Source organism: Sciurus carolinensis, chromosome 1 (assembly GCF_902686445.1).
Source record: "Sciurus carolinensis chromosome 1, mSciCar1.2, whole genome shotgun sequence".
Lineage (NCBI taxonomy): Eukaryota > Metazoa > Chordata > Mammalia > Rodentia > Sciuridae > Sciurus > Sciurus carolinensis.
Window position 1 is genome coordinate 87,470,754 of NC_062213.1, and position 60,948 is coordinate 87,531,701.

The 60,948-nt window shown below is 35.8% G+C and overlaps 1 protein-coding gene across 3 annotated transcripts; it reads right to left on the reverse strand.

The window, feature by feature from the left end:
* Window positions 1–17,064: 17,064 nt before the first annotated feature.
* Uap1 (UDP-N-acetylglucosamine pyrophosphorylase 1) lies at window positions 17,065–52,063 on the reverse strand. 3 transcript variants are annotated; one of them, XM_047556786.1, is made up of 11 exons: window positions 51,868–52,063; window positions 46,237–46,573; window positions 37,557–37,761; window positions 35,208–35,383; window positions 33,530–33,702; window positions 27,404–27,597; window positions 24,196–24,336; window positions 23,203–23,391; window positions 22,092–22,139; window positions 18,369–18,435; window positions 17,065–17,318 (listed from the first exon to the last, which is right to left on the reverse strand). In XM_047556786.1, the coding sequence occupies exons 2-11, from the start codon at window positions 46,514–46,516 to the stop codon at window positions 17,226–17,228; spliced, it is 1,566 nt and encodes a 521-aa protein (XP_047412742.1). In that variant the 5' UTR covers window positions 46,517–46,573; window positions 51,868–52,063; the 3' UTR covers window positions 17,065–17,225. The 3 variants fall into 3 exon arrangements, with proteins under 3 accessions (XP_047412742.1, XP_047412734.1, XP_047412750.1); XM_047556778.1 differs by having other exon boundaries at window positions 22,092–22,142; XM_047556794.1 differs by lacking the exon at window positions 22,092–22,139.
* Window positions 52,064–60,948: the final 8,885 nt, after the last annotated feature.

Here is a 60,948-nt window from a genome sequence, read left to right on the forward strand (position 1 = left end):
TGAAAAGTAGGAGCCATATGCAAGGACCAGAGAGAGGTCCTGGAGTTAAGGTGTCCCCAAGGAACCGTCAGCAAGGGAACAGGGACCTCAGTCATACCACCCTATAGAACTCAACTCTGCTATCTGAATGACCAATAAAGTGGCTTCTGTGCATTACAGAAAAGAACCAGTACTGCCAACAACTTGATTTTAGCCCAGTGAGACCTGAACTAAACTTATGACCTACAGAAATGTAAGATTTTAATTTGTGTAATTTAAACCATTAAGTTTGTGGTCATTTGTTACTTCAGTAATCAAAAATTAATACTGGTAAAAATATAAATTAGTAAAAATCCTCTAGGAAAACAATATAAAATACAAAATCAGAACTTAAAGAAAATTTATATCTTTAATCAAATAATTCTCCTTCTGGGAACCCACACTCAGAAAATAATCATAAATATGGAAAACCTCTTATTAAAAATATTTACCACAGAATTATTCATAGCAGCAAAACTGGAAGAAAAAAAATTAGTGTCCAACACTAAGTGAAAGATTAACAAATCCACCTGAAGAAATATTATCAGCCGATAAAAATTAGGTTTATGAATATTAAATAACACTGTTGAGAAAAGTTTATGCTATAGTGCTATTTAAAGATTTTTAATGTAGGGGATGGGTTTGTGGCTCAGTGGTAGAGTGCTTGTTTAGCATGTGAGGCACTGGGTTTGGTTCTTGGCACCACATAAAAATAAAATAAAATAAAGATATTGTGTCTATTTACAACTAGAAATATTTTTTAAAAAAGATTTTTAATGTAGAAAAAAGCACTTAAGAGGAAAATACACAAACACCATAAGAGCAGCTGCATTCAAGAACAGATAACTTCAAATATACTTTCTTATTTCTTTGCATTTCTGAGTTTCTCTTAATAAGCTTGTGATTTTCATCTATTGGGCTGAGGCAAAAGAGGACAGTTATAGATGACATTTAGTATCTCTCAAGTGGCTACATTGGTGGGCTTTCACTCAACCTTATGTAACTTGGACCTGACTTTGTAGAGATGGTTTAGGCAGTATAAACTGACAAAAACTTTAGGTATTTCATAAAACAGAGATAGACAGGAAATGGTTAGCTTGCTAAATCCTAAGAAAATGTATTAATTTCTTTGGTGCAAAATTAAAGGTTATTGAAGATAAAGACCAAGTTTATTTTCTTTTCCATTTTATGGTCATCAACTAGCACATAACCTGGCCCAGGTGCTCCATAAGCATTAGTGGAAGCATGACTATGATACCGCCGTTTACTGGTGATGAGTTCTGCTTCCTCAGGTGCTGAAGTAAAACATCAGAGAAGCACTCCAAGGCAAGCATATTAGGCAGATTTTATTTAAAAGTAGTAATAATATAGACTTCTCCCAGGAGGGAGAAGGGGGCCATGACTGATGTTCTAGAATCCCAAGAAGTGAGCGCACCCTACATCTTTTATAGGTTAAGGTCTCTTTTGTTCTCCAGTTCTCTCCCACTTATCTCTCCTTCCTGCCTATGTGACTAGGCCTGGTTTTGCAGGTGAGATGCATAAAGTGAGAAGCGAATGGGCAGGGGGAGAGCCAAAGTGAGTCAGCCAGGCAACCCCCCCCCCACATTAATTAGCAGTTTCTTGCCTGTAGTCCTTGACAAGCACAGGTAAATTTGGTAATCAATGGGCTCTACAGATCCTTGACATTCCATTCTCCCAGGGGCAGTCTCCAACTTCCAGAGGCAGATGGCTTTCATGGCCTCCATTTCCTCGATTTGACCCAATCCCCTATTTCTACACTAACTGCCTGTCCCCAATTCTGGCTTCAACTATACATCTTGCAGATTCACTTGTTGGTCCAAACATACTGACCCAAATTAACTTGGTCATTAATACCTAAGGGACATGGAAAGATCAACATATGCTCTTATGTACATTTCAAACTAATAGAAAAATTATTTGCTTTTTATATTATGTATTTGCTTTATGCATTCAAAAGCAGCAGAGCCAGGGACCATGGCCCTCCTCTGTAATCCCAGCAACTCAGGAGGCTGAGAATTGCAAATTCATTGCCAGACTCAGCAACTTAGTGAGGCCCTAACCAACTTAGCAAGACCCTGCCCTAAAATTTAAAATTAAAATTAAAAAGGGGGGGCTGGGGAGATAGCTCAGTTGGTAGAGTGCTTGCCTTGTAAGCACAAGGCCCTAGGTTCAATCCCCAGCACCCAAAAAAAAAAAAAAAAAAAAAAAAAAAATTAAAAAGGGCTGGGTATGTAGCTCAGTGGTAAAGCATCATAGGCTAATTCCCTAGTACCGCCCCCCAAAATAAATCAGTGGAGAGAACAAGGCACAAAAGATATATAAACTGCCTTCATATAAATTACAGAAGTAACTTTCTTTCTACTTGAAAGGAGCAGAGTTGGATGTCTGACGAATAAATGGCAAGCCCCTATGGACGGCAAGCCAAAAAGACATAAGTGTCATGAGAGCGTTGCACCAGGGAGATAAGACACCATCTGGACCAGAATTGGGAACAAGCCAAGAAGAAGGGTATATAAACTCACCCCTCAGACAGCTCCTCAGCTCAGCCCAGATCTCCTGACGAATCCACGTCAGCCAGGTTCGCGAGCCCCACCGATCATCGGTGGAGACTGCTGAGACTCCGCTGCTCTGACGGCTTCACGACCAGCGGAGCCTGCCTGTCTTCGATCCTCAGACCATCCGCCAGAGAAAAGTTCCGAGACCAGCCGTTGTCTTCTGTTTCCATGACCAGCCATCGTTTTCTCTTCGACTAAGATACATCGCATTCGGGGTCGTCGGAACCGACAAGACAGAGAGGACTTTGGACTATTTGATTGAGGTGTGTTTATTTGCCATACGATTTGATTGATGTGTGATATTAGGAATATTAAAGTTTGTGTTATCCCGAGTGTATCAAATAAAGCCAACTTGTTTAGAACCAAATTCTAGTCACTCGCCTCTCTGCCGCTCGCGACACTACTATATTTTAAAACATTTTTATTTTGATAAACTTGTTTGGGAATAATTTTTGGTTTATAATAGTTGCAAAGAGCTGAGCACTGTGGCTCACGCCTGTAATTCCAGGCTTGAGAGACTGAGGCAGGAGGATCACGAGTGCAAAGCCGGCCTCAGCAAAAAGTGAGGCACTAAGCAACTCGGTGAGATGCTATCTCTAAATAAAATACAAAATAGGGCGGAGGATGTGGCTTAGTGGTCAAATGTCCCTGAGTTCAATTCCCAGTACCAGAAAGAAAGTGTGGCAAAGATAGTGCAGTGTCTTCCCGAATAAGGGCATCCCTTATTTCGTTTCCCTCATCAAAAACATGACACTAGGGCATTGTTATTAACTAATTTCCAGACTTATTTGGACTTCAGTTTTTCCATTAATGTCCTCTTTCTATTGCAGCATCTAATTTAGGGTACCACTTTACATTTAGTTGTCACCAACTCCAGTCTCCTCTAGTATATGATAATTTCTTAGTATTCCTTGTTTTTTATGACTTTTGACAGTCTTCAGGAGTTTTGCCAACTATCCTGTAGAATTTCCCAGTTTGTCTGATGTTTCCTCATGATTACACTGAAGTTACATGTTTTTTTAAAGAAAGCCACAGAAATGAATTTGCTCTTTTGTTGCAAATCAGATAACAGATGATATCCACATGACATCACTGGTGATGTTAAATGGCATTACTTGGTTAAGGTAGTGTTTGCGAGTTTTCTCTATGGTAAAGTATCTAGTTTCCCCTTCTTTAATCTTTGGAAGTGAATCACTAAATCCAGCTCACCCTCAATGGTAACTAAATCCACCTTCCAGAAAAGAATATCTACATATTGTACTTGGAAATCTTCTCTAAGACAGATTTTTCTATTTATGTCAATACAAATTCATGTACACTCATTTCAGACTTTAGGTTATAATCCAATGCTATATTATTTGTTTTGCTACTCAAATTATTCCAAATAATGAGCACTTTCAAGTTGACTCTGTGTCCTGTTGACATGGCTTATCTTTTTGTTTCGGTTTTTATTTGTGTATTGTTAGGGTTTAGAAATGAGGTGTAGCCAAAAGCTCTTGTTAATTAACTTGATTGTGATGAACATTTCACAAAGTATATTTATATCCAAACATTGTTTTATACCATATGTATATATATGTTATATCATGTATCACTAATATCTCAATAAGGTTATATGTTTTAAAAACGTAAGAGCCTACACAGGACCTCATTGAGGTGAAGTGGAAAATTGTATACTTATACCCAATTGTATAAGTGGAAAATTGTAACAATTAAGACTGAGAAGCTCCATCCATCTTAGAAGGCAGGGATGAGGCACAGGGTTGAAAAGGGAGAACGGTTGAAAATCTTTTGGGGACACACAGGAAACTTAAATTCTCCTCCATAATCCAAGGGCTCCAAATTCTTCCTGCTCTGCCATGGGAGAAACAAGGTTTATTCTCAGGGAAATTTAAACAGACAGACTGAATTCAGGAGCATCTGGCAGAAAACAGAGAAGGCACAGATTTGAAAACAGTGTTTTGATTTGCATTTCTCTAATTGCTAGAGATGTTGAACATTTTTTCATATATTTTTTGATCAATTGTATATCTTCTGTGAAGTATCTTTTCAGTTCCTTAGCCCATTTATTGATTAGGTTATTTGTGGTTTCAGTGGTAAGTTTTTTGAGCTCTTTACATATCCTAGAGATTAATGCTTTATCTGAGGTGCATGTGGTAAAGATTTTCTCCCCATCTGTAGGTTCTCTCTTCACATTTTATTGATTGTTTCTTTTGCTGAGAAGAAGCTTTTTAGTTTGAGTCCATCCATTTATTGATTCTTGATTTAACTTCTTGCACTTTAGGGGTCTTGTTAAGGAAGTCAGATCGTAAGCCAGCATGGTGAAGTTTTGGGCCTACTTTTTCTTCTAGTAGTTGCAGGTTCTCTATTCTAGTACCCCAGTCTTTGATGCACTTTGAGTTGAGTTTTGTGCAGGGTGAGAGATAAAGGTTTAATTTCATTTTGTTACATGTGGCTTTCCTTTTTTCCCAGCACCATTTGTTGAATAGGCTATCTTTTCTCCAGTGAATGTTTTTGGCATCTTTGTCTAGTATGAGATAACTGTATTTATGTGGGTTTGTCTCTGTGTCTTCAATTCTGTACCATTGGTCTACATGTCTGTTTTGATGCCAACACCATGCTGTTTTTATTATGCTAGCTCTGTAGTAGACTCACTCCAATCAGCAATTATCAAGAATACAAGCAACAATAAATGTTGGTGAGGATGTAGGGGAAAAGGTACACTCGTACATTGCTGATGGGAATGCAAAATTGTGCAACCACTCTGGAAAGCAGTATGGAGATTCCTCAGGATACTTGGAATGGCACACCATTTGACCCAGTTATCCCATTCTTCTGTTTATACCCAAAGGGCTTAAAATCACCATACTACAGTGATGCAGTCACATCAATGTTTATCGCAGCTCAACTCACAATAGCTAAGCTAGGTGCCCTTCAGCTGATGAATGGATAAATAAAATGTGGTATATATACGATGGAATACTACTCAGCTTTAAAGAAGAAAAAAATTATGGCATTTACTGGTACATGGATGGAATTGGAGAATATCATGTTAAGTGAAATAAGCCAAACCCAAAAAACCAAAGGCCAAATGTTTTCTCTGATATGCGGATGCTAATTCACCATAAGGGGGGTGGTCTAGGGAAGAATAGAGTTACTTTATATTAGGTAGAGGGGAGTGAAGGGAGGGGAAGTTTTGTGGGGAAAGGAATGATAGTAGAGTAAAACAGACATTATTATCTCATGTACATATATGACTGCATGACCCATGTGATTCTACAATATATACAGTCAGAAAAATGAGAAATTATACTCCATTTATATATGATCTTTCAAAATGTATAAAGGCATTCTACTGTTATGTGCAACTAATTAGAACAAATAAAAAATATTAATAAAATAAAAAAGAGTGACTCTAATAAAGTTTTATCTTTGCAAAAAAAAACAACCAAAAAAAAAAAAAAAACAAACAAACAAACAAACAAAATAGTGTTTGGTGGGACTGTACATCCCAACCCAAGTGAATTGCCAGCTATAATTTTTCAAGACTTTACAGTTAAGCTCACAAAGACATAGCCTCACTATGAACATATTTCCCACTTCTCTTTAGAGAAGTATAAGTAAATCAATATGTTTTTAAAATAAGTTTATTATTATATATAAATAAATATCAGAGGAAAACTTCTAACATGAAATAGACTAACAAAGAAATGAAAAAAACTTAGAGAAAACAAATAATGCATAAAACAGGCAAAACCTGTAAGATAAAGTTTGTTAGAAAGCTGAGGGATGACACTGTGTGCATAACACAAAAAGAGGGTGGTATAAAACAAGAGCCATAAATGATTAAGGATACCTACTAGAAATTAAATTAATATTATAAATAAGATAAAAAGAGCTAGGGGGAAAAAGGGGTGTTTGAGAATAAATAAAAGGAAATTCCTCAACACACAGAAGAAAAAGAAAAGAAAAGCAGATTGGAAAATGTGGGAAATTGGATGGTTAATTCTGTAGGTTTAACATCTCATAGGAATTCAAGAAAAGGGTGAGCAAGGAAAATAAACAGAAAATTTTCAAAGAAATAGTACATAAGATTTCCCAAAAGTGAAAGACATGAATCTCACCTTTGAAAGCATTCTCAAGAACCCAGTAAAATTAGTGAAAATGGCTCACATCAATTAATTTTATCATGAAATTAGGAACAATACAGATAAGATCTTCAAAGCTTAAGGAAAAACAACGCATAGGGAGATCCATGCTGAGAATTGGTATATATCAAATTTCTCAAAAGTAATCTTGAAGCTAAAAGGTAATAAATCAGTGCCTTCAAACCAAGAAGGAAAATATTTTTGAATCTGAACTTATGCACACCCAAAACTACCAAGTTTGACAGTAAATAAAAAGTTTTAAGTATAAAAGAATTCAAATAATTTATCTGTCAAGCATCCTTTCTTAGAAGTTACTGCAGTATGTTCTTCATCATTGCAAGAAGTTAGCCAATGAAGAAGACAATGGAATCAAGAAACCCCACAGAGATAAGGAGCAAAAGGAAGGATGTAGATAAACACCAATGTAGCAGGCTTAGAAAACATCCATTCAAGTGGGAGGATAAGGAAAAATGGAAGGGAGGTGTTATGATTTAGATAGGAGATCCCGCCTCCCCACAAATCTCCTACATTAATGCAGGAACCTTTGGAGGTAAAATGATTGTATTGTGACGGTTGCAACCTAATCAGTCTATCCTTGTTTGAATGGACTGACTGGGTGGGCAGGTGTGTGTGGCTGGAGAAGGGAATGCCCTGAAAGGGTATATTTTCCCTGTGGTCCTTGCCTCTTCTCTGCTTCCCTAACTACAATGAAGTAAGCAACTTTCCTTCTCTTTGGCCAGATGTGCTGCCTCATATTGGGCTCAGAGCAATGGAGTCAGCTGCCTATGGTTTGAGACCTCTAAAACAATGAGCCCCAAACAAACTTTTCTCCTTCTAAGTTGTTCCAGTCAGGTATTTTGGTCACAGCAACAAAATGTTGACTAAAATGAGGTGTCTGATATCTTCAAACATTTTGAAAATGTCATTGTTTCTCATTTGAGATCTCTTGAAGCATTTGAATAAAATAGCAATAGTTAAATAGAAAGATAAGTAACTAGGAAAAATGAGGGTATAATTACTTCTAGGTTAAACAAAAAATTAAATGTATACTTCCTGGATTGATTGTGGGACATATCTATTATAATTATGATATTATAAATGCTAAGATTGATACAATCAAATAGTATGCTACATCCATTTTGGGAAGAAAGAAGGAAGATGAAAGATAAGAGAAGATATAAGAAAACTAAACCCTCCACCTACCTTAACACCTGAGGCAAACAACTTAGGAGGAATGATTTATTTTGGCTCAGTTTCAGAGGTTTCAATCCATGGTCTCTGGGCCCCATCACTTTGGGCCTGTAGTGGGGCAGAACATTAATCGCAGGGAGCATACTATATAGAGCAAAGCTGCTTGCCTCATTGGAGCTGATAAGCAGAGAGAAAAAGAAACTGGTCAGGGTTCCAAAATCCTGCTCAAGTCACAACCCAGTGACACAACTTCCTTCTGCTAGGCCCCATAGCCTAAAGTTTTGCCCATCTCTTAGTAGAACTGTTACGTAGTAGCTAGCGATGAGCAGTGAAATGCATGGCAAGGTCACAAATGTTCTTTAAATTAATTCAGATTCTTTTTTTAAACTACTTTCAAAGTGCATGAGAAAGTAAAGAGTGGTAGTTAATTTGTAGAAAATAAACAGAAGCAAAGATAATGGGAAAGTAGGTCAAAAGAAAAGAATTAAGGGGATTATCTCTTGACAGGGTCGTTGAGGTTGGTGTGAAGCTAGGTTACAGGTGTCTCCATTTGTTTGGGAAGGAAGATTCCTTTAGTAGCACAGGGGCACTAAGATAACTTCTGACTGGCTACTAACCCCAAAGCGCACATTAACATAGGATTGACTTGCAGATGAAGCCCCCCTAAATATGATGGCTACCGAGACAGTTCTGGAAAGAGTATTTAAGGTCAAAAACGTCACTGCCCCATGTGAAAGAGGAGTTGAACAGCTGGTGGTGAACATTGCTGAAGGTGGATCTCAGTTCTCCAGGTAAACATCGAACAGTACTAAATTCAGAGATAGCCTGTCTCCTTTGTCATTATCTGCTTGTAGATGGCCCATTCTCTCTCTTTTGAGAGTGCTCTCTACTTCAGCCTTACTTTGCTTTTACTTTAATTTTGCCTCATTTTCACTTTACTTTCACCTGTAATAAAGTTTTATTGCATAGCTTTTGGTGTCTGACTAAATTTTCTTTCATGGGAACACAAGAAGAGGTTTGGAATTTCAGGTCCCTGCTTTCTTGTGACAGAACCACAAGCTGGTGGTCAGTCCTTCAACACACAGTCTTTGGGGGACATTTAAGATCCAAACCTTAACAACACCAGAGGAAAAGTGGTTACTTCTGGGGAAGAGGACTTGAGGAAGTTTGAGCTAGGGTGAGACAGAAGATTAGTATTTTTTTAATATAAGCCTTTTTGTCATTTAAGTTTTGAAACAAGAGAGGTAACATGTTAAAGTAAATGTTGAGTAGCATGTTAGTATTAATGAATTACCACATCCTTTCTTTTTGTGATGCCAGGGATCAAATACAGGGTCTGTGCATTTGTTAGACAAATGCTCTACTATTGAGTTACACTCCCTGCCCATAACCTTATTAGAAAAGGTTTTGTTGTTGTTGTTGTTGTTGTTTTGTGGTGCTTGTTTTGTTTTTAAGTCAAATTTTGAAAGGATATATTACAAAATTAATTTACCCAATTTCCATAATTCATGCTGTTGGTACTATTTCCCAGTCCTTGGCTGTACCCATTCTCATCCTCCTCCATAGTCTCTACCATTTTATCCACATCTAGAGTTTTAATTACTTCCAGTGAACTAATGACTTTAAAATTATAACTCCAGTTCGGGCCTAGAACCTAGTCTGAACTTTGTCATTAACTAGAGTATAACCTTGAGGGAATCACCACATTTTGGCCTACAGTTGTAAAACAAAGTCCTCAGGCACTTTGTTTGACTAGGCACTCAGATCTCCAGCATAGGGGAGCACTAACAACAGAGACACATTTGTGTGGGTTAAGCTGTGGTAGCACCCCCACCCTGAAATGTTGATTAGAGGTGGGCAGTGGGCTTCTAAAACATTTATGCTGACATTTACATCTACACATTCTAGAGCCTCTGGTTCCCAAGTTCTCCTAAGACTGAGAAGTAATTCCTGAGCATTTGAATATGTTGCCCTCTACTGTTCAGAAATAACCCTACTGGAACTCCGGTAACCATGGCCAGCCAGGACAAAGTCCCAGGGTGGGAGTCAACTGACTCACAGGAAATAGTGAAAAGCAAGTCATATAACACTCAGAAAATAAGTGAAAAGCCAAGCCATAAAAGCATGCTGAACCAAATACATTTTGCTCCATCACTTAAAGATATTACTAACATCAAGTGTTACTTACATTAGTCCCCATAACAGTATGGCAGATTAGGCTAGGTAGGACAAGCAACAGAGCCAAGAGGTGCTGCTACATTCTAGAGGATTCCAGACAGTTACAGAAAAATGTCCCTTGAAATGTCATCGTTGGAAGGCCAAAAGAATTTGGATTAGAAGGATGAAGCAAGAATGACTAATAACTAATAAATGTTAATCAAAAGAAGTACTGTGAGCATTTAATTTTTTCCATTTGAACATTCTTGTCTCTGATTGAGAATAGGTCAGTAAGCAAAGGAGATAGTCTTTAAAGTTTTTTCTCTGCAGGGTTAGTTCTCAACTTCTACCTGCAACCCAAGACAAACTGTAGGTTGCAATTGTTTTCGTCTCACCAAAGAAAGTTATCAAGATTTGTATTCCATTTCCCAACAACTCAATAAATGAGATTGAATAGAATAGCATTTTCAGGTCTTTTCTATACTGTGACTGTCTGACTGATGCTGAATTCATTCCACAAATATGCACTGCCTTTCAGTATGTCTTCTATGAGCATAGATGGACATGTGCTGAGAACATAATAAAAGGAAGGGAAAGAGTATGAGAAAATTTTTTCCACTGAAACAATTAAACTTGCCTAAATATAGCACAATTCTACTCTCAAATGTTGACTAGTTATTCCCAGAACTGCTTTTTGCTGTTCCCCGCAAACATACACACACACACCCACACACACAAACTTTCCTATAAATAATGAGGAAATGTAGCCTAGGATCCAGTGTGAAAAAGTCCAGTGGTTCATTTTCAGAATACAATATTTAGCCTTAAATGTAAAATTACTGGGGTTATAAGATAAATAGTGAGAGGGGAAGTAGAGCAGAGTAGTTACCAGCAGTTAACTCACACATAGCACAACAGCCTACAGAAGTGACAGACTCAAAGTCCATGAACCTGAATAGCCCCTTGACAAATAGGAGGTGGGGAAAGGGATTGCTTTGACCAAGAGAGATAGTACCCCATTTGTGTACAATGAATCAAAATGCAGTCTGTAAAAATAAAAACGATTTTAATAAAAAAAAAGAAATAATAACTAGATAAAGAATAACTCTACACATAACAAAATGCACTCCCCCAGGAAGACTTTCCCCCTACAAGAGAACAAAAGAAGGTAGAAACAACTAAAGATGCATTTCTTTAAACAACCTAACCGAAGACAGTAAAACCTAGATGACATCCAGGAAGACTGTGCACCCCATAGTACTCAGCCAATGAGAAACCAGAGGGAAGATCTTGTACACTAAGGGATAAAATACTTATTGCCACTGCTCTGGGTGCGCCTGAGCACCAGACACTAGATCTTGCAAGACCATCATTAAAGTCTCACTTCCACAGCACTTAGTGTCTTCCCAGGCTATTTTTGGAGTTTGGACAGGTGAGAGTATTTCTCACACTCAGGAAAACTGAAATTGACTTTGGGTGGGTATGTTTCTCACACCCAGGACAACTGAAATCAGGTTTGGCTGGCATAGCATAACCTTGTCATGTGATTCCCCTTATTTCACATTAACTTGAGTATGGCCTTGTCTACAGCTATCTGACCCTGACCATCATCTCTGTTCCTGGGCCTTTCCTCCATAGAGACTGCAGGCTGAACCTCTTTTACCAACTTGCATTTCCCTGGAACTGCTGATTATGAAGTTCACCTAAAACAATTGCTCTCTCTTCCTTATTAATGTTTTACCATTCCTTCTCAACTCTGAAATAGACTGAATTTGCCTCCCCCTCCTATCTGAAATTGAGTATGGCTTCCTTCTGCTGAGAAATGAAGCTGAAGGACTGCATCTCCCTACCCTGACAGGCATCAAAGGAGCCAGAAAGCAGAGAATGGAGATGGGAGATCAACCCACAGCCCTAGTCCTATTTAATAAAGGCTAACTAAATCTACATATATATATCATCTGGCTTCTGTTTCTATAAATTGTAACTGCTTCTGTGGGGCTGGTGAGAAGAAGCAATCTAGCTGCTTTTCCCCAGTTTAATCAAACTGCTTGAAATCCCCCCCCCTTTTTTTGGCTATATTTTATGTAGGCAGGCAGTTGAATCCAGCCAACTGGGATTCAGGCGAGATTAACAACTCTAATTGCTTTAAATTTGTAAAGCAAAACTATTTCATGCCTTTACTTTTCCAAAAGCTCTAGTTGGTATACACGGCATTTCCAGAATGCTGTTGGCATTAGACAAAGGTGTAGCAGGAAGTAGGGATTTCAGAACCAAACAGACTTGGATTTTAATTCCCAATCTACCATTTACTAGTTATGGAATCTCAGATCAGTTATTTAAATTCCCTCATGTCCAATGAATTATTTTATAATATATTTTAAAATTTCAAAATGCATGGGGAGTTAAGATTTTTTTTCCCTTCTTCATTGAGGTATAACTTCAAATTTGTTCCCAAAACGAACAAATCCTAAGTATTCAGTTTGATGAGTTTTTGCAAATATCTCTAACCACCGTTGTTCAAAAATTGGAATATTTATGGTACTCAAGAGGCTCCTCTATGTTCCTCAATCAAATGCTGTTTCTTTCATAAGACTTTACTGTTTTGACCTTCTCCACCATGGATTCATTTTGCCAGTTCTTGATCATTATATATTTGGAATAATATAATGTGTAATCTTTGGGGTCTGGCTTCTTCCACCCAATATTACTGCTAGGTGAAATATTTATGTTTAACTTTTTAAGAAATTGCCAAACTGCCTTCCAAAGTGGCTGTATTGTTTTTGTATTGGCAACAGCAAATTTTGAGAGTGTCATATCCTTGCCAATTTTCAGTACGGTCAATCTTTTAAATTCTACACATTCTAATAGATGTGTCATGTTATCTCAACATCATGGTTTTAATTTGTTTCCCTAAAGATGTTCAGTGTCTCTGCATGTGCTCATTTGCTATCAGTTTATGTTCTTCATTGAAGTCCCTATTTAAATCATTTGTCTGTGTTTAAAGTTAACTTTTTCTTATTATTGGGTTTCAAGGGTTCTTTATGTATTCTAGATGCAAGTCCTTTATCAGATGTGATTAGTAAATAATTTCTAACAATCTATGACTTGTTTTCCATTAAGTGTCTGGCAAGCAACACAGTCTAAGTTTTGATAAAGTTCTATATGTCTTTTTTTTTTCTTTTTTGAACAGTGCTTTTGGTGGTATAGCTAAAAATGCTTAGTCTTACCACAAGTCACTGAGACTTTCTCTTTCTTCTAGAAGTTTTATAGTTTTTTTTAATGACAATTATCAAAACTTTCACACAATCACAATACTCAAAAGCTGACATTAGAAATAAACATATTCTGAACATAATTATTCCCTCCCTTTTACATTTAGGCCTATGATCCAATTCAAGTTAATTTTTATATACGGTGCAAGGTATATAAAAAAAAGTTTGCTTTTTTTGCTCATAATGAATATCTAATTGTTGCACCATCATTTGTTGAAAAGACAGCTTTCTTCCACTGAAATGCCTCCATACCTTTTCTGACAATCGATTGATAATGTAGGTGTGGGTCTGTTTCTAGACTCTGACCTGTTTATATATCTGGCTACCTTTCATCATTATCACATTGTCTTAATCACCACAGTTTTAAAAGTCTCAAAGTCAGATATTATAAATCCCTCAACTTTGGTGTTTTTTTCAAATTTACATTTCTATATGCAATTTAGAATCTTCTTGTTAATGTCTGTGATAAAGTCTTCTGGGATATTGATTGAAATTAAGTAGAATATATAAAGCAATTTGGGGAGAACTGACATCTTAACAACATTGAATATTCCCATTTGTAATTTCACTCCACAATGTTTTGTAGTTTTCAGGAAATAGGTTTATCACATATTGGTCAGATTTATCTATAAGAACTTCATGTTTTAACATTATAAAAATTCCAATGCCTTGATCTTTGTTGACAGGATACAGAAATAATTATTTTGTTATTTTGATCTCATATCCCACAACCTTCCTAAAAGTATTAGTTCTAATAACTTTTATGTAGATACTATATTAGACAGGTTTAACTTCCTTTCCAGTATGGATACCTTTTATATATTTTTCTTGCCTTACTGCACTGGGTAGAACTTCTATGCAGCACTGAATAGGAGTGACAAATGAAAATACTGCCTGCCCTGTCCCTGATTTGAGGGGCAAAACAGTCTTTCATCACAAAGTGTGAGATTAACTGTAGATTTTGTGCCAGGTGCAATGATGTGTGCCTGTAATCTCAGCAACTGGGAAGCTGAGGCAGGAGGATCACAAGTTCAAGATCAGCCTGGAAAACTTAGTAAGATCCTGTCTTAAAATAAAAAGGGCTGGTAATATAGCTCTGCCAAAGAAAAGAAAGTATGTTTTGAATACATGACCTTTGTTTATCACATTTATCCCTTCTATCCCTAGTGAGGATTTTTCCCAGCAAGGGATGTTGATTTTGTAAAGTGTATTTTTTTTGCATCTATAATTTATCTTTTTGTAGTTTGTCAATATGCTGAATTGTTTTAAAATGGAAAAAACACAATGTTTCTCCTTTCAAGAAAAGTCAACTTATCCTGCCCTGGAACACTGATATTCCTGGTTCAGACTCAGAATGGGACTTAATACCACTGTCTCCCCTAGCTCTCCTGGCTTTGGCTTTGGACTAGAACTACAACACTGACTCCTGGGTCTTCAACTTGCAGACAGAAAATCAAGGAACTTAGTCTCCATAACCACATGAACCAATTCCTCATAATAAATCTTTCTATCTCAAATCTATCTATCTATTATCTATCATTCATCTAATGAATCTATTTCCTATTGGTTGTTTCTCTGGAGAGCCGCAATACAATGGAGTTTGCTGCTGCTGTTGTTGTTGTTGTTGTTTTTTTCAGTACTGAGGATTAAACCCAAGGGTGCTCTACCACGAGCTATATCCCCAGCACTTTTACATCACTTTTAACTTTTTGAGAAAGGGTTGAATTTGCAGTCCTTCCGCCTCAGTTCAAGTCACTGACATTACAGGCATGCATAATTGCCTGTCTCTACAGTGGAATTCTTAAGGGAGTTCTGCTACCAAACTCCAGTTTGAAAAAAGCACCTTTTACAAGGTGCTTAACTCTTATTGATTTTAACTCCTTACATCTTTGTACTAAATTTTCTTTCCATAACTTCCCATTGTGTTAATTTTCTCTTTAGCTAGAATGCAAACTTAGTAAGGAGTTGACTATGTATTATACTTTTTATCCTCTGAAGGTGCTGGACATAGGGGAGGTACTCAGATCATATTGGTTGCATCCATTTATTCATCACTTTCCATTATGTTCTTTCTAAATTGGGGCAAAATAGGGGAACAGATTGAAAACATCACTCTCAACAGTAGAAAAACAGATTTCGAAGCCAACAGAATGGTCTATATTTTAGATACTTAGATTATGCATGATTTTTCCTTGCCTCTTTTTTCCTGGATGACTAAAATCCAACTGTACAATGATACATTCTCAAGAGCAAATGTTAGAATAGTACAGTAGAGCCAGACATCAAATCACATTTCACTAAACCCCTCCAAAACTTCTGGAACAGGAGTAGGAATTTTTTAAAATACGATATTTTGTTCATCTTCCAGTAGATGTCACTGAACACACCATTGGCTTAGATGTTCATTTGTAGTATCAGTAAAATTAACACATAGCAGGTGTGATCTGACCAGCCTCAAAATGACTATTACTTCTCACACAATGCAGGCCTTAGTATAAGAACAATAAAAAAAAGATTTAAATACTATGGGGGTTTTTTGTTTGTTTGTTTTGTTTTGTTTTTTGGCAGTACTGGGGTGCTTTACCACTGAGCAACATCACCAGTCCCCCACCATTTTAAATGTTATTTGGGGACAGGATCTGGTTTAAGTTGCCCAGGCTGGCCTTGAACTTCTAATCCTTCCACCTCAGCCTCTGAAGTTGCTAGGTTTTCAGTCATGTATCTAGATGTTAATTTTTATGCTTTTGGTCAATTCACAAATGTTACATAAAATACACATATAAACTTCAATAGTTTTACGCAAACTGCATTTTAGACACATAAAACCTTCACTAATGACCAGTGATCTTTGGTCTATAGTTAAAAAAATCACCTTTGTTTATTATTATTTTTTTTTTCCAAATTCTCTAGCTGGAGAAAAACAGAAACAGTAGTGATTAATTTGCCTAAGGAAATCCAGAAACTATCTTTTGAATTTCATAAGTGCTGCAAAATATTTTGGCAAAATAAGAGTAAACAAATTATTTAGAACAAGGTCTCTCAACCTTGACACTTGACATTGGCCCAGATAACTTTTATTGTTGAAGGCTATCCTGTCCCTTTTGTGATGTTCAGCAACATCCCTGGTCTCTACTCATTAGATGCCAGTAGTATCATCCCATCCTCCCAGCTAAGTGCCCCCTTGGAATAGAAGGAATTATCTCTGGTTGAGAGCTATTATAAAGTGATAGAGACAAAGTCCAAAGTTAGATGTTCACTGGAAAAAGTTCTATGATCCCACAATGTCAGAGAAGCAATTTGCTTTAATACATTATCTCAAAGTTTCTCCCAAGTTTCATGTTTTCCTGAAAAAATAATTTCCTCAGGGTACAAATAACACTTCAGAAACGAGAAGATAAGTTTATTTTACTGTCCAATTATTTTCTTAAAAAAGTTTAATGCTTGATAAAATAAAACAAACTTTTAGTACCATAAAAACCTTCTGACATGTACATGACATATTATTACTATGTACAACTTTGAAAACAAATGCTTTCAATTCCAAGTAAAGTGATGTTGAACATCCTGACTATAGGTAAGCTATAGGATATTTTCTGGATGGTCAATGTTTTCCTTGGCTGGAAGAAAATCATATAATTGAAAAATATAAATAAGACCTTCAGTCAGTTGAGAATAATAAAAGCACTATCTGAAATTCAGTCATCTGGACCTTGGGAAGTTTATAATAGTTTCAACAGTTCAACAAGCAAAATGAAATTCTGTGAATGTTCAAAATGCAGTCTTCCAGGAGAGGTCCTATAGGTTCACAGTTGGTCTATCAAAAATAAAAGCTACTTCTATTGTAGTAGAACTTGGTAGATGGTTCATATACCATTTTTCACCAGCTCATGGACTCCATTCTCATCAATGATCAAAGGTGCATGGAACTCTTTATCTGCCACATAACTTTCTATTCCCTGAAAGGATTGAAATTAAATATAGTTAGAAAATTGGTGGATGCTTGTCATGCACTGCTGGACTTAATGGTTGTAATGCCCAAAAGTCAGGTTGAGATGAAGAATTTTAAAGTGAAAAATATGTTTAATGTACTTTTTAAATTAGACTTAATAAAGCATTAGACTTATGGAAGCATAAAACAAACAACAAACAAAAGAAAGTTACTCTGATTATAATAGTTTCTTTTTTCTTTTCATTTCTTGCAGTGCTGAAACTGAACTCAGGGCCTTGACTATGCTAAGCAAATGATTATAATACAATTTCTAAAGTTAATACGATGATCTTCATTTTTCCCATAATCATCGCTCAGTAAAGTTAACTTTCTTAGTAAGATGGCTATCTCTAAGGAATACTGACAAGTATCTCTAGGAAAAAAATATTACATAATTGGGACAGCAGGGACCTCTCAGGAGGTTTTAAAAGTGACATTAGTAAGTATGTAAACAAAACAGACACTATGAAAGAAAGTGTACGTTGCATTAAAAAGAGCCAAATAATTTATCAAAAAATGTTGATTATATATTTAAAACAAATTTTAATGTATAGACAGACTTCTGTTACTAATAACTCACTCAGTTATGGGACAGATACAAAGACATAACAGGAATTCTCCAAGAATTAAGAATCAAAGCAGCTTCTTAGTTCACTCCTATAAAGAGGTCTTCAGGGCAGGACAAGAAAAAGCTCCATTTTCTCAAAGGGTAACTCTACTTAAACATAATAGAATACCAGAATCCTGTGTTTTTTTTTTTTTTTTTTTTTTTTTGTTTGTTTAAGTTTTATTCTTAACTGACAAATAATTATATGTATTTATGGGGTACAACATGCTGTTTCAATCTATACATACATTGCAGAATGATCAAATCAGGCTAATTAATATACCCCTCTCCTCAAATACTTATTGCTTTTTTTATGGTGAGAACATTTAAAAGTCCACTCTTCAAGCTGTTTGGAAATATACAATACTCTTTAAAAGAACAGGAAGAAAAAAAAAAGGAAAACAAACTTACTTCTCCAGCGTAGGAGATAAGAGGAGAGATTTCACACTGGATTGGTACATCATTGGCATCCTTCAAGCTAAGAAAAATAAATCCCAAATATGTGTTGAAGATTTTGCTTCCCATTTTACTAGCCAGAGTGAAAATGCAGACCATAACTTCCCTCTGAGAAGCTTGCAGTAACAAAATTCTGCTAGATGAACAAATGGAATAGATCCTACTCTGAAGATCACTAAATTCCCTGAGGATTAAGTTAGTATGAAATTCCCATGGTCAAAAAGATACTATTTGGGACAAGAGCCAATAATTTGCTAACTCTTTAAAGTATTTCATCAATATTTATACACTATTCCCTTCTATACATCTCATTTTTTACTATTCCCAAGTTTTATAAAGTTGATAAAAAAAAAAGAGCCTATTAATTGAGTACATACTATGTGCCAGGCCCCCACTGCTGGATGCCTTGAAACCTTTGCATTACCTTTTAATCCTCATCATAATCTTCCAAGTCAGGTACTAATGTTGACTAACATTCTAGAACCACACTGTCCAATACAGTACCCAATGGCCATATCTGCCTACATTAAAATTTTAAAAACTGAAAATATTAAATTCACTTTCTCAATCATAATAATCACATTTTAAGTGCTCAGCAGTTATGAGTGACTAATGACTACCAAACTGGACAGGAGAGATATAGAACATTTCCCTCACTGCAGAGTTCCAATTAGACAGAACAGTTCTAGAGCTCATTTAAATTATTTCCCAGTACTTGCTCTTTTGTACAATCCAAATATCCTAGGTTAGCTAAGTTCGTTTATTCATTACATTTTATTTTTAAGGAATAGACAATTTATTTACGAAGGTAGATAGGCATTCAAGGGAGAGTGTGGTCTATCTCAAGAGTGAGAAGCCTATTCATTACATTTTAAAGTACTTCTGTTAACAAAAGTCCCTTTTAAAAGTGCTAAGGCAGAACACACTCAAGCAAAAAGCAAGGCCAGAGTCACCATTTGTGTAATTCTCAGTCACAATGTAATATTTATAGTCATTTGTAATTCTTAATTTCTGGATTATCTAACATAAACAATAAATAGTGTTTTCAATACATTTACAGTCAGTAGACTGCTGCATTATTTGCCATTTCAAGAATCTTAGAAATAGGACAGAACACACACAAAAATCCATTCCTGTATAGCCTCAAACCATAGCTCTTCTCTCCCTAGTTTGAAGTCTCAGATTTTGGTGGAGTCAACAACAGGCCAATCTTTCTCCAAATACAATTCTATATTTTATTCCAATTTACTTAATCTGGCTACTTTCCACTTGACCCAGGAGAGTCATATTCCCTTTGGATCCTTCCAAGTCATTTTCAACTATGAACCATTTGACTATAAAAATTATATTGTTCCTCCAAGATTTAGCTCTTGCCCCAACTTCCCCTAGACCGCTGCATTTCATAATGATTGCTCCCATTCATTTATTAATAAAAAAATTTATTAAGCACCTGTTAAGTCCCTGCCTCCAAGAATAAGTACTATTTATACCACAGTTAACACATAAACACAGTGCCCAATAATGCCCCTTAGTTTTTATGAATGTGCATCGTAATTTTTATGAATTGCATCTTGAACTCCCAGTAGGCTCTCTTGTGTAGATACTTCAGCACCTAGGTTACTAAGAATATCTATAAGTAGGTTTGTGAGCAGACCTACCAGTGAACCATGAAAGTAGATGGACAACAGCCTAAAGCAGAGAAAAGAGGAGGCCCAGACTTCACGTCTCTCCAGATATGTGCCAGATTCTATCACAAGAGAATCTTGGAGACTCTCTGGATGGTTTGGAGGCATACTAACCAAATGGGAAAAATGAGGGTCCATCCCACTGATAAAACTTTATATATATATATATATACACATATATATATATATATAAAATATACATATTTGCATATCTATATATGTAAAACATAGCTGATAGACAGACAGACACAGTGCCTAGTCTCATCTAATCCCTGGAAAAATTCAGTATACCAAGATCAGAATGTGGCTTTGAACCCAGGGAGCACATTATAGCTAGACTGAATACATAACCTCCTTTCTCACACCACAATGACACTCCAAGACACTAAGAAAGTCAACTTTGATAAACAAGGTTGGATGCCCTAAAGGAGGGAAGATAGAAGCTACCATCAACAAATGTTGCCTATGAGTTTAAAGGCAAATTAGCCCAATAAAACTAATGGCCCCTAATTCTTCGGTCAAGCATCCCTTTGTAGCTAACATTGTTCAGTAAATGTTAAAGTAAAAAATATAAATGTCATTCTTGTCAAAACTCAGCATCCTCATTTCCATTCTTTCAGAATACTCCAAACTGTTTCTTCTTTCTTTTACACAAGATGTTTCCTTTTTGTCTTTTACTTTCAAGTTATCTTTTTCAAGTCTCTAAAGGCATCCTTTGGTGCTGAGGATTTTAACAGGAACTATTTCTCAGTCTGTGATGTCATTTGGAGCCAAATTTTCAGTTTAATGATTATACAAATGGCTAAAATTAATGGGGGGGTGGGGAGAAGTATTAAATAAAACAATCCAAATAAAAGTTAAATAATGTTTAAGACTTTTATATTTTGACTAAGCTGAATGTTGTTTTCAGCTGCATAAGAAACTACCTTACTTAAGCTATGGTTCAATGAGAAAGAAATTCAGGATCAATGTTATATTTCTTATATCATAAAATCAGCTTGCTTCTACATATTAAAAATAATGAATAAAACAGAAAATAATAAAGGCTGCACGTTCCAGTTTTCATGGTAATAGTTATCTGCGGCTCCTAGAGGAAACTAACCAGATCTTGCAGTCTACTCCCTGTCTACAACCATATCTCAGAGACACTGACACTTATAGGAACTCGTCTCTATGGGGCAAAGATGAGCGGTATGACAAGAAAATGTAAGTGAGTGGAAGTGTCATCACTGTTGCACTGTTTCTGAGATACTTTCACCTTCAAATCCTTTGTCCTCTATATATTTCCGAAATCATCTTAAAATTGAAAATTCAAACTAAACCTAAAAACTTTGAAAGTGTAGCAAGAATATCATGTTTTCTTTTTAACTATAAAGATAATGGCTTTTAAAAACTTTGACAGTATCCAGATAAGAGGATATGTAGCGCTTCTAGCTAAAAATGACCTGTCTAAACAAAAAAGATAGAAATTGACCAAAATTAAAACACAATTACCAAAAAAGAGAGCTGTTTATGTGAGAATAAATCAACAAAACAGCTTTTTCCATATTAAGAGCCATCAAATATGTAGGAGCAATTACAGCCTTTATATTGACAGCATATATCCAATTCAGTAAGACACAGTTTCAGAACACTTTATTTATCTAACTTATGCTTGTGCTAAAAGGCATAAGCTGGAATACAAATTTGTTCCCTTTGTCCTGTAACCTGCTCTGGGTCTTACCTAACACGTTTAAAACTGATCTATGGACTCAAATACCCATGGTCAGATTCTTTAGTAAAGCATGCTCCCCATTTCCAGCATGCACTGAGATTCTGAGTTAGTGTCATCCAGACAGATACCTGCCACCATGTAAGCAGTGCACCCCCACCAAAGCTTCAGTCATCCTCCCTCCAGACCCCCAAAAGGCAGAGCACTAAACTACAATGCCAGTTAGTATGGAGGGAAGCACAGCCCCATCACCATGCACTGCAGGCAGGCTGGTATATTTACTTGTGATTGACATCAGCTGTGATGGTCTCTGACTTTCCATTTGTAGCACTGCTATGTAGGAATAAATAAGTATTAATGGGAATGGAAAGAAATCAAACAATAACAATGAAGTGGAGTTGCAAAGTATATTTGACCAAATGGCATGTATTTATGGTAAATCATGAATTTAGCACAAGAGGTCTGACGGGGTAAAAAAAAAATTCAATGGTCAAAGATGAAACATGCAAACAATGTGACATGCCACAGAGCAAGCTGATTGACAAGGCAGAGCCTGTAAGTGGCCTTGGACCAGGAGACAGAAGCTAACACTGATCCTTCTTGTAAAAACAGTTATGGAAGAGTAAGTTCCAATGCTCAGCATTTTAACACTTATTGAGGCATTCTAGGGCTTTTGTGCATGCAGCCAGCCATTTGTTCCTTTAAGAACATAAATTAAATGGCAGAATCCTTCTCACCCAGGTACAAAAACACCAAATGATTTAAAAAGGGGAAATCTAGGTGCCAATGAAGGTTTTATCAAAGAAGATTTAGCATAAAAGTGCTTTATCTCAAATTTGAACAACTATAAGTATCTTCTTTTTTAAACTTCTGAAAACCAAAAATATTTCTAAAGTTTTGAGTATCAGTGAACATAACCGGCACCTTTCTTAGTACCTGGTGAGTAGGACCATGAGGCAACATCTTGTGGGTAGCCTGGAGGTGGTGTCTCATAGATAGCACTTGCTGTGAGGCCACAAATAAATAAGCAGCAACCACCCATCTGCTCTGTGACTGAGGAACCTGCCCTGTGGTATAGTATGCTGCTAATGGGGTTTTAATTAACTTCTGACCACTATTTAATAGAAGTGATTTCATTGACATGGTGGGGCTATTAAAAAAAAAAAAAGCAAGAAATTTATAAGACTCCTCTTTAAGAGAATATAAAGCTGTTTTTTGTAATGGGAAAAGCTGATGTTATCTCTTATCAGGAACTGCCCACACAGCAGTAACTTACTTTTTAAAAAGATTTTAAACTTATTAAAAAAAAAAAAAAAAGATTTCAGGATATATCAAGAGAGGAGGAAGAAGTCCAAGAAAGCATTCCCACTGAAGAGAAAAGATACTGACTTACCGGGGAATTGCAGGAAGGCGGGAGCCATTTTCATCTATAAAGTGGCCACCTGCATTGAGGACCCAGCAATGATGAAGGGACATCAAAGCATGCCTTGCAGTAGTAGGGTTGTCCTTCCCATTCTGGCTGTCTGCATTCTTCAGCGGGGAAAACTCATCTTCCCGTAATACTTCATACACCACAAACTTCCTAGAGTGAAATCATACAAAGACTTCTTTCTCATGAAATAAAATTGCATACAGAGCTTCTCATTCTTCTCTATATAGCTAAGCCTTTAGTATTCAATTACAGGCTTTCTTAATATAATTTTAGGTGAATTACAAATAATGCTCATCCCTTGACCAAAGAAAATTGTAATTTTCTCTCCAGCACAAAAATGAAAGCTCATTTCTAATCCCAACTATAAAACATTTCATCCTAGACCAGAAAGATTAGAAATCCTAATGCAAAAAGATCACATTAGCATCAGTTCTGAAAAAAAAAAAAGATAAAAAGGATACTTTAGAAATGTATATGGAGAGACTTATATACAGCTAATTCACCTTCAGCAGTTTCACATTTGTCAAATTCTGAAACATGTATCTCAACATCAGCTGTGATCTTTATAGAGAGCTATATAATCCAAAAATGTGTTCACTGAAACATCGGCTCACAGGTCAGTAATAGATCCCAAGCACAAATATTTATCTTAACCTTCTTAGTCTTTCAGAAAAGATAAATGATTTTAACAACTTTACAGGAGAGCCAGATAACAAACAAGCTGATAAAACAAACAAACAAACAAACACTGTACTCTAGACACCTCAGACACATTCATTCGGTGGAATGGTGGTTTATTTTAGGGAATGATAATCGATCTAGACAATACACTCATAATCAAAATGCCTGAGATACATGCTATCAAATGTTTTCTAAAAACAGTTTCCTGCCTAAGAGACTAAAAAGCAGCATTTCAAGGCATATTTAATCTTACTGGTGTTATTCAAAGCATACTTTGCAAACTGGAAGATGTCAAAGACAAATTTTTCCATCTTTATTCCATTTGGTTTGTCTGGCTTAATTAATTGCCCCTGGGAATCCACATATGGAATCTTCTTTTGAGCCACATGGTGCTGCAACTGGGGTTCATAAACACTAAGGATTGAGGGGGGGAAAAGACATAATCACTTTCCAGATTAAAAATGCCAGAAAATTTGATAATAATCAAGCACAAATGCATCAGAACAAAATACTGAGATTTTCAGGTGAAGAATTTGTTTTGGTTTATATTTAAATATTGAATGAATAAATTTCTCCCACTCATTTTCTTATATTTAAAAAAAACAAATAATGATTTCCACATTAAAAAACAAACACACCCATGCACATACAGAGAGAGGTTACACCAATGTCTCTCTCATTATTTCCATGACTTTTATAAAATGTTCTCTTGCTCTAGCTTTTTTAGCTGAGATTCCTCCAAGTACAAGATGGAAAGGTAAGTATTAAAGTTACTATAGGTGAACTCATAACACGGCTATAAAAAACACAGTAAAATGGGAAATATTTTAGAAATGGAATTGATGGTCTAAAGTAACATTTAGCTCACCTGATTTGATCATGCCACAATGTATACATATAGGAAAATATCACATTGTATCCCACAAACACATACAACTATTTTTTGTCAATCAAAAAATAAAAATAAAGTTTTAATAGTTTTAACTTTTTAAAGAGCAGATGGTCAGTTTGAATGTATGAATGCTAACCAGTGCATCTAACAGTGAAAACACCCTTAATTTAAAAATCTGGTGATATACAATAAGCTCTTATTTAATACCTTATGGCATTACCAGGCTGTTTGACATTCAAGTCTCAAGTTCTTTCTGTTCACTTTTTTAATGCACAAGATTCTAAATAGTAATCTTGTAAACAGATGAATTACAATTGTGTGGGCAGCTTTTTAAAAATACAGATGCCTTGGATCTATCTCCAGAAATTCTGATTCAGTTGGTGTAGGGTTGACATCTATTTTTAAAAAGCTCTCAGTTGTAGTAAAGAGAGTTTCATTTCTTAACTCTGCTTCAAAAGAACTCAGGACACAGGGGACTAAGAAGGGGAGAACAAAAAGAAAAAATGCTTTGGACTTCACCTAATGCACTAGAGGAAAGCTCCTATTAATTTCTACCTTATGATAATTTCTTACGAAAAACAATCAAAATGTGATAAATTTCCATTTGATAAAAGTAATGCTCAGGAAAGAAGATGAATTCTATGGGACACGGGTTTAAGGTACTGAATGAACATAAAGTTTTATATACCATACAATCCTATGCTGGTCAGAGAAGGGGCCTATAGCATATGAGGATCTACCTACTTCCCAGGTGGCTTAGTTTCTAAGTAACAAGGAAGACAAAAAGAGGCCCTATCTTACAACAAGAAAGGAAGAAATCAAATTATTACTGTATGCAGATGATATGGTCATACATTTAGAAGATCCAAAAAACTCTGTAAGACTTCTAGAACTGAAAAACGAATTTAGCAAAGTAACAAGATATAAAATCAACACACAAAATTCAATAGCTTTTCTATACACAAATAATGAACCCACTGAGAAAAGAAATCAGAAAAATGATCCCATTCTCAATAACCTCAAAGAAAAAAAAAAAAAAAAAAACTACCACTACCACCTAGGAATAAATTCAACCAAGGATTATAAAACACTGAAAAACCAAATTGAAGAAAACACTAAAAGATGAAAAGACATCCCATGTTCTTGGGTAGGCAGAATTAATCACTCAACTGTCCATATTACCAAAAGCAAACTATAGATTTAAAGTGATCCTCATCAAAATACCAAAGACCATTCTTCACAGAACTAGAAAAAATTGTCCTAAAACTCATATGGAAGAACAAAAGGCCCAAGAGGAGCCAAAACAATTAAGAGCAAAAAGAGCAATGCTGGAGATATCACAACATGATTTCTAATTATACTATAGAGCTATAATACAAAAACATGATACAGCATAAAAAGAGACACATGGAACAATGGAAAAGAAGACACAGAGACAAACCCACATAGATACAGACTCTGTTCCTTAACAAAGGCACCAAAAATAAACACTGGAGAAAAGACAGCCTTTTAAATAAATAGTACTGGGAAAACCATATATCCCATACATAGAAGAAGGAAACTGAATCCCCATTTTTCAACCTGCAAAAAGTCTACACAAAGTGGATCAAAGACCTAGAAATTAAACCAGAAAATTTGCAACTACTAGAAGAAAACATAGGGTCAACACTCCAACAAATAGGTGCCAATACAGACTTCTTCAGTCATCACTGACTTTTAAAGCTCAGGAAATAATACCAAGAATTACTAACAACTCATTTAATAAATGGGCAAATGAACTAAACAGCTATTTCTCAATAGAAGAAAAACAAATGGTTAAAAAATACATGAAAAAATGTTTAACATCTTTAGCAATCAAGAAAATGCAAATCAAAACTACACTGAGATTTCATCTCACTCCAGCTGGATTGGTAATCAAAAAGAATACAAATAACAAATACTGGCAAGGATGTGGGGAAAAGGGAACATTTATACATTGGGGGATTTTAAATTAGTACAACCACTGTGGAAATCAGTATAGAGGTTCCTCAAAAGATGGAATGGATTCATCACAAGCTATATACCACTCCTCAGTATTTATTCAAAATAATTTAAGTTAGCATACTTCTTTTAAATATAGTGACACATGCATACCCATAGAGCACAATTCACTGGTTATGGAACCAGTTTAGGTACCTATCTGTGGATGAATGAATAAAGAAAATATGGTATATATAAACATGGAGTTTTACTCAGTCATAAAGAAGAATGAAATTATGTCATTTGTAAAATTTAAAAAAACCAATGAAACTGGAGAAAAACACATTAAGCAATAGAAATCAAGCACAAAGTCAAGGGTCATGTTTTCTCTCACATTTGGAATACAGAAAAAAGGAGAAAAAAGGGATTTTTTAAAATTTAAAACAAAAGGAGGATAACATAGAGTAGAGGAGGGGGAAGAAAAGGGAAAAGGGAAGAAATGAGCAATGAAGGTAACCAACTTATGTTTTGTGCATATACCTATCTATCACAATGAATTCCACTACTTTGTCACAATTATAAGGCACCAATTAAAAAAAAAAAAAAAAGAGGCCCCCATCTTGCCCATACTTGACAACATCTCTCAGAAATGGTACAGTGAAGAAATGATTGGCAATGTTCCCCGCATTGAACAGCAGTCGTCCATCTGAACTTCGTTTTTGAGCTGTTGCCAGGGAAATCTCACTATATTCTACCACCTGGTATACTCCATCTACTCGGCAAACCACTCCAACTGGTTCTGTAGGGTTCGTTTTTTCTACCACCTGCCCAACAAAACAAAACAAAACAAAAGAAAAAAAGACAACAGAGAGGAAGAAATTTAATTAAATGCTCCTGTGGAGATTTGCCATTGTCAAAGGCCACATTCACGATTTTGCTTACATTGTCTGTAAGGTACTAAGTCAAGAGGAGTCTTTAACTTTAGAAAATCAACTACCCATAATTTGACAGGTTACTTTCCAACTGGAAATGAAGTACATATATTATCTCCTTCCTATTTACTGCTCAACCAAACTGGGGTAGAAATACCATCATACACATAAAACCCAGAGATAATCATATAGGAATGGGTCCCTAAGATATTTTACATTTTTATTATTTATTTTTACCCATCCTTAACTACTTTGAGAATAAATAAAATTTCTCTAGGAGTCACAAGACAGAAGACTTAAGGTATTTTGCCTCTCATTCTATATTGGCTAGATCATTATTTCATTTGAAAATAAGTTTTTCTTCAATTTTCATTCATGAATACAGCATTTTCCTTGTTTTTCATGGACCTGGATAGGAAGTAGGAAGGTTAGAGGCAGGCAAATCATTGGGTTCCCACTCCAACTTTAATCAGAAAAAACCTGTACATATTTATCCATTTTGCATACTAGGTTTCATTTAAAGTAAAAGTGTCTAGGCTTTAAAAAAGATTGATTTAATCATTTATCAATGGCTCTGGGATAGTGGAGCAACTGGATGGTCTGTATCAACGTTAGAGAGAAAGGTAAGAGTATATAATTAAAAAAAAAATTCACAGGTGATTCTGATATGCTGCACCCTTGTCCCAACATCTCTGGCCCGAGTTAAATATTTAGAAGAAAATTATAAAGAAGTGTATGCAATGCACTAATATAAAATCCAGGTTAAGATTAAATGAATATTCAACACAAGAACTAAACAATAAAGGATATTTGAAGGTATTTCTTTGCTTGCCCTGTCCAATTAATGATGCAGCAAGCTTTGGTGTATTTTTAAAAATCTGTACCCAATTGGAAAACTGTATCCTAGATATACATTAAATTATATCAATAAACTTAAAACTTTTCTTCAGCAACTGATTTCTTGAAATAAACATAGTCAGTCACAGTCATTTACAGACAACTAAAGCCACTATTAAGAACTTCGTTTACATAACAAATAGAGATATATGCACTGCGGCTAGCTCAGTGAGGCAGGGCTACTGGATACATAACCGCCTGTGTAGTTGCACTGTTAGATAACCTGAAAGGGGCACAGTATTCAATGAAAAGAAACTTTTCACCAAGAAAGTGGATTAAACTGGAAGGAAACATACAGCAAAACGTATGATCTATCAAAATGTATAAATGCATTCTGTCATGTACAACTAATTAGAACAAATTAAAAAATTAATAAAAAATTATTTAAGCCAATCATGATCTGTATCTGCCAATTCTTTGTCTATCACCAGCCCATTATCACCTCTCATCTCATGTATTATACAGTGGGTCTCTTACCAGGTAAGGAATTTTGGAATAAATTCCTCTCCTTCCAATTTTTAAAATGCACACAAGGGGACCTGAGATGTAGCTCAGTGGTAGAATACCTGCCTACCATGTACAGTGTTTTAGGTTCAATCCTCAACATCGCCAAAAAAAAAAAAAAAAAACCCACAAGATTTATTTTCCACTCACCTCTATATACCCCTAATTCCAAACAGCCATGGAAAATAAAAATAAACATATTCATGTTTTTTATTTTCCAAGTGTTAATCTGCAGGTATAAGATTTACTTCTATTTTTCCTTTTTTTTTTTTTGGCAGGATTGAACCCTGGGCAAGCACTCTACCAACTGAGCTATATCCCCAACCCTAAGGTTTACTTCTATGGTAACTATTAACCTCTAAACATTAAAAAAGTTTAAATTATAGACGAAAGCATTTGTATGCTACATAAAGTCAGAAGTTAATTTACATTATAAAGAAAAAATACACAGTATAAAAAGGTTTGCTCGATATTCCATAAATTTAAAATTTAAAAGCAAAAATCTATAACAGTTACTGTAACTGCTTTATAAAATGATCCTCACTTTTTAGCTTTGTACTTTTGCAAACTATCCTACTCTAATTCCTTTCCAAGGCTCTTGCTCCATAAGAAAATACTTCATGCACCACAATAAGGGTCTATTAAAGAAGTACTACAAAGAATTTTACTCCAATACTATGAATCACTCCCTAAGATGTTTTAAATATACATTTAATACCTTCATTTTCTTATTTAAAAAAGGGGAGAGAGAGCTAAATGGTTTCTAACATTTCTAAAAGTTTGACATATTTTGTTTCCAACTGAATACTTATTTATTAATTCACTGCAAGACTACTTCATTAAATGCCAGACCAAGCATTAAGTCTACAAGGAAAACTGATCCTGAATTTATCTTAGAGAGCCCATGGGTAATGAAGAAAAGCAATAGGTTGGATCTCTACAAAAGTTAGCACACCAGACAGGTGTGGTGGCATATGCCTATAATCCCAGTCACTAGGGAAGCTGAGACAAGAGAATTTCAAGTTCTAGGCTAGCTTTAGCAATTTAGGGAGGCCCTAAGCAACTTAGTGAGACACTGTCTCAAAAGAAAAAATAAAAAGGACTAAGAATGTAACTCAGTGACCATGTGCCCCTAGTTTTAATTCCCAGTACCAAAAAAAAAAAAAATAGCATACTAGTTTAAAGTTTTTTTGAATTGTCGGCAAATGCAGAACTAGTCCAAATAGTGTGATTGATGGTGAACTTGGGGTTGTGACTCAGTGATAGAGTGCTTGCCTAGCATGTTTGAGGCACTGGGTTCCATCCTCAACACCACAAAAAAAAATAAATAAATAAAATAAAGGTTAAAAAGAAAAAGAGTGTGATGGTATAATGTGACATAACATACAAAGAGTTGGGAAACTGAATTCTAATTCTGGTTCTGCCAAACCTTGAGACTGGGACTTAAAAAGTGCTGGAACTCAGGGTTCTTATTTCTGAGATTTAAAAGGGTTGACCAGTTCATCTTGAAGGTTCAACTCTTTTTGGTCATACAGTATACTTTATATTGATTATGAAGCTTATAAAAATAAAAATTGTTTCTGTTTTAGAAAAAAGAGTGACACCAAGTGGAACAAAGAAAGAAATACACCTTTTTTTAACAGCATAGTTGCTACTTAGGATCCAATACACTGTTTTTATTATAGTTTAGGAGAGTTTAGGAGTGATTTAAAATATACTACAGATATTCAGAGTAGTGAATTGGAAAGATGTTTTAAATAGATGAACTAAATCAACTCTTGTTTTCAGAGGCAGAAAGAGTCTTAAGTCTATCACTTCAATCTCTTTAAACTTAAAATGGTAAATTTAAAATTTCAGTTTCTGGATTTGACTTTATATTAAATTTATAGATTAATCTTGAGAAAAATGACAGCTTTATAATAAAAGATTTCCAAGCAGTATATGGTATGTCTTTGCTGGCAGATCTCATATATTTCAAACTTACTACTTTGTTTTTGTCAGAAGCATGTATGGTATCTACTTTTGGCAGAAAGGTTTTCATTCACATCGATATTATAAAATTATTCTAAACTTTCTTCTAACCCTTTATTTTTTCATCTTTTCATATTTAACTTTGCAATTCATTTGAAAGTAATTCTGGTATGAGCTCTCAGGGAGAAATTTACTTAATTTTTTGTCAACTATTTAATTCACTTCTACCACTGATTTGAAATGCCACATTTTTTATTTTTTCATCTTTTTTAATCTTTAAAATGAATTACTGTTATTGTATACATATTATGGGGTACAGGGTGATAATTTAATACATGTATATAATGTGCAATTATCAAATCAAGGGTAATTAGCATTTCCATCTCAACATTTTAAAAAACTTTTAAATAATAATATATATATAACAATAATTACATTATATATAACAATAATTATGTGTTTATGAGATACAGTGTGATATTTCAATACATGTATACAATGTGTATTGATCAAATCCAGGGAATTAATATTTCTATCTCCTTATTATTACTTTAAATTCATCCCAGTTAAAATGACTATCAAAAAGACAAATGCAGGTGAGGCTGTTCAGAAAAGGGATTTCATATCAACACTGTTGGCAGGAATACAAAGTAGTATTATGGAGAACAGTATGAAGTTTTCTCAAAAAACTAAAAATAGATCTACCATATGATCCACCAATTCAATTCTTGGGTATATACCAAAGGAAATGAGATAAGTGTGCCAAAGAGACACTTGTGCTCCCATGTTCATGGCTGCAGTACTCACAATAGCTAAGATTCACACACACATGCACCCCAACATACACACTTACATATATAGATAAATAAATAGATATAATAAAATATTCAGACAGAAAAATGAAAGATATCTTATTTGCAGCAAAATGGATAGAACAATAAGACATTAAGGTTTTACTGGGTTTTTTTTTTTCCTTCTTTTTTTTTGGTACCAGTGATTGAACTCAGAGGCACTTAACCACTAAACCACATCCCCAGACCTATTTTGTATTTTATTTAGAGACAGGGTCTCACTGAGTTGCTTAGAGCTTCGCCATTGCTGAGGCTGGCTTTGAATTCTTGATCCTCCTGCCTCAGCCTCCCAAGCCACTGGGATTACAGGCGTGTGCCACCACACCTGGCAACATAAAGTTTTGAAATGAATCAGACAGAGAAAGACAAATACCACATATTTTCTCTAATATGTACATGTTGAAAAGTCAATCTGAATGTAAAAGACTGACTACAAGGGTGAGGGGAGATAAAGGACGGTTAGATAACTGCTTGTCAAACACTGGAGGAATAAATTCTAGTGTTCTATAGTACAATAGGGTAACTATTGTAATGTCTATAATATATATTATGAATAACAAGAGAAACTTGAAATGCCATTTTTCTATGGTGTGTTCTTTTTCTGACTTGTCTGTTCTATTTCCATTAATCTGTCATTCTATTCTGGTTCTAGGACCACACTCCTAGTTACATTTTATTTCAAATTCATTTTAATATTTTACAGATTGTCTATAATCTTCCACACCCCCCCTTTATCCCCAGTCTTTTTCAACATTTTCTTGGACATCTTTACATATTTACTCTAAACTTTGTAATCATTTTGTCAAATGTCCCCAAAAATAGTTTCACTTGTGTTTTGATTGGAATTATAATATATTTTATTTGATAAGAATGGATATCTTTACAGACTTCCAGAAATATACTGTTTATATCAGTATTTTTACATTTTTCAATGTTTTTAAGGTCTTGCATGTTTTCTATTTTATTCTAGCTATATGTTTTGTTTGCTACCATAAAGGCATACCTCCTATATCATCAGCTATAAATTTTAAAAAGGTTGGAAAAAAAAAAAACGAAGCCAACGACACAGTCTTATATAAAATTACCAATCTTACACCATCTTAATCAGTATGTTTGTGGTCAGTCCAGCAGCAATTAATCTCTTTAAACTCTCCTTATCCCCAACCTGCTTATTTTCATTTAACTTAGAAAAATATCACAAGATTCCATGTCAAATGCCTTACTGAAGTCCAAAATGCTGTTTTATCATATTTCCCTCCCTAATTACTACCATAGTGGGTTAATCTGATTGAATACAGCTTCATACTAATGAATCCATCCCAGGTCTAGTGATAAATCAATCTTTCACTTTCCCAGGTACTTAAAAAATTATCCTCATTTATTTTAAACTCTTACTTATATCTGACAATTACACAATACTATTTCTAGAATCAAGTATCACCAATTAAAGTAAAAAAGTACATGTAGGACAGTTTAGACATTGAAAGATGAATGGTTCTAAAATATTCAAATCACTCCAATAAGCCTAGTTTGACTCCTGGAATGTTTATACTGACAGAGAAAGACGATTTAAAGCCCCTCTATAATAGAAAAGGCATTACCTTTGCCCCACAGTCTGCTCCTTTCTGAATGCAAAATCCAATGAACCGTGGGTCTGCCACTTTTACCAAAATGTTGTCTACACAGTAGACATGAATGCTCCAAATGCCTCTTTGCTCCATATCCTCCACAATATTCTGGGCTGCAAGGGCCCGATAAAGACCACCATTACCATCTGGAGAATAAAATAGTCCATTAGTAACACACCAAAACCCATAATAAGGGTCACCCAAAGATTATTTAATATTTCCAACTGGGATGGAGATCTTTTTTAAAAACAGTTTCACATTAGAGCCAATAAAACTGAATATCCATTCAGAAGAATTTAGATGTTAAAAAGTTACTACATTATTTGGTAGGCTACTAAGCATAAGTATCTACATAATAACATTATTAATAGGACCAGGCAACCCCAAAGACCATGTTTCTTTTTAACTCAGCTCCTTTTAATAACTTAGCCTATGATATATTGTGCCATATAAATCTCTTTTTCAGGCAATGATTACTTCATAACCTTTCAAGTTTTATTAACATTTATACGATTCAAATTAGCTCTCTATATATGGCCCTAACTTGGGCTATATATGTTATCCATCTCCGTAATGTTTAAACCAAACCATTAGTTAACAAATCAGAATAATATGAATGAAGGTCTATGGTGATTTCAGTACAGGTAAAAGCCTCTTCTTTCCCCATTTATTTTTAGTGCTGCTTTAATGTTCTTCTTTCCTTAATAACTTCGGCCATTACTTAAACAACGACAAAAAATTACACAACTTCCCAAAATAAAGTTAAGAATAAAGAGGAAAAGCTTCCATTAAAACAATTAAGATTTTTACAAAGGAAATTAAGATGAAATAAAAGCCTACATCTAGAGAACACCACTTTTAATACTATTATTTCCTTTCCTCCAAGTATGGATTCAAAGAGATTATGAACCTATCAAAAGGCTTATTTTTATTTTATTACTTTATTTCATTTGTTCTTCTTAGTTTATACTTGACATTAGGATCCATTTTGATAAAATTATACAAGAAAGAATATATCTTATTCTAATTAGGACCACATTCTTGTGAGTGGGCACAATGGTGAGGTTCACAAGTATTTTCCTATTTAGATCTATTTTTATAGTTGATATTAAACTCAGTACTCCTAACAAACTATAATGTGCACACACTACCTGGAATTGTACAAAGATGTGGCCCTAACCACATTTTGTATTCAGTTCTGTATTTGCATTTTCTTAATCTATTTAAATGATTTCTCTCTATTACTTATTGTCTCTAAATATAATTTTAACGCTACTTAAAAATTAAAGCCATTTATAATTTCACTTCTCATTTATTGAACAGCAGATGTGTTCCAATTTTTCACTACAATAAGTAATGTTGCCATGAACACTGCTATATATGTAAAATACTGAGTAAAGAGAATGAATATCCTGAATGCTGTTCAAGTTCTCTCCAAGGCTTTGTGTTCACAGAAAGCATAAAAATGTGTCCATTCCACCTATGGGCATTTCTGTCTTTTTAAAGTTGAAAAACAACAACAACAACAACAACAACAACAAAAAAAAAAAAATATTGATTTTTTTAAACATCCAAAGCAAGAGAAAATCAAAATATCATGATTTATGTTATTAGAATTTCTAGTCACCATTAAATAAGGATGATTACAAACCTGGAGCCATAGAAACTTTGTTCTTCTCTTCCAAAATAATTTTCCCATCAAAACTCATAGCAGGCAGCATTCCCTGCTGAAAAAAGACTACATTCTCTTTTTTTAAACCAAAGTACTTGTGCTTTGTGAAAAATTCCTTTGTAGACTCCATTGTTCTGCCACTGGTCATTATATACCTTATAAGAGAAAAATACAAGCTAAGCAACAGTGCTATGTGAATTAGGGCAAAATAAAGTTTTATCTATTTACTGAGCTAAAGAAAAATTTTGAGAGTACTTGTTTCTTATTTCTCTTTGTCTTTTTCCTGGGTAAGATAAATTCATTAGCTGCTACTCAAGAGGAATTCCTCTAACAATTTTATGCATAAGCATAAAATAAATCTATGTGATAGTAAACACACTTCCTTTAACAGAGAATCTATAACTGCCCTAAACATTTAGAGCTCTGTGAAAGTATATTCTAAATTTAAAGCTTTTGTTCTAAATAAATGGGGAGAAAAGATAACTGCAATACAACCTAATGATCTCTTTATTAAAACTTAAAATGGAATTTAGAGCTGGGGTTGTGGCTCAGTGGTAGAGCACTTGCCTGGCACACGTGAGGTAGTGGGTTTGATCCTCAGCACCACATGAAAATAATTTAAATAAAGGTTTTAAGTCTGTCTACAACTAAAAAAATATTAAAAATAAAATAAAATGGAATTTAGGCTCTGTCACTTTCCACTTAGAATCACAAAAGCATAATTATACATTATATTTCACAAAAATTCAATTTATGCTAGAATGGCAAAGGAGAAAAAAAATCTATCTAAAGCCATAATTAGCAATTATAGTAGTTTGGGGCCTTTACTATAAATTACATGTAAGTAGGGATTTTTGTCTGTTGTGGTGACTGATTAATCCCCAGGACTTAGGAGCTGGCACTCAATATTTTTTAAATGAACAAATGAAGGTATGATTCCTCCCACAGTAAATAATCTGTTGGGTATTTTGAACCTTCATACAAAAAATTGCAGAATGATTTAAAGATGACAAAAGAGGTGGATAACTGCTCAGCATAAGAAAACAACAGAAATTCTGAGCTGTGAGAAGATGGGAGACAGAGAAGAAAATCCAGCATGATGTTAGGAGGCCAGGACTGTTAAGTAGAATGTTGGTTGATGAGAACACAGACACAGAGGTCCTTCAAAAAACTTCCACAAGAATCAAAATGAGGGAAAAAAAAAAGTTTACAGCAGGTAAATACTTGTGTTGAGAAGAGTTAAAAACTGAAGAAAAAAATATCTTCAAAGGCATCAGGGAGCTGCGGAAGCAACACAGATTGGATCTGAAGTCCCAAAGAGGAAGAATCTTTTAAAGGGGAATTAAGGATATCCAATTGTCTTGTCCTCAGGGTATTTGCTGGTTTTGTGGGAGAGTGTCTGCACTTGGACCAAAAGCTACTGCTGAAGGACAGAGAAGCAGAGAAGCAGCAGAGTTTTTACTGGTCACATGAGACTAAAATAACAAGATTAGGAACTTGAGAGATAACAAATGTATAGTTGGTTTCCCCCTCAAAATGTACTAACTTCCAAAACTACTCTGGGAAAGTGATTCAAGAACTTCTAAAAAGAAGAGCAGAGTTTCCCCATAATCTCTTGGTGCTTAGGAGGCCAACACTGACCAAGGTAGAGGGTCTGAGATTTTGTCACACAATAGTGGAGGCTGAGAACACTAGTTTGACCTATAGCGGAGAAATCAACACTGTTTTCCAAGTGGTGTGTATGTGAAAGAGGTTAGGGTGGGGGAAAAATAGATAACCTGATACTGAAGGATATTAGTTTCTATACTGAGAGAGCCACCCAGAGCAGTGACTGAAAATAAACCCATACCATGTCATCATGAAATGTCAGCTATTTAAAGGTAAAAAGAGACCTTAAATGCTTTCAAATTAAAAAAAAAAAAAAAAAAGATTGGGAATCAAAATGGCATAGATAGTTCAACAGCAATGCTGTAAATAAAACAATACCCTCAATTCAGAAAAAACTAATTTCTTTAAAAAAAAAAATCTTTACCTAGACAAACTATCAATCAGTATGAAGTTTCTAGACTAGGAGAGTCCACAGAGTTCTTAAACATACTTCTAAAGATACTTAGGGATGTAAAAGTTAGAAGTGAATAGATATTATTAAGGCCATAGCAGTCATCTATCTAGCTGTGAGAAGTACTAATTCTAATATGTATAGTAAAATATACATCCTGAGAAAATCAGAAATAGCAGAAAATGTGTCTACTTATGAATAAGGTGTATATGCATTTTTAATATTATAAAACAATATTTGTTCAGACACTCCCATGAGACAAATCTTACCATGGAATGATGCATTTGTTGCCATGATATTTTTCAGCTAACTGCTGTAACTTCAGGATACGTTCTGCTTGAATCTGAAAAAGCGTCTTATGGGATGGCAAACCAACATCATACATCCCCTTGGGATATGCAACTCCAAGTCTTGTCCCCTGCCCACCAGCTAGAAGAAGAACTGCTACTTTGCTCTGAGAAATCTGGAAAAGTCCTAGAAAAGAAAACACTTGTATCACAAAACATCTATAATTCAACATACAGAGGTATTAGCAAAGACACATCCAATATAAGGTATGAAGAACAAGGAATCTACACATAATCATGAATGACTATCTTGTTAAAAAAAATTATTATAAAAAACAATTAAACTTGTGTAAATAAACCAAACACCAAAACAATGAATGATATACTTTATGAACTAATAAATATTTTTCTAATAACATTAGGAGGCAAGGAGCAAGATATGTTATAAATGTTTTAGAAGAACTAATCAGATGTGACAAGTCAAGAAAAAGATAAAAGAAGACACTAAGTTTTCAGGACAAATGATGATGCTACTAAATTATTTCCAAAAAAAAAAAAAAAAAAACCCTCCAGGGCTGGGGAGATAGCTCAGCTGGTAGAGTGCTTGCCTCACAAGCACAAGGCCCTGAGTTCGATCCCCAGTACTGCAAAAAAAAAAAAAAAAAAACCCTCCAGTCTATAAATCAATCAATAATAAGTAATTAATCAATGAGCATGCAAATACAGTAGGCATGCTACTACCCTGTATATGTAAAAGAAAAACCTTCAGTTGGGAAAGCAGTAAATGCTTAGGACCCCAGTAAATGAAGTTAGGACACATGGTCTGAAATCTCACTAAAATGAATGAAGCTTGAGGAATTTCATACGAAGGGCATTAGGAGACTTGGTAGGGTGTGGGAAATGTTCTATATCTTGACTAGGGTGGTAGTTTAATGTATGTTTGTAAAAACATAAAATTATCCATGGTATTGTATGCAATTATACTTTAATAAAATTTGGAGTTATAGCTCAATGGGAAAGCATTTGCCTAGTATGGGCAAGGCCCTAAGTTCAATCCCCTATGCTGCTAAATAAACAAATTTTGTAAAAATGCCTGTTTAAAAAAGTGGGACATCTTTAGCAGCTCATAAAATAATATGAGATTCAGAGTCTTTTCATGACTGACTTAGTTCTCCTATCTAGAATTTGTCATTTTTCACCAGTTGAATATTCAGTAATATATACTACTCAAACAATGCTTAAACAAAATGTTATTCTTTGAACCAAAATGAATTCAAGATAGATTGAAAATCCAAATGCAAACAATGAACTAGAAACACTATTGTCAGAAAGAGGTGTTCAGTTTGGATTAAAAAAGCAACATCAATATCTTGCTATATTCCATTTCTAAGATGTATTTTATCCTTCAAAGGTGTACAGTCTCAGCACCAAAAGGCAGAGAAGTTTGTGAGGGAAGAGGTTGCACAGAAACTGGGTCTCCAGAAAGCAAGAAAAACTATAAAATGTCAAATAAGATTAAAGCAATGGTTGGTTTCTGTTCTAGTTTTCTAATTTTCATACTTTTATTAAAATTCTTAGAAATTTTTGTGAATAAACGTGGTCACTGGTCATAACTGTAATAGTCAGCTCTCTATCTGCAGGCTCTACATCCATGGATTCTACAAACTATGGATCAAAAATATTCTAAAGAAAAAAGAATCGTACAAACTATATTTGTATAGACTAAATTTGTACAGACTATTTCTTGTCATTATTCCCGAAACAATACAACATAAAAACTAGTTACATAGCATATACACGTATTAGGGACTATAAGTGATCTAGAGATGGTTTAAAGCGTATGGGAGGACATGTATGGATTATTTGCAGTTACTACACCATTTCATATAAGGCACACAAGCATCCAAAGATTTTGATATTCAAGGAGAATCTTGGAATGAATCTCCCACAGATACCAAGGGATAACGGTGTTATTATCTTAAAATCCTTAGGTAATGTGGGTTTATCTAGTTTATGCTTTATGTGTTTTATGTTTTATGTGTTTTTTATATATCAGGTTTTCTTAAAGATAATATACTAGCAATAAGAACTTAAACACTAAATTTAATATAAAATTAGAGATGTCAGTCCTGATTCTATAATTTTTCTTCATTAACACATAACTATAGCAACTATTCCAATTATTTTTAATGAAAGAAGTTTAAAAGCATATTACATATTTTCATAATTTTCATCTTTAATCTGAAGTCAACAGATACCCGAGACTTAATTTCCTTTCTTCCTTATCTAGAATCAGAATTGTCCTTATTATTAACTTCACAGCATTTACTTCTACCTTAACAGTTGAATATAAGAAAACAATTTTAAAACCCAAAATATGACAGTTGTAATATTGTCCATTTTAGAAATAAAAGACTCAGAAAAGTTAACAGTCTTGCCCAACCTCACACGTGAATCAGGTTTAGAAACTCACTCCAGGACCTATACACACTATACTGCCACCCATAGTTACTTACCACATCCAAACATTTAATACATGTATTACAGTACCAAAATTTTTAGATATGTAAACTTCCTTCCTAATTATGTTGCCCTTTCTTCTCTTTTTCACTGAATTCATGAGAGGCTGTCCCCCAACTTTTTTTTTTAATCTATCTTACCGACCACCCTACACAGAAATGCTATTGAGCAAGAACAAGCCAACATTCTCTAAAACTTCCCTCTTTTTTTTATGTTCTTGGCCTGGCTTTTTGGAATTGAACCAGGGCCTCACACATGCTAGGTAAGCAATCCACCACTGAGCTACAACCCAGCCCTAATCACTAAAACTTAACATTTTAACAGTATTCTAGGTTTATGTCTACCTTAAGCAAGCCCCATAATCACCATATAACAAAAACTGAATGAAATAAAGGAATATGAAGGGAGCAGGAAGCTATATAAGGCAAATATGAAAAGTGTTTAACATTGGGTTATTCCCTGAGTTATCAGAAACTATGGTTTCTAGGGAATAAATTAATTCTACTGTCATTGATTCACAAGGCATTATTTTAAAATACAAGTCCACAATGTCCTGGGTGAGAATTATTTCTGAATACATAACTCTCCAAAATTTAGAAAATATGTATTTATGAAATATATAACATTTTATTATAATTACATTCCCAGCAGATCAGAATGATACCCCATAATCAAATTAAACAAGATTAAGTAAATGTCATAAATAGCCTCATGTCTCTTCAGGTCAAAATAGATTTTGTACCATTTAAGAATAACAGATACAGAACTGCAGTCTATCTGGATGGTCAGATACCACCAAAAGTATTAGAATCAGAAATATTTCTGAACATCTTTTTAAAAAGTTACAGATAAATATTTTGGATACAGTGGTTTTGGTTCTTTTTGTACTACATATTTGCCTTGAGCATATGTTATAAATTGTTTTATTGTTAATGGGGCTCTTACCATTCTTCTGGACTTTTCACTTTTTTAAAATTATTTCCCTCAGCTATCTTGCCTGAAAAAAGTAAAAGGCACTCTTCCAGGCAGCACCATGGGTCAATACCAAATCAATATTTTCCATAGGTTCTAACCAGTTATCAAAATATCCCTGCATAAACTTTTCTCTTCTTTGGATCAGTTCCCTCAATATTGCTTCATTCCAATTTCCTATTCTTTTCAATTTTGAAAGTTTCGCTAATCAGCAACTCACAGTGGCCTCATTTATTCAAATAAGTAATGTGTTTGTTTCCACACTTTCTTCTTTCTACCTGTGGGCATGATAACCAATCTGGTCACTACTACCTAAAACTGGCATTGAGATTATGCCCACTAGGTGTACATTTCCAGGTAGACAAACATTTACATCTCATCTCCATCTAACCACAACTATTATAATGAATTACAACACAGTCTGTAAATATTTATGCTAAAAAGCCTTTTGCATTAACATCTTCCTGCTGACGCATCTTACTTAGGAGTAAATAGAGAAAAACAAGAGGTAAGAAATCAGTCTCTAGGGGTCTGGGGAGATAGCTCAGCTGGTAGAGTGCTTGTTTTGCAAGCACAAGACCCTGAGTTCGATCCCCAGTACTGCAAAAAAAAGAAAGAAAACAGTCTCTGGAGTATCAGAGTGGCATTTTCAAAAACAGATGCAGCTACATCTGTTGTCCACATTATAAAATTGTGTGTATATTGGCTAAAGTAGTCATCCACTTCAGTTTACTTAAAGCTGCAATGTTTATCAAAAGCATATAACATTTAAATTAGTATGTATCTTATAGTGATAAAATGCCTACTGAAATTAAGTGGACCAATAAAATTCAATAAGCTTTTCTGTTATACAGCAATAATATATCACTCCAAACTGTATGTGTCAGAAAATAAATTTTGTGTAGGAGCACTGTACCTGCCTGAAAAAGTAACTGATTATGCCAATCTACTTGTCCTGGAAAAATTAACTAATGTACCTGGCCCATGTGACAATTAGGAAATTATGAACATCTCCTATTCAACTTCTGCAGAAATATGAGAAAACCTGCAAAGTTTCCGGTTATCACCATATCATTCTTTCATCTCTCCATTATAGAACATACGAGTTAATAACTTTCCTACAGGAAGGACTTCAACACAAATCAGATCAGAGGTTTAAAAAAAAAAAAGAAAAAAAATTCAAACCCCACTGAAACATTTTCTGGGTCGGAATCTCTCTCTCCTTGTATTGTGGGTCCAAGAGAGTTTGAGCACTTTTCCTGATTACTTTTAAAAAACAGAAAGAAAGGAGAGTTTATAGTGGACTATAAGAGATCAGATGTTTCCTAGATAACTTCCTGCTTGGACTAGCTCCTGCCATATGCTTTACAGTACACTTTAACCTGGGCATGTGTCTGAAACAAGGAAGGAAAGTAGCACAGGTGCTCCTGAAGTCTGCCAGAACTTTCTTTAAATTGTCAGCACTCCAGGATATTGGAATGGCATCAATAGGCTATTCAACTATTGGAAATAAAGGAAAGGTTATCCAAAAAAGCTAGTCAGAGGAAATATTTTAAAGTCTTTAAGTTTTAATCACACATTAGACCTGAAAATGTTTCCCCAAAATCTTAAGCATAAACACAAACTAATCAGGGAACTCTATTTGAATCAACCCATTTTAGACATAAGAGGATTATTATAGAATATTATAAATTTTATTAGGCATAATAATAGCACTGTAATTATTTTTGAAAAAATCCACACATCTAAATGTATACTGAACTATAAAAGGGTAAAAATCACATGATGTTTAAGATATGCCTTAAAATAATGCAACGAAGAGAAAAGGAATGAAAAAGATGAAGCAAAAGTAGCAAAAAATTAATTTTTAATCAAGGTAGCATATGGGAATTCATTATACCACATTTATCTCTAAATATGCTTCAAAATATGCTTGAACTTTTTCATAATAAAGTCTTCAGTCAACAAATCATAAGGCCAAAAATGTGTGTATGTGTGTGTGTGCGCGTGCACATGTGTATGCATGTGTGTGTGTGTGTGTGTGTGTGTGTGTGAGAGAGAGAGAAAGAGAGAAAGAAAATATGATCAAATATTACTAGTGAGCATCTCTGGTTTGTGGGATGGCAGAGGTTTGTATTTTTTCCTTTGTAATTGTTAGAGATTTTCAGTTTTTCTAAAACAAGCATGCATTCCTTTTAAAATAAAACAAATCTATTGAGAATATCACTACACTATAATTCAGAAAATGTAGAATAAATAATGTCAAGAATGCACTTCTTCTAAACAATCCAATTGCTTTTCTACTTCAATATTATATGGTAAAGAAGCACCATTATATGGAGTTGGGTTTAGGGAGGGGGGCAGGAATGGAGGAAGGAAGGACTGTATAGATGGAGGGGAAGGGTGGGAGGGGAGGGGGGGAAGGGAAAAAATGGCAGAATGAATCAAACAACATTACTCTATGTAGATTTATGATTACACAAATGGTATGCCTTTACGCCATGTACAGACAGAGAAACAACATGTATCCCATTTGTTTACAATTTTATAATAAAAAAAAAAAAAAAAGAAGCACCATTATATTAAGAAAATGTGTATCTACACAATGGAGTTTTACTAAGACACAAAGACAAATGAAATTATGGCATTTGCCAGTAAATGAATGAAAATGTAGAATATCACGCTAAGTGAAATAAGCCAGACTCAGAAAATGAAGGGTCAAATGTTTTCTCTCATATGCAGAAGCTAGAGCAAACTTAAGGGGAAAAGCGGGGGAACTGGATATTATAAAGACACAGGGAAGATCAGTGGAGTAGAAGAAGAATGAGCAAGGAGGAGGGACAGGAAAGAAAGGACATGCAAAATGAATTTAACAAAATTATGCTATGTGTGTATATTAATACACCGCAGGGAATTCCATCTTTATGTATACAGAAAAGACACCAAACAAAAATAAATAAATAAATAAACAAACAAATAAGTCAGTGAAAGGAAAATCAGTAGAGTAGAAGAAGAATGGGGAAGGAAGGAAGGGAAGGAAAAGCAGAGGGAACAGGGACTAAAATGTAGTAAATCAAATTCCATGCATGTATGACCTTGTCAAAATGAATCCAACTAACTACTATATATAACTATAATACTCTAATTTAAAAAAAAGCACCATTATGATTAATAGGAAAATGTTTCATAGGCAAAACAAAAGACTAACACTGCATAGAATTATTTTTTTAAATATAAAATTAGAAATTTTTTATTCACATAAATATGCATTCATCTTAATAAAGAATGGGAGTTTTTATTAAGCAAATATGTTTTTCAAGTGTATCTTTACTACAATGGCATTCTTCTCAAAGGTTCTAATTACTTCTCTTTCAGATCTCAGCTTTGTAAAATAAAGATTCTCCAGTTACTCATCTACATTCCACTGCTTACATCTGGCCACAAAACTTCAAAAATTAAATTAAAGCAAAGATCTCTCTTCAATAGGAAGGTCACCTTGGTATTCATCCTTCAGAAATAAAGAATTTTCCACCCTACTTTTAAAATGTCCACTATCATCTTAATAACCAGCAGACATTTTGAAATGACTATATAAGGCTTTTTCCCCCATCCAGGAGAAAAACAATTGTCCTTCATTCAATTATGAGGATTTTCTTACTATCTGAAATATAATATCATCTTCAAAATGGCAATCTCTTCTCTTTGAGGATCTTTATTTTGTTATGAATCCACAGACACATAGTAGTTTCTGGCTAAGTAAAAAGGATATAATGTCAGCTACAAAATCTCCTTCTCCACTCCTACTGGTTAAGCCACATAACTATTTGGCTTGAGAATAAGCCAAAAGGAAGTTTGCTTTGTACCTTCTTCTAATGTACCTTGGTTCTAACAGTTCCAGATTATAGTTAAAATGGGAAGTCATAAATGTAGAAAAGTTCCACAGATTCAAACCAAAAGATCAAACGATCATAAAAAAAGATTCAAATTACAGGAGACCCCAATTGTTACTTATGGCCATTACATAAAGCTAACTAGATTAGCCACCACCAAGAATTTTAGATCTGAAAGTACCTCCTTGAAGAATATCCAATTATTTTCAAATTGCTTTTTAATCTCCTAACATTTTTAAATAAAATCCCTTGTAAAGATAAAATATACACCAATAGTGGTGGCACATGCCTGTAGTCCCAGCAGCTCGGAAGGCTAAGGCAGAAGGATCACTAGTTCAAAGACAGCCTCAGAAACTTAGAGAGGCCCTAAGCAACTCAGCGAGACCCTGTCTCTAAATAAAATACAAAAAGGGCTAGGGATGTGGCTCAGTGGTTACATGCCCCTGAGTTCAATCCCCGGTACCAAAGTTCAATCCCCGGTACCAAAAAAGAAAAAAGATAAAATACACAAACTAGAAAAAAGCAAAACTATTCTTGCAGGGAATACAAGGAATAGGGACTTCTCTAGTTAGTACCCACTTTCTCCTCCTAATGAGATTGCTCCCCCAGCAATGAAACCTCTAGGGCTCTTTAGAACACAGTTTAAAAATTAGTGTTCTTCAACAAATAAATGGTAAAGAAAATGTGTTCTATATACACAATGGAGTATTTCTCAGCCATTAAGAATGACTTTAAGCCAGGGGCGTGGTGGCATACACTGGTAATCCCATCTGCTCTGGAGGCTGAAACAGAAGCATCACAAGTTCAAAGCCAGCCTCAGCAAAAGCAAGGCTCACTAAGAACTCAGTGAGACCCTGTCTCTAAATACATTTGGTTCAGTTAAATGTGTGGGAGTAGGAATGGAGAGAAATATGGAAGGAAATAGGATTGAAAATACAGGCTAGAGACAAGGTAGGGAAGCTTTTCAGATTAAACCAAATTAAATTTTAACATTTAACTTCCAGGGGAAAAATAGTCAGCAGAAGTATAGAAATTGAGAAGGCAAAGAGACTAGAGGCAAATTAAGACTTAAATGAGAAAAGCCTTGAATGGGACACAAGAAATGAAAATAGAATATAAGGAACAGCAATGGGAGATGCTACAGATATCCTGGGAAGATAATTTGTCACTTTCTGGTCAGTCACCTGGTTTAAGGTAGTAGGAGAGTTAAAATGTTACATAATCCAGCTACTTTAACAATTTTAGTATGTCTCGAATAACAAACAAGATATGCTCAGTACCTTCACTTTCCCAGGCCTGGAGCTGATCTTGATCCCTGGTAGCACTGCCCAATACCTCTCGGGGAACAGGTTCCATTCGTGCATCCACTTTCTCTTGGTGAGAAGACTGGTTAAATCCTTCAATGGCCTTTTGGAAAAACAAGTTCAGCTCCTCAAAGTTCATGGCCTGGAGTTCAGCATAAAGTTCTACCTGTTGAGTTTCTTCTAATTCATTCCAGAACTGTAGCAGGTGTTCTTGCCCAGTTCTGGACAACCTGAGTTTGAGGTCATCGACATTCATAATGCTCTGGTAGCCAACCTCTGTGAAAACAGGGGTACAATTTCTGCAACAGTGAACCTAAAAGAGAAAAGGAATTAACAGCAAGTCAAAGTCCAAACTCCAAACCTGAGGGGATTTTTCCCTATTAAATTAAGTACAGCCATGCACTGCATAATGATGTTTTGGTCAATGACAGACCCATGTGACAGTGTTCCAAAGACCTAAGTGACATCACAGTCATCTAACTTCATGTAAATACACTCTGTGATGTTCACACAATGATGAAATGGGCTAACAACACAATTCTCAGAATGCATTCACATCATTAAACTATATATAGCTGCAATTTTTAAAGCTTAATTTAAGAAAATTAACTTCTGCTTTTATGTCACTCAATATTTGTAAGAGATGAAACATGTAAGAGAACAATAATTAGCATTATGTACCACATGAAGTACTTTACCTACATGGTCTCATTTAATTTTCAACAACTCTGTGACATATATACTATTGTTATCATTACTTTACAGTAGAGGAGACTGAAAAGACTGAGGCACAGAGAGGATAAGCAACCTAGCCAATTGGTGGAATGGAATGTGAACTCAGGCATTCTGATTCCAAGAGCTCACAGTCCACCACTTTTACTGTCTCTGAACTACTCCTCTGACCACTACGTAACCACTCAATATGTCAGTAGTCCTTTTATCTCTAATGATAAAAACAACTCTGTTGTTGCATTCAAAATACAGCAATATGCAGGAATAGAGAACAATATATAATCATGAAATATACATTTCAATTCAATAGCCACTTATGCAGAGAAGCAAAACATGAGAAGTCCTGTGATATGAAAATGGACCATGCCCCAACACTGGAGTTATCTATTGTACCACATACTTAAAGGAATTCCAGATGCCCATCACCTGTTAGATTTTAGATAAAACCAAATAAAAAATGTTTTCAACTTTGGTATCTTCATCTACTAAGTTGGAATAATAAAAATTTCCTCACAAGTTCAGAGACATAACTTGAATAATCCTTACAATCAGAAAATGAAACTCAAATAGCTTACGTAATTTAAACAGCAATTTTAACACAGATCTACCTGACTATAAAATCTATGCTCTTTCCACAATACATCTTTCATAAAAGCAGAGGAAATACTGCCAGACATGGTGGTTCATAGTGGTGCATCCCAGCAGCTCTGGAGGCTGAAGCAGGGATGATTGCAAGTCCAAAGTCAGTCTCAGCAACTTAGTAAGGCCCTAAGCAACTTAACAAGACCCTCTCTCAAAAATAAAAAAATAAAAAGGGTGAGGATGTGGCTCAGCAGTTAAGCACCCCTGGGTTCACTCCCCAGTACCACAAAAAAAAAAAAAAAAAAAAGCAGAGGAAATACTAAGTACTCAACACAAAGTCTCATTAAAAACAGAAGCAATAGGAAGTATATGTGACCAAGGAACAGATTTGGGATATGGGTATTGAAATTTGATAATTCTGCGTTCGTCATGTACTGCTTGACAACCAGGATATATTCTGAGAACACATGGGTAAGCGATTTCATCACTGTATGAACCTCATACAGTGTATTTAAACAAACTTAAGATGACATAGGTCAATAATTCAACTTGGCCTCTTAATGCAATCAAGACACAGTAAACACAAGATATATGAGGCTTCTGGTGGTATATATGCATACTGTCTTACAGTAAACATTTTTATGAGTAGAAGTGCACTGTAAAATGATGATAAAAAGTATAGCCCAGTAAATGAACCATTAACAGCCATTTATTATTATCAAGTCTTTTGTACAAAACTGTGTTACGCTTTTAATAGACAGTGGGATACTAGGTTTGTTTACACCCAACATCACCAAAAACATGTAATGTGATGTGCTATGTTATGAGGACAATGATGTCAGTAGGCAGGATAGAAAATTTTCAGTATCATCTGTGGGACTACTATGGTAGATGTGGTCCAACAAGGACTAAGACACTGTTATGTGGCACATGACTATATTTCTATTAAGTGGTTGTGGGTCCAACGACCACCATTCTCTTATGTGAATAGGTTATTCCTCAAAGTTTGTTACTCCTGAAAGTTTTTCTTTAATGGAAGTATATGTTACTAAATAATTTAAGAAGAAAATTAACTTTCATACGCCATTATTAGTTCACTCACCAATTTTTTTTTTCAATATTGAAGATTTAGCCCAGGGGCATTCTATCACTGAACTATATTCCTAGCCCTTTTAATCTTTTTATTTTTTTATTTTTTATTTTTGAGACAGTATCACCAGGTTGCCAAAGTTAGCCTTAAATTTTCAATCCTCTTGCCTGAACCTCCTGAGTCACTGGGATTACAGGCGTGCCCCACCAGGACCAGCTCACTCACCAAATATTTAATAAGCACTTACTGTCTACACTGTCTGGGTGATAGGTAAAACACAAAGAATAAAGCAACAATGTGTATATTCACATTTCCATTTAGGAGACAAATATATAAAATGTCAGGTAGTTCTACAAGATAATAATAAAGAAAAATAAAGTAAAACTAAAAAGCAATAGGGGTGATGGTGATTATTTTATATCAATGGTCAGGTAGAGCCTCCACAGAGCTAACATTTGAGAAAACATTCAAATGAAGAGGGAACAAGTTAATAACTCAGAAGGAACATTCTAGGTAGAGAACTTCAAGTGAAATAGCCCACTTGCTATGTTTATGGAAAAGCAAAAAGGTCCATGTAGCTGGTGCACAGTGACAGAAGCAAAGGATGATTGGAAGTAAGGCTGGAGAAGTAAGCAAAAGGCAGAACAAGTGAGGCTTTGTGGTCAAAGTAAGAACTTTGGGGTTTGAGAAGCCCACTGGAGAATTTGGAATAGGGGATTACAAAGGTCTGTCTTAGGTCTAAAAAAATCGTTTCACTGTTGTGTGAAGGGGAACACACACACACACACAAAAAAAAAAAGACTATGAGGAAGGAAAAAGTAGATGGAGAGACACCAGTTAGGGAACTACTACTGGAGGCTACATGAGAGATGATGCCTTAGAGTGCTGGTGAAAGTGGACCAGTAGGATTAAGTAATGGATTGAACATGTAGAGGGAAATCAAGCAAAGATGACTCCACATCATGGTGCCATTTACTGAAAATGGGCAAACACGAGGATAGGAGCAGATAGAGGGATATGTATGGAGAGTGGGGAGAATCATGTTAAGTTTGATATTAGAGTTCAGAGGCAATACTAGAGCTAAAGCTAAAGCTCTGAAGGTCATCAGCATACATGATATTAAGTTATGGACTAAATGAGATCCCCAAGGAAGCGCAGGTAATTATAAAAGCAAAGTCAGGAGACTGAGCTGTGGACACTTACTAGTGAGTATTCAAAGACATTTCTACTGATTAATATGTTTCAAAAGTTATTATGCTATTATTTTTATGTTTAAAAATATATTAAAAAGACAGCTGAGAAGGATGAATTTATATCAAACCATTTTCCAAGGAATGGTTCCCAAGGTCTCACTTATACTATCACTATTGCCCAGATTCAAGGTAGTACACTGTAGTGGGAAGAACAGCAGGGTAAATAAGTAGTAGAATAGGAAGTTTTCTCTTTTTGATTCCTTCCCCATCATCAGACCCTGTGCAAATCATTTCATTTTCCTGCGTATATCTCTTATGAAAATAAGACCATCAACCTTCTTCACATATTCCCAAGAGTCAAGAGTAGAGAGGGCTCAGTGTACTAAAAAGTACATACAAAACTATTATTGTAACACTGAAAGTTATAAATCAAAATTTTCCCAAAAAGACATTACTCATCCACACAAATACAACAACTAATAAGTTTAATTTTGATATCTGGACCCAGGACACTGGCAATCTACAAAAGTTAACAAGGTCACATGTGCACCATTTACACATAACTACACTTGAGTTTTGGACAAACAATTCATCTATGATGTTTACTTAAAGCAAATAACCACCCACTCCCATCAATATAGTACATTTCCCCCCATTGCTGGTTCCAGCCAGCAATGGGTATGTGTGTGTGTCAGTAAACAGCAATGCGGAAGAGAGTTTTTAAAAAGACTTTTATTCTGACAACCAAAATCTGAAAAAGTTGAAAAGTTGCTCTAGAAATTTTGAGGAAACTTGAGATATGCCCATAGCCTAATGCATCTGTATGAAAAAAAAAAGACAAATATGGTAAGAAAGCACCATTGTCAATTACACTTTTATTAGAATGTAAATGCCAATATTAAAGAAATCCAGTATTTCCTCCTCTTTTTCTGGTCTCTATCTCTGCTTTGAGGGCTATATGTATACACTCATAATGGATAAACTAAACCGCTTTGGAGCTTTTTGAAAAATAGTGTTGAGGCTGACCATAACCACTGACTGAATCCTATAACTGCTTGGCAGCACAGCCCATGAAGTCTTTTGCAGCTCCAGTTAAGTGAGCCAACTGACTAATAATGGAAGAATAGACAACTGCCTTCAATTTCCTGCAAACTCTTGGGTCCACACCCAGTTACTTTTACCTCAAAGTCCTTAAACTTTTACACTACATAATGACATATACATATTATAATCACTACCACCTGATTTCAGATTTCATGAGCCACATACAAATAAATATAGCACAGCGAGAGGATAAACTTGATAAAATCTTCAAGAAGCCATCTGTTCAGCAAATGTGTGCTCTCAGCTCTACAATCCTATCCTGCTTGGCCAAACGAGGGAAAATCCAGAAATTTCAACATTCTCTCATCACCAATATTAAGACAAAAAAAAAAAAAAAAATAGTGGCAAGCAAGTTTGGTCCTACTGTCATGTCCGCCACAGGTATCTCCTGTTCTTGTTTAAGTCATCAATTCTTTTCCTCACATATTCAAGACACCCCCACTCGCTCCCACCTGACAGTTCCAACGACCACACCTACCCCACTGAAGGTCTCCCAAACTTGACAAACTGTCCACAGGATCTGACCTGAGAACCTCAAGGCTCCTATTCCCATCCCAGGTGAGGGCCCATTCCCCCACCGACTGCCTTGAAAACATCTTTGAGTCCAGAGATTGCCCAAACCTCCTTTCTCTCAACGTCCCCACTCCATCTGGGGCGTCCTCATCCCATCCCGACCCCTCTACCCACCCGGAGGCCCATCCCACACACCCTCCGGCGGAGACTCCAAGAATGGGGGGCAACCGCGGGGCGCACGAGGTAGCGCGTGCGAGTGCCGCGGGATCCAAGACGTGGGCCAGGTTGCCGGCGTTGTGCACGTAGTGCGACGCGTGCCCACGTCTGCGCGCGTGGCGGAGGGGTGTGTGTGAGACCTGGAAGCTGTCTCCCCACCGACTGGGAGCCCCTTACCTTCCTCCACGCGACCGCAGCTCGGCAGGACTCCGACTCCTATGGCTCCGCCACTCAACGGCGTTCCGCACCCGCTCCGAATATATACCCTCATCCGGGGGGCTGGGGCGGCGGGGCGGGCCGGGAGCTGGGGCCCAGGGGAGCGCCGGCCCCGGCCACCCCGCCTCTCTCGCTACTCTGAGTGGCTGCCGGTGCGGGGAGGGGCGGAAGCTGACCGCCCCGACACGTCAACGCCGTGAGCGCAAGCAACTAGGCGGGCACAGAGAGGAGCGCGGTGCGAGGCGGGGCCTCGTCGCGTCACTCACTCTCTGGCCCAATAGGGCGGCCCTGGGAGCCCTGTCAGTGGGACTAGCGGGGGGCGGGGTCATTTGCGTCCGCACTCAGTAGCCGTGCCAGACCGGAGAAGTGGACCTTAAGCTAGATGACCCCGGGTGTGAGCCAGTGTCTCTTAGTCGTCCCTTTGGCCCAGTGCCGCGGGGCGCATACCCTGTTCAGAAGCGGATCCCAGAGTTGGGAGGAGAGTTCTATCTCCGCGGGACAGATTTCCGAACACCCACGCGGATGATTGAGAAAGGACCACCAATTTCTCAGCGGAGAAACTTCCAGGGCGGGCCTGGCGCGCCCTCTGACCTTGGGCTAGTTATTTGGTCTCTAGTTTGCTGGATACCTGGAAGGGCCCCAACTTAGTGGTGGTATTTTGAGTTCCAAGCTGGTGAAGCCAGGAGGGTTTCCTTTTGCACAATCAGACTTGAAAGAAATGCAAGAAAAGATATTAGGTAACCTGAGATAGCGATGAGTGCGCTAGTGAGAGTGAGCCTGGGTCACCCTAAGGTGTTGGTGGACTTAACCTTGTTGGGCACTAAGATGGTGGTTAAATTACCTCCGGGGCCATTCAAGGGCGGATGTTTAACAGTCCTGTTACACAACGTTTTGCGGAATGCGCACGAAGGTTATAGATTCAGCACGCTGCCCTTAGAAGTTGTGTTTACATTTAAAGTTGTGTTGCATTTTGCAGTTTTTGTAAGTCCAATATGAAATATCAAAAGCTCCTAGATTTAACATAGGGCCCCTCATAGAGAAATTTAGGCGTATTTAGGTGCCTTCGATTTTAAAATCCGGTAGGTTTGTTTCCTATTTTAACTTTTCTTTTTCAGTATTTTCTTAACTATTCTTGCATGCTTTTATGAGGATTTCAGTGTCAGTTTTTCCAGTTTATAACTTGAAAAGGGGTTGTAATTCATAAATTAACGAGAGATACTTTTCCATTTGGTATTTTTGGTGATTTTTTTCAGGAACTTTTAGAATTGCCCAAACACAAAAGTCTTTAATCAACAGAGCACACAGCTCTGGAGGAAACAGATCAAGGAAGGGTGTGATTGTCAAAGAATAGATTGCCTGTCACATGCCCTCTGGTATCCAGTCAGAATGCCAGGTCACCGGAGAAACTGTAAATGTTACCAGCAGGGCTGTTTGTGATGGCAGCTGTGCTGCCTTAGGACAGGAATAAGGATAGGGAAGTGTTTTTCTCTGATTCTCAAACTTCCAATTGAAAACAGGTTTAGCCAAACTTGGAAGCAAACATCTGTAATCCCCGCGACTCCGGAGGCTAACACAGAAGGATCACAAGTTCCAGGCCAGCCTCATCAACTTAGAGACCTTGTCTCAAAAAAAGCGGGGGAGGGGCTGAGAGTGTAGCTCAGTGGTAGGGCAAAATGCGGAGGGAGGAAAGACGGATACACTGAGGCGTAAGTATTAAATGAAGAGTATGAATCCTGTATGCATTGGAGATTACCTGGAATCCTTTTGATCTTTGTATATGGATGCCACTGAGGATGGAAATATTAAGAGCAAACTGCCACACTTTAGCATGTATTCTTATTTTGTGCTAGGCTTATTCTGTGCCAGACGGTGATATAATTTCACCATGGGGAATCAAAAGATTTTGTGTCCTCAAGGAATTTATAGGAGAGATGTTCCTTTTTAAAGATAAAGGACCATAAGTGCAAATGCACAAATAGAGGAACTCAGGACTCAGAGGAGTGAGAGAATAAAGTAATGAAGAAGTTTCTCTAAAGGATAGGTCAATAGGAGAAGAGGTGGGAGGTAAGGGACAATCTTAATCTTCATAAGAGTCTGCCTTTTGATGCTCAGCCTTGGTGATGGAGGCTCTTATGTTTTGCCACTGGCAACACCATCATCTTGTCTTTTTTTGGACTGGGAATTGAACCCAGGAGTGTTTTACCACTGAGATGCATCTCCAATCCTATTATTATTTTTTTTTTTTTTTGAGACAATGTTTCACTAAATTGCTAAGGTTAGCCTCAAACTTGGAATCCTCCTGCCTCAGTCTCTGAGTCTCTGGGATTACAGGAGTGTGCCACCATACCCAGTCCATCACCTTCTCTTACCCCTGCTGACTACTTAATGAAAAAGACCAAGAAATTTGTAGGTAAAGAATTACAAGCAGCTTGCCAGACATAGCTGCACTCACGTACAAGTTTCAGGAAGTAACTCTGGTTGGCTGTTGTACATGAGGCAATCCTGGTATCTGCCTGGAGACTGTTCCTTGATAGGCTGACTTTCCTGGTAGTCTACTCTCTGATAGGCTGATGTTCTCAATATAAGTCTGAGACTTGTGGAATAAAGCCTTTTGGTTCCTGTGATAAAAAAAAAAAAAAGACAATTTATACTGTTCAATACATTGTGAAATTTTAAGCATCAGAAGTAACAGTTTACTAAAAGATATGTATTTTTAGTAATACGATCTCAGCTTGATTTTTAAAAAGATAATTCTTTCATCTATTGGATGAATGGATGGACAGAGAAATGAATAGAGAGATTAGGAAGATGGACATCATGAGATCTGGAGGAAATTATGTGAGTTCTTTGAAGGTCAGTTTCCTTCCCCACAAAATTGAGATATGTGCAGTACTCCCTACTGAATTTGAAAGAGAATTAAATGAGAAAGGCTCAGCTCATAGTAGTAGCTATTCAATAAATGTTAGGTGAGTTAAAAAAGAGGGCTAGAAAAAAGAAGCAAAATGAAATAGTTTTCCAATAAAAATACAGAAGTATTTGGAATGCAAGAAGAGATGTTTTAAATGGACCATTATTGTAAAGAAATTTTAAAATGTAGAAGGTCATAAAATAGTAGGTTTTTATTTTTTGTCTTTTAGGCACAATGGGATTTTGGTGGTTTTTATATTTTTTTGGATGCTATTAGGAGATAAGTTCTAAATCTGCTAAAGTGGAAATTATTTTAATTTTAGGAAAGCAAATGTGTTACTTAACAACTAAAACAGCTACATGCTTGAATGGTTTTCCCTACAGTTGTGTCAGAGAAGTGCCAGTCTGCCCACACTTTCTTGTTTAGTACATTTTCCAAACAGTAGGCTAGTAAATGGCAAGGCCACACCAGAGGACTCTTCCCTGCATTGTCCTGAATGTAACAGCCTTGGCTAGTCCACTGAATTTCTAAAAACACCCTATGTATTTCCCAGCAGAATATAGGAGGCACCAAGAGAGAGTCTGGCTCAGCTCACGGCTGTGTTCAAGGCAAGTCCTAAGCATTCACAAGAACACTGTTTCCAGGAGACTACAAATGGGTGTGGAAAGGTTAGCATTTTGACTTTCCTGTTAACAGTTTCCTAGGACATGAATAGTTCATTCTCTGAGGAGATCATATTGACCTAACTCACCACTCCTCCCACACTAAATTTTCTGTAACTCAGAGTGTGTTTTGAAATACTGTGAAATGATGAATACACCCTGTTAAATGTCAAATTTTTTTTACTCGGTTTTTTCCACACCCTTCTAAAATTTATGCAATCTTTCAAAGGCTTTTGAGCTAGAAAGTTCAGAGAGGTCTTTGTACATCTACAAAGTGTGGGATCCTGGGGTGATAGAAAGATGAGTGAATGTACAACCCCTCACAACTGATTATAACCAGAGAAGTCCATAAATAACAACGAAATGCACTGGAGAGAGTGGTTAAGAGAGTATCAGTATGCTATAATTCTAGGAAGTACTCAGCTGTTTGAGTCCACATTGAGAAATGGTTTTTACGATGTGGAAGAGTGAACTCTAAATTCCTTTTCAGTGCTGTTGGCTAGACTTTATCTGGTTCACCTCCCTTAATTAGCAGACACATTAACTAGAAGTAAAGTGGTTTACTTAAGGACAATATAGGTAGGAAGATGCAGAAGCAAGATTAGAAGTCAAGGACTGGGGATGTAGCTCAGTGGTGGAGCGCTTGCTTGGCATAATAGCAAGGCCATGGGTTCAAGTCCTAGCATCACACACACATACACACACACACACACACACACACGCGCACACACACACAAAAAGAAAAAAGTCGATCTATTACTAACTGCCAGGGTTTCTCTGGAGGTAATGAGTGTAAAAAATAATCCAGTAGTTAAAAACTGCAATCACCATTATCATTCCAATATATTTACTTCTTTTAAAACTAAGTGGGACTGGGGAGATAGCTCAGTTGGTAGAGTGCTTGCCTTGCAAGCACAAGGCCCTGGGTTCGATCCCCAGCACCACCAAAAAACAAACAAACAAACAAACAAAAAAAAAACTAAGTGGTTCATTACCATTGAGTCCTAGGTCAAATGTTGAATACCTCCTCTTGGGAACCCACTTGGCTGGATCTTTCTAATGGAAGGAGCTTCATATCGATACTATCTCTAGAGGAAATTCCACATAAATTTAGCCTGTAATGACCTTTGACCTACAGTGAAACCAGAATGGTCACATACCTTGTTCCAAACCTGCCTCCCCACCTTTCTGGTCATTGTTCAGTCACCCACCTCTGCTTGACTGGATGACCTTCTATAAAGATGCAGACAATTTCTCATAATATGCTTTCTCTGATCTACTATAAGTGCAATATGTTTGGATTTATTATGCATTTTACTTCATGTTTTTTTGACTCAACATGAATGACACATAAAAGGAATAGAGCAAGTTATTTTTGTTGGAGTTATCGCCTAGTCACCTATTACTCCTATAAGAATCTGTGACAGATTATTTACCTTATATTTCCCAGGTAATATAATAAGGAAAAGATATATAATATAATAAGGAAAAGATAAAAATCAGATGTTATATCTAAGAAATTTTAAGCATAGCAAGAAATTCCTCAGTAGATTCTCTTCTAGGCCACGTATCTCCCCTTGGACTGTGCTACTTAATATTAATAGAAGAAAGAATCAGTGTCTTAAAGTCTCTCTGGCAGTACCAGCTAGCTTGGCATAAAAATTGAATTACAAAAAAGTGTGGTCTCAAAACTTACTTGGGTTCTCAGAACGTCTGAGTAATTATTTCCTGTGTCCCTGGCAGCATTTATTTATTCATTTAATGTGTCTGGACAGCTTAACATAGTAGGTGGGAACTTGAAGTCTGATGCCAGATAGCATGAGTTTGAGTCTTGGTTCTGCAGTTACTAGTTAACAGGAACATTTTTAAAAACTTATTTTCAAGTACTTGGGATAAACTATCCATGGTCCATTCTCTACCTGTAAGCTAGATTCCATCTTATGCCTACTCAAGGACATCACTCCAGTACTTGAATTTTTTTTTGGGGGGGGGTGCTGGGGATTGAACCCAGGGCCTTGTGCTTACAAGGCAAGCACTCTACCGACTGAGCTATCTCCCCAGCCCCTTGAATTCTTAATAGGTACCTCATGATGAACATCTTTAACTGAACTCCTGATTTATTTCTATACCCTTCCAAAAAAACCTTCTTCTCTCAGTCTTTCCTATTTCTATCACTTCACAGGTAAAAAATCTTAGAGTCATTCTTTATTCCTTTTGCTTATTCCAGAGTCAATCTTCAGTTAAATCCCATAGGCTCTATCTTCAAAATATATCTATAATCCTATTCATTTTCATTATTATTTTCTTCCAGCCTAGTCTAATCCATCATTATCTCTTACATGGATTATAGTAATAACCTCCTGTCCAGTCTTTTTGCTTTTACCCTTACACTTCTTAAGACCATTCTCAATAATGGCAGCTAGAATGAACTCTAGAATTATTTCTCTGCTCAAGTCACCTCTGATGACGTTCTAGCTCACTCAGAGTAAAATTCAGAATCATAAGGAACCTTAAGGTCCTAAAGGTCTATCCCCCTACCACCTTCCTGCCCACTTCTTCTCTCTTCTTCCCATTTATGGTCTCCATATCTTGCCCTGGCTCATCAGACCCAGCCACCCTAGAGTTTAGGACATGTCCTGAGAGCAGTGGGAAGATCCTGATGGGTTTTTAGAAGCCATCCTTCCATCATGTCTGCCTATAAAATGGGGAAAAAGATTGACGGTTAATATCACAGACCAGCACACCCTATGGCTATCAGTCCCTTACATCATACAATTGTAATTGGCCTTGGTGACACAGAAAAGGCACGAAGGATCCCTTTGAATCTAATTTGATGTTCCCTGTTATGACTTTCTTATTTTCCTTTTTGTGATAAAAGAAAGAATAAAAGCAGAAAAATTGAAGACCCCCCAAACTTAGTGTTTTTAAAAGAAAACAAAGATTTTTAATTTTATTATGTAAATATATAAACATTAATATTTTGAAATGTACAAGAGGAAAAAGAGTGAAAGAGAAGGAAGAAAAAAAGTCACTTCATGGGCCTGCTATGTAAAACAATTCCTATTAGTGCTTTGGTATATTTCCTTAAAGACTGGAAATTCTGAGAATTTCTAATCATTTGCAGCATTCCTCCCCTCCCTCTACCTTCCCCAGGGGAATGAGGAACAGTATCTTCTTTGAAATTCTAACTTCATGTAACATGGTGAGCACACCTTGCCCAAGCTAACTTTATTTCTCATCAACAAGTTTTAGAATAGACACCTTAGGATTTGTTTATTAGCCCATGAACTTTCTGGCATTTCATTGAAGTAATTTCTGACTAGGTTTTTCTTGGCTGTAAGGCTATCTAGATTCTGCTCTTGACAGAGAAAGAATAAATTTTATTGTATTTTATTTCCAGCAGATATAATGAATGGGTGATATAATACAAATAGGCCACCCAAGAATGCAATAAATCATTTTGATTGAAATGAAGCACAGTTAACAGAGTAGAGAGATAGCTTACAGAATGGGAGAAGATCTTTGCCAGCTAGTCTTTGACAGAGGATTAACAATCAGAGTATACAAAGCACTCAAAAAACACCAACCCCCTGCCAAAAAAAAAAAAAAAAAAAATCAGTAAATGGTCACATGACCTAAACAGATACTTCTCAAAAGAAGAAGTATGAATGGCCAATAATTTTATGCAAAAAGGGTTCGACATCTGTAGTCATTGGGGAAATACAAACCAAAACTACATTGAGATTCCATCTCACCCCAGTCAGAATGCCTATCATCATTAATACAAATAATAATAAATTCTGGTGAGGATGCCTGGGAAAATGAACTCTTATACACTTTTAATGAGACTGTAAATTAGTACCACCACTGTGGAAATCAATATAAAGATTCCTTAAAAAACTAAAAATACAGCTACCATATGATCCAGCTATTACATACCTCATTATTTCTCTGAAGAATTAAAGTCAATATACTTAAAGTTACCTGCATACCCATGTTTGTAGCAGCACAGTTCACAATAGCCAAATTATGGAACCAGCCTAGGTGTCCATCACATAGATGTATGGATAAAGAAAATGTGGTGGATATATGCTGGAGTTTTATTCAGCCAAAAATAAGAATGAAATTATGTCATTTGCAGGAAAATGGATGAAACTGGAGATCATCAAGTTATGTGAAATAAAAAATACATTCCATGTTTTCTCTCAGGTGGAAGCTAGAAAAAGGAGGAAAAGGGATGTCATGAAGGTAGAAAGTAGACTATTAGTTTATAGGAAGCAGATGAGGGGGAGGGGAAAAGAGGATAGTTGGAGGTATTAGGGAGTGAAATTGATCCACTGAGCCACATCCCCAGCCCTCTTTTGTATTTTATTTAGAGACAGGGTCTCACTGAATTGCTTAGGGCCTTGATAAGTTGCTGAGGCTGGCTTTGAACTCTTGATCCTCCTGCCTCAGCCTCCCAAACTGTTGGAATTACAAGATGAAATTGTATTGTATTGATGTATGAATGTGCTACCATGAAACCCATTATGCTGTATAATTAATATGCATTAATTAAAAAATAGAAAAAGTATAAATCTTTTCTTCTCACTAGGATCCCTCATTAAGTTATATCATGATGGAAGTCTACTGATAATGGGTTCATTTTTTTTAATAATGATGTGCCCTTTATTTATTTGTTACTGAATACTATTCTATTAGTGTTATGTTTTATTAGACTCTATTGTAACTACTAAAAAGTTGTTATATTTTACTTGTAGATGGTTATTTTTGTTTAAATAATTTGTTTAAAATTGTTATTTATCATTTAAAAAATAGAGCTTTAAGCCACAATTTAGAAGTTGTGATTTGCTACAAAGTAACTAATAAATATGAAAATGTACATGGAACTTTCCAAATGACTGTTTATGACTCTTTGGTATAGCATTCAATTATAGATGGTTTTCATTATTTTTAGAATAAGGAAGGTATATATTAACAATGAGAAATATTTCCTATTATGTGCTTAAACACTGATTACAAAGTTAAGATCATTTTCTAATTATTAGTCCATCATTTTTATTCCCCAATTTATTGATCTAGTCAATTATCATTGAACTTTGTCCTAAGCATGATTTACTATTATAAAATTGGAAGATTTTCAAATTTTCATTATTAATTATATTGACTTGTCATTTGCTAAGCCCAACAAAGCACATTTTGGATGAATTTATTCAAAAATTGGCTTAAATAATGCATACAAATCTTATGCTTGGGAGGTAGTTCAGTGGTAAAGTGCTTGCCTAGCATGTAAGAGTCCCTGGATTTGATCCCCAGCACCACAAGAAAAACTAAGTGTGTAAATCCTTTAGTTATTTAGTTGGGTTTGTTGTTGCTGTGGTTTGCAATACTGGGAATTGAACCCAGGTATGCTTTGCCACTGAGCTTTATTCCCAGCTACTTTTTTTTAAAGACAGTCTTACTAAGTTGCCC

What these genes read in the sequence shown, in the direction of transcription:
- Uap1 (XM_047556778.1), bottom strand. Translation starts at nt 46,516, where the DNA reads ATGAATGTCGATGACCTCAAACTCAGGTTGTCCAGAACTGGGCAAGAA. An exon ending in CAAAGTTTCTATGGCTCCAG is followed by an intron (nt 33,703 to 35,207) that starts GTTTGTAATCAT and finishes TTTATTCTCCAG; the next exon opens with ATGGTAATGGTGGTCTTTAT. An exon ending in ACAGCTGATGTCAATCACAA is followed by an intron (nt 18,436 to 22,091) that starts GTAAATATACCA and finishes TATTTTTCTTAG; the next exon opens with CTTGAAGGATGCCAATGATG.